This window comes from Camelus bactrianus, chromosome 22 (genome assembly GCF_048773025.1).
Source record: "Camelus bactrianus isolate YW-2024 breed Bactrian camel chromosome 22, ASM4877302v1, whole genome shotgun sequence".
Lineage (NCBI taxonomy): Eukaryota > Metazoa > Chordata > Mammalia > Artiodactyla > Camelidae > Camelus > Camelus bactrianus.
In genome coordinates this window covers 26,448,773-26,499,990 of record NC_133560.1, presented here as the reverse complement: position 1 = coordinate 26,499,990, position 51,218 = coordinate 26,448,773, and the positions used below count along the sequence as shown (strand labels likewise).

Genomic DNA, 51,218 nt, shown 5'->3' with positions numbered 1-51,218 from the left:
CGAGCCAGAGAGGGGACCCTGGAGAGGGCCGCGGGGGGCCGTGCTGCGAATTGAGGAAGCGGGGGCCAGGCGGCACGCAGTGGATGGTATTAGGTTCAAAAGCAAGAGTTAGGGACAGGGAAGAATCCGGGGGCCTGATCCTTGCTCAACGCGCCTAGAGGCGGGGCGGGGCCCAGTAGCGCTCCCCGGGGTCCTGGAAGCTGCCTAGTCGCGGGGAGGGGCCCGAGCTCGGCGAGGACCCCCGCCCCGCCGGGCCCCGCCCCGGCCCCGCCCAGCAAGCCTCTGCCCCCGCCCGCCTTCCTCCCGGCTCCGAGCGGAGGCGGTGCCGGGAGCAGAGTCCGGCCGCCTCGTGCTGGCCGCGCGCGTCTCTTTCTCCTCTGCATCTGCGCGCGGCGCGCCGGCCCCCGCCCCGCCGCCGGCCCCCTGTGCGCCCGGTAGCCTGCGCCCCCAGGTAAGCGAGCCCCCGGCTCCCCGAACGCGGCCCGGAACGCCACCCTCGCGGCGAGCTCCGGCCCCGCCTCCACGGCCATGGCGCCGGCAGCGGCCCCCGGACGCAGCCGCTGTCTCCCATCACCTCGCCGGAACGGCCTCCCGGGGCTTCCCATCTGGTCCCAGGCCCGGGCCGCCTCCCCGAGAGAGCCCCGCTCTCCCGAGGGCTGGGGCGCCGCGGGCGCCCCAGGACGCTGCTCGGAAACCGGCAGGCGGGAGCGGGGACGAGCCTAGCACGGTGACGCGGGGGAATCCGGATGTGTGAACGCGAGGAGCGCGACGGTCGCTCACTAGCGAACCCATACGAAGCGCCTACTGGGTGCCATGGACGTGCCGGGGCTGGGGGTGCAGCCGGGGCCCTTGGCCCCGGAGCCCGCAGCCCGGCTACGTAGCCGTCAGGAACCGCGTAAACAGACACATCTTTCCAGCCGGTGCTAAGTGCAGGGAAGACAACACATTTGGGAGATGAATTAGAGTCTGGGAGGGTTTCTGGAGAAGGTGTCCTCCGGGCCGGAGTGGACCAGCCAGCTAGGGTTGTTTAGGCCCAGAAAAGAGCAAAAGATTCTGAGGCAGGGCCCAGACTGGTGTGTTTGCAGGGCGGAAAAGAGGCCAGCGTGGCTGAAGTGAGGTGAGCGGGATCGGAGGTGGGAAGAGGTTAGTCCAGGCCTCGAAGATGGCGAGTGCGTGAATTCCGTTCTCAAGTCTGTGGGGATCAAGGAGGCTTAGAACCAAGTGAATGACATGGTCGATTGTGTCTCAGGACGGTCCAGCAGCGGCTGTGGGCAGAAGAGATGGGAGGAGGCAGCAGGTTTGAACCCAACAGGAAGGGGTGATGAGAAGTGGGTGAACTGGGGTTCGTTACGGCAGAAGAACATCACCTTCATTCTCTGCCTGCTCAGAATTGGGTCACGAAGGAAAGTGCGTGGAGATTTCTGGCATAGGCAGCTGGGGGCTTGGAGGGACAGGAAAGTGGAGGGAAAAACAGGTCTGGGGTGTGGGGCTATTGTGGCTGAATCTGACTTGCAAAACCTGTGAGATCCCACCTGATGGGGGGAGGTTCCTGAAGACCCCACTCCCAGCCCAGGCCAGGTCCCAGGAGACTGAGTGCAGGGGCCGGGCTAGCCCTACTGGGGCAACCTGGATCTGTTGTATTGGCCACCCAAGATGGAAATTCTGGAGTGTAGGCTTGTCTTTGAAGCCTCAGCCCAGTCCCCTTCCAGGAACAGCTGCTGTGAATAAACTTGGTGGTGATGGGAGTGCAGGGTTGAGGGGACCTCACTCCCCACACCTGGGTCTCTGCAGGCCCACCCAGGCTGCAGGGTGGAAGCAGGCAGGACCTTCCTCACCTGCTGTCTCAGCTCACCTACTCCCAGCTGAGAACCTTAGTCATGGAATTAGCCTCCTGGCCCCAGAGGAAGTCTGAGTCTCAGTTTGCCTGTCTGTAAAATGGGTCAGTAGTACCAGTATCTAGGAATGTTGTTTGTTCAGATCAAAGGAAACTTTGGTGAGGAAAGGGCTTGACCCATCCCTGTGGCAGCCTTACCTCTTTGGGGGATGGGGGAGGGCTGCAGCACTGATTGGAGTTTAAGGCCCCGTGAGCCTCTATTTCCTGCTCTGAGAAATGGGAGGAATGCATGACTGCGCCCACCTCCAGGACACACAGCCGGCTGCAGGTTGAGTGAATCAGGCGAGGAAGGTGTTTGGCTGGCCCAGTACGTGTCCGGAAGTGATCCATGGGCCCAGGAGCCTCTGGGATGCTGGTAGTTGGCAGTTAGGAGTTGGCTAGGATTCACTCCTCCCACCACTCCGGGGACGCCCATGGGAAAGCAGGCCCCAAAGGGCACGCTCCTCACTTATCTGGGCACTGCAGGCTGTCCCCTTTCCGGCTTTCTGGAAGCCACCTCTGTCCTTGTCCTACTAGTTTGAATTTAGTGATCTCAGGCGAGTGACTTCACGTCCTCCTGGCTCAGTTCTGCACCTATAAAATAGGCATAATAACAGGTATCACCTTAGCGGTGAGTACAATGCGCAGATCATAATAGCACCCAGTAAAGCAGAGTGGATGCCCCAGGTGGGGAGAAGGGGAGCCCGGAGAAGTGATCTGGCTCACCCTGGAAGGAGTCAGGGGAGGCTTCTTGTATGCGGTGGCCGACTATTGGCCCAGTTACTCAGGATTATGAAGAGTTGATGGGCAGAGAGACCAGTGGACAAAAATGTGGAGGGGAGGCCTCACCGGGTCCGTGGGAGGAGCTATGGGCAGGAGTCAGGAGGTCAGCATGAAGGCAACTGCACTGATCATAATGGGGCTGGACCAGGTGGAGGCATGGATGAGTGAGAAGTGGGTGGATCCAGGATAGATTTGAAGTGGGGGTGGGGATGGAGTAGCCACTGATTGAGGAGCAGGTTCAAGTGCAAGTCAGCAATCTGTTCCACAGCATTGGGAAATTGTGATGCCCTTAGGCACCCAGATGGAGATAAGACAGAAGGTAGGCTTTGGAGAAGCAAGCCTGGTGTTCAGGAGATACTCGCACCCTGGGGAGATGAAGTGGGGAGAGAGAGAGTGAAAGGAAACCAGGAGTGGGTGGCAGGCCAGAAGCCAAGGAAGTAAGAGTTTTAAAATGTAGGAAGAGGTTAGCCTCAGCCCTGTCTCTGAATCTGTTGCAGGAATAATTCCTCTCTGTGGCAGGGGTCTTACACCCTTATTTGGCTGCCTTCCCCTCTCCCAAACCCACCCCTACCCCCAAGCCATTCAGAATCATCTTTGCCCCCCTTGAATTGGCCTCTAGGACCTAGCCTGGTTCTAACCAGATTGGCATAGAGGAGGCCTTTCTCTTCCCTCAGTCTGGCCTTTATACCTTTGTTAATATGATCCTGTCATACCAGTTCTCCACACTGAACCAGCAGGAGCTCTCCTCTTTCCCCACTTCTTCCTAAGCTCCCCAAACCATATTTTGTGTCAGGATCCCAAGGCTGTATCCTAGGAGTGGGTCAGGTATCTGCCACTATCTATGCCTATATCTGTGTTTGACCCCACCTCCCTTCCACCCTGTCTGTCTGTCATTGATTCATCCAACACGTAATTATGAGGCACCTGTGCTGGGAGGCCCTGGTGACTAGCAGTGAACAAAAATGAAGCTTCCCTTCTGCTCCCCACCTCCCCCTGCCATGGAGCTGATGTTCTGGGAGGAGGGCAGCAGGGAGAGGGTAGGGGCATGAAACCTGAAGGATGAGAAGGAGTCAGCCAGGTGGATATCTGGAGGAAGAGCATTGCAGCGGGACCAGCATGTGCAAAGGTCCTGAGGCAGGACCCAGCCTGGCATGTTGGAGGTAGAGCTAGGAAGCCAGTGTGACTGGAGCAGAGTAAGCCAGGGAGAGAGTAGGGAGAGGGGCAGATGAAGAGACTGAGAGTCCTTAAGGCCCCTCATTCCAACAACAGCAGACCCTGGATGGGTCCTTACTCAAGGGGTGCAAGGTTGTTGGGCCCCGTTGCCGTGCGGTTTGCCAGGAGGTTGCTTTGGCGTTGTGTCCAGTGTGGAGTGGTCACTGTGCCCTGAAGGTAGAGGAAGCTGGCAGGAGGAAGGAAGGGAGGACCAGCCCTTTCCTGGTGGGCAAGGCTTCTCCCCTGAGGAGAGAGGGAGGGGCTGGAGGGAGTGGAGGGGAATTGCGAGGAGAAGGTGCTGAAGGAGGCAGAAGAGATGAGGGTCAGAGGGAGGAGGCAGAGCACAGAGCTGGGTGTTGGGGCTGGATGTTCTCAGAGAGGCTACAGGAGCCCTAAGGGACCCAGGGATGGCCTGGCTGAGCTGTGAGGACAAGCAGCAAAAACCAAAGCAGGTATGTTTTGAGGACGCCCCCATCCCCCCCACCGGCCCATTGTCACTCCCCTTCCAGATGTAGGAGAAAGATTCATGGGGACAAGGACTTGGTCACCTGGGCCCACTCACCCTTCCTACCCCCACTACTCCAGTTTTAGAGGCTTGATGGAGTGGATTCAGACACTCAGATGCCAGGACCTAGATCAGAGGTTCCGCTGAGTTGGGACACTGGGACCAGGACTGTCCCCTGCCCCTCCCTCCAAATTGGGGATGGGTGCGCCTAAGGGCAACTCCTTTTGGCCCTGGTTCAGCTATGACGGTGATCCTGGCAGGTGTGATGGGGCCACAGCTGAAGCAAGGCTAACCTGTCAGGCAATGGCGGGGGACAAGGACAGTGACAGGAGGGGAGAGCAGGCAGGAGGAAGTGTCAGCCTCTGGGTCTCCTTCTCCATCTGAGCCATTGGTTAGGGCGGGTCTGTATATAAGGCTGTCATGTCCCTGCCCTCCTCTCTCCCCACTCTCCCCTCTATTCCAGCCCCACGGGCTTCCTTGTCTTTGTGCCATCTCCCTGCTTCAGGGCCTTTGCACAGACGGTTCCCACTACCCAGAATGCTCTAGCCCCATAGCCTCCTCCCTCACCTCTTTTGCTGAAACATCACCTTCACAGGGAGGCCTTCCAGACCTTCCTGTTTAAAATTACAGCCCTGGCCGCCAGATTCCTGATCTCCTTTTCCCGCCTTTGTTTTCCCTCCCATACCAGACGTAATGAAACAGATGAATAAAATAGATGGTATGTGCCGCCTCCCACCGGCCCCTCTTGTCTAATACCCCCACTCCGTGAGGGGGAGGATCCTGATCAGGTCTATTCTCTGCTGACTCCCCAGTAGGTAACCCAGCACTTGGCACACTGTAGGCTCCCAGTAAATGAGACGTGCCAACAGGCATCCCAGGAACTTTTGGCCGCAGCCTGGAAGGCTTGGCTTGGTAGGGGAGGGGCTGGAGAGGGTATATGGGGTGGCAGGCTCTGGATCCAGGCAGGCTTAGGTTTGAATGAATCCCAGCTCTCCACTTCCCACCCCGTGCCTCAGTTTCCCCAGCTGTAAATTGCAGACGACAGAAACACCCAGCCTTGAATGCCTGCTACAGCTTCCTGGGGGCCTGCCCAGGGACTGAAAGGAGTTGGGGGCAAGCCAGACCCCCAGACAGGACACTTAGGCCCTTCCCATGTATTCCTAGAATTTTCCAGAAATATATTGAGAGTGGGATAGGGGTGGGGTGGGGTGGGGTGGATGGTTACTTTACTTCTGGTGGTCAGAGTCTCTCTTAAAGTTACTTTTCCCCCCCTCTTCATAGATATTGAATCTCCCACTTTAGGATAAAAAGGAAATTTTTTTCATAGCCCATTTTCCAGGACAAAAGCTGTGACCCTTTATGATGTATATTATCAGTACTGTCCTCGAGATGGCTAATTTCTAATCGTAAAGTCTAGGTTCCCTTCCACTGCTGACTGTCAAGTTTCTTGTGGACTGAGAGTCCAGAGGCTCCTCTGGGCTGCAGATTACAAAGCAATTCTTCCTTTCTTCCTTCCTTCCTTTCTTTCTTTTGCAAAGGGGAGGTAATTAGGTTTATTTATTTACTCTTTTTTTTTTTAATGGAGATACTAGGGATTGAACCCAGGACCTCGTGCATGCTAAGCACATGCTCTACCACTGAGGCAATCCTTGGAGGAGGTGTCAGGCTGTGCCCAGGCACATGCATCCTCTGATGTATTTCTTCTCATTGGCAAAGTCGCGAATCTGAATTTTGAAACCATCGCCTCTTTGATGGATGGAAACAACCAAATTCACATGATGCCACACATCTGTTGAGGTCTATGGCCAAGGGTGCATTGATTTGAATAATACAGGGAGTGAGGTCTCTTGCTTGCAAGCCTGAATTTCTGGGTCCTGGGTTCAGTGACCTTGGCTCCCCGGGTTAAGGATTTTCAGGACTTTTCCAGGAGTACAGCAGGAGTCTTCCCTGTGCTCTGATGACATTAGGAAGATGCTTGCTGTGAATTTTACCAGTCAGGAGGGCCATAGGTGCTGGCCTATTTCAACTGGTTTCAACCAGCAACAGTATTCTGCCAGGATTCTTGAGTGAGATTCGCCAGTTGACATGTTGGCATTTGGTGAAACAGTCTTGCCTTAGGACCTTGGGAAGTCTGAAAAGTACACAAGTCATTTGCATACAATCTTGCTCAAATCTGGCTTAGATATTGGTCCCAGAATATTTAGAAACCATTAAGTTGGGGATATTGGCAGCCACTAACTTTCATTCAGAGCAGTTCTTTATTGAGAAACAGACTAGCTCTCTTTCTGCGATTACTGGAATCTTCTGTAATCACCCCCCATTGTAGATGTTAGCAGCATTAAAGTTGTGTTTTTGCCCAGGCATTCTTCACTGCCTTATTCATGCTGATGTAACTTGGCTCTTCTGAGGAGGTAATATTTGAACCTCAGCCCAAGTTGGAGCTGGTGATGGACACCCACAGGAATTGGAACTTGTTTACTGCCTCTCCCCACCCCGCCCCCGCTCCCAGCCACCTCCTGCGTTGAGGAGACAGACACCTCCTTGGGCAGTTACAACGCAGGATAACCGGAGCCAAACAAAGGAACCACACAGCCCCGGGCAGCCCTGGAAGGCTTCCTGGAGGCAGCAACAGGCAGGTGGCTTACTTGAAGAACTAGGAGAGGGTGAATAGTGATTCACATGGAGGGAACAGCCCAGCCCAGGCAAAGGCAGTTGCGTTAGGCATCCAGATTCTGCATTAGAACGATGTTTCTGAGATTTGAATAGACCCTGGGCAGGCTGGGGACCCCACGCTGAGAACCGTGGAGTCTGGTGGCTGCAGGAGGTACCGTGGGGGAGAGAGGGTGGTGAGCAGAGCCAGATCACAAAGGCCTCCGTGATGAGATTAGGGTGCCCCTCTCCAGCGGGAGGAGGGATAGTGAGCCGCTGTAGGGCTGTGAGATAGGGATGGGTGGGGAAGGACAGACTGCCTCCCAGAGGAAGTGCTTGACATTCATTTACATAAACACCTCTGGTCCTTAAAGGGCCCACGGACAGAAACCCCTGGGGTTTCCGCACCAGCCCCTCAGGGCTAGGGTAATGACGCGTTCACAGAAGGTGCTGTTAGTCCCCTAGCCCGAGGCCACCTCGCAGGAGCAGATCCACCCAAATCGGCTTCCTCTGAGGTTCCCCGGGCCGCCTCTGTCTCACTCCTCAGCTCTTCTGGGACCTGGACAGGTCTGCAGGTGTCTGTTCCAGGTGCATGTCAAGTCAGGGGGCACCGGGGCTCCTGAGGCCACACCCTCTCCCCATCATCATCCCTCCTGCCTCCCAGACGGTACCTTCTCCGAGTCCCACATCCAGAATTTGCCCAAAAGGGAGTTGTCCTTTCCCACCCCAGGCCGTACGCCCCCAAATTCCTGCACAAGCCGGGAGTTCCCACATCAGGCTGCCCACCCCAGCACACTCTACCCCCAACCCCACTCCCCAAAGATATCCCTACCCAGCTGTGCCCCCAGCACCTGTCCCAGCCCCCGTCACCCACCCCGCCCCCAGAAGCCAGCCACTGGTGACCTCTTGCAGCACTTCCCTCAACTGTGAAATCCCAAGGACAGTCCCCCTGCCAGGGTTGCCCACAGGAGAATCCCCCCCCCCACGTTCCAGTGAACATTGAGGCCCAAGGTTCCCACTGTGTCTCTAAGGCTCAGGTGACAGGTACTTGCCAACCTCCCTTCAAACCAGGAGGGCTTAGACCTGGGCTGGCAGACTTGCCAGGGTCCGGTACTGGCCAGGACCGAATGTTACCTTGTTTTCACTGTGTTAGTTTTATGGCTACTGTCTGCATGTGATGCCGCACCTCGCTCTCTCTTTGGGGGAGGGAGATGCAGATAGACAGAGGCAGGGAGACCAAGGCGTAGGTGGCCATGATGACTGAGATGAGAGATGGGGCCTTGGTTGTGAGAATTGATGGAGAAGGAACTAGCTTGATTGTTACCAGGGAGATGGATGCAGGACCTGGTGGGCAGCTGAGTGTCCAGGATGGGCAGGGGGATAGGAGTGTGTGAGGAGGAGTCCGGGGTGACACCCAGGTTCCTGTTCCCAAAGAGTGGGTGGATGGTGGGATCTTGGCCGAGAAGCCTTAGGAGGAAGAAAGCACACTCTGGGTGGAGAATGACTTAAGTGTGATGTGTCTGTGCAACGAACAGCCAGGCGGTGTTGGGGTGGCAGTTGGTGGCATTAGGGGAGAAATCTGGGAGATGCAGGAATCTGGAAAACCGAAGCACAGGCAAGCCAACCAAGGCTTCTGGGTGGGTGAGATTTCCCAGGGAGAACGGCCAGCGCGAGAGGACACAGGGCAACACTGGGATGGTACCGACACTGATGTGTTGGACAGTCCCTGCTATCGTGGACAAGGTGTGCACGAGGCCTGCTGTCCCGGAAGGCAGTCTGAGTTTTGCTCCTGCTTGCCCCTCCCTGAGCTGGTCTCCACAAGGGGGCGACAGAGGGGACCAGAGGCCCGCTGGCTAGAGCTGGACAGGTGTGAGCCCAGGCTGGGTGGAGGAGGGATGGCCTCGGGGTGCAACGTGGAGCCTAGAATTCCCTCCAGCCTGGAAGGTGGGTAGTGACATCTCCTTGGGGGACTGTACTTGACTGGGAATTGGTTTCTTTCCCCCGCCCCCTGGAGGGGGGAGGTGATTAGGTTTATTTATTTATTTATAATTAATTCATTATTTTTAATGGAGGCACTGGAGATTGAACCCAAGACCTTGTGCATGCTAAGCATGAGCTCTACCACTGTTAGACCCTCCCCCTGTGATTTCCAATTTTTAAAGGTTATATTTCACTTATGGTTACTATAGAACATTAGCTGTATTCCCCGTGCTGTACAGTATATTCCTATAGCTTATTTATTTTGTATCTCTATAGTAGTTATACAACCTTTACAGTAGTTTGTAACTCTTAATTCTGTCCCGTCTTGCCCCTCCCCACTTCCCTCTCCCCACTGGTAACTACTACTTTGTTCTCAGTATCTGTGAGTCTGTTTCTTTTTTGTTCTATTCACTAGTTTGCTTTCTTTCCTAGATTTCACATATGCAATAGCATGTAGTATTTATCTTTCTCTGTCCGCCTTACTTCACTAAGTATAATACCCTTCAAGTCCATCCATGTGGTTACAAATGGCAAAATCTCATATATATATATGAGATATATATAAATATATATATATATATATATATACATTTTTTTTTTAACGGCTGAGTCCACAGTGCATTATTTCTAGTATTTGTATTTTTCAGGTGTAGAATTTCCATTTGGTGCATTTTTATAGTTTCTGCTTCTTTGCTGAAGTTTCTTCCTTGTTCATTCATTAGGAGGTACTTTTTCTTCACCTCCTTGAGTGTATTTCTGATCACTGCTTCAGAGTCCTTATCTGCTCATTCCAACATGTGGTTCACCTCAGGATCAGTCCGCATTAATTTTCTTCCTGAGTGTAGGTCATGTTTTTCTGTTTCTTCAGTGTCAAGTAATTTTGGATTGTTTTCTGGACATTCTGAAAGATATATTATTGAGACTCTGGATTCTGTTATGTTCCTCTGAAGAACATTGATTGTTTTTTAATGTATTTTTTAAAAGGCAGTTAAACTGTCTTGGCTTAAGCTCCATAGTCTATTTCCCCTGTGATAGGTAGCAGATGAAAGCTTTTTTTCTTTCAGCTTTACCTAGGCTGGTTGGAATCTGCCCTGCATATACTTCAAGGCTTAGCAAGAGACTTGCACAGCATTTTTGTGTAGAATTTGGACCTTTTTTTTTTTTTTTTTTTTTTTTTTTTTACTTTTTCCTTTCTTGCATGTTCTGTCTCATGGTTAAACTGTTGTGATCTCTTTGCGCTCCATCTTCTCATTTTTCCAGCCAGTTTCTAATTCTGATGAATAAAAATGAAAAATGGGAAGCTCACCCCATAGGGTTCCCTTACCATAGATACAGACTCTCCTCCAACTTACACCTATTTTTGGTCACTCTCTAGAGCAGGACTGCCCAGTAGAATTTTCTGCAATGATGGAAATATTCCATATCTCCATTGCCCAATATGGCAGCCATAAGCCACATGTGGCTACTGAGTATACAAATGTTGCTGGTGCAACTGAGGAACTGAATTTCAAGTTTTATTTAATTTTAATTAATTGAAATGGAAATGGCCACGTGTGGCTGGTGGATACCACACTGGATGTTGCCACACCAGCGCTTTCAGGGCGTTTTTTGATGTGTAGTCCAGAGAGTGTCATTGGCATCTCCAAGAGGGCTGTCTGATGCAGCTAACTCTGCTATTACCAGAAGCAGAATGCTTCTGGTGGTTTTCTGCTCCGTGAATTATGTTTATCAGGCCATTAGTGTCTCTCTGCATTTTGCTTTCATTTTGTTTTTTCAACTCAACGATCTTCCCAAGTCTGTGAGCATAGATTTTCCTCCTCCCCCCATCCCAATTTGGTAATTTTTGTATTTAAAAAAATTTTTTAAATTGTAGTAAAATACGTATAACAAAAGAATTAACCAGGGGGAAGGTGTAGCTCAGTGATAGAGCTTAGCCTGCACGAGGTCCTGGGTTCAATCCCCAGTACCACCATTAAATAAGTAAATAAATGAATAAACCTAATTACCTCCCCTCCTCCAAAAAAAAAAAATTACCATCTTGACTCTTTTTAAGTGCACAGTTCAGTAGTGTTACGTATATTCACATTTCTGGGAAACCAGTCTCCACAACTTTTGGTCTTTCCAAACAGAAACTCTGCCCCCATTAAAGTCAGCTCCCCATCCCCCTGCTCCGGACCCCCCCCCCCCCCAACCATCCCACTTCCTCTCTCTGTAAATCTGACCCCTCTGGGGATCTGCTCTAAGGGGACTCAGACAATATTTGTCCTTTTGAGCCTGGCTTACTTCACTGAGCAGCACGTCCTCCAGGTTCATCTGTGTCATAGCTGCCTCCTCCTTTTAAACCCTGATGGACTGTTTCATTGTATGGAATCTTGAGGTTTCTGATTCCCACCCCTCCCTCACCGCTCCCCCACCACCTCCGGCGTTGGACATCCGGGTTGCTTCCACTTTTCACTGGACCAGAGGAGAGGGAGGAAGTCTTAACGGACACGAGGAAATCTCAGGGAGTGATGGGTGTGTTCAGTGTCTTGATTGCGGTGATGATTTCACCACTATGTACATATGTCAGGTGCATCACATCACACTTTACTTTTCTTTCTTTCTTTCTTTTTTTGGGGGGAAGGAGGGAGGTAATTAGATTTATGCATTTATTTGGGGGGGTAATTAGGTTTTTATTTATTTATAATATCTTTATTTATTTATTGCACCCTTAATGGAGGCACTGGGATTGAACCCAGGACCTCGGGCACACCAAATCTACCACTGGAAGGCTGTACCTTCCACCCCGTGTTTATTTATTTTTGACAGAGGTACCAGGGATTGGACCCAGGACCTCGTGTGTGCTAAGTCCGTGCTCTGCTGCTAAGCTAGACTCTCCCCCGAATCGTGCACTTTAAACACATATGGTTTTTGTATGCCAGGAATACCTCAATAGAGCCGTGTGATTCTGGTTTTAATTGTAATGGGCCAAGTGAGTTCCTCTTACACACCTGTCTGTGTGCACGCCCTCACCCTTGCCCTGGCCCCTGCCCTGCAGGTGACAATCTGACCCTGCTGCCTCCGCCCCCGCCCGCCGCAAGGGCTGTGCCTGCCGTTTCCCCCTCAAACTCCAGAGACCTGATCCCCTCTCCTGCCTCAGTCCTTCTTGAAACCGCCCTGACTGACCCCACCAGCAACACACACCCACGCCAGGTGATGCTGGGGACCCAAGTCATCCGGGCTGGGGGAGGGAGGAGGGACTCAGCCACCTCGCTCTCTAAGCTCTGCCAGGCCAGGCCGGCCAGGGCTGAACAAAAGCTCTGAAGAGAGGCCCTTGGTGGGGCGGCCTCTTGAGTCAGGAATTGAATCTGATCTAGATCTTAAAGACTAGTCGGAACTGGCCCAGTGAAGCTGGTGGAAAGGCCTGCAGGCTGGATGCCAGGGGAAGCTCTTGGGAATCCCAGCACCTGCTGTGGGCTGGTGCAGGGGCTGGGCTGGAGCAGAGGCAGTGGGAGGGAGGGAGCTGGTTCTGGGGAGGAGCGGGCACAGCCAGCCCTCACCAAGGCTCACCCAGGCCCCTGAGCCTGCCAGCTGGCATAGGAGTTAAGAAAGCAAAGTTAGGAAATCATATGCACCTTCCTGGTGCCCTGCTCCCTGGGAAACCCTGATAGGCAGACAGGCCTTGGGAGGCCTCCACCAGGTCCTGTGAGCCCTGAGCCCGCTGGTGGACAGCACCCCCCCCCCCCCCGCCCACGAGCTTCCAGCCCTGGTTCTCTCCTTGCTGGTGCGGTGACCTCCATCCAGCTGCTTCTTGCTTTGAGCCTCCGTCTTCTGAGTTCTGAAAGGAGGAGACAGTGAACCTACTTTAGGGAGATTGAGCTCACCTTGCCCATTAAAGCAGGTGGTTTCTTTTTCTAGAAAGTTCGACCACTTGAGCCAAAGTCCTCATGTCCACCCACCTGTCCATGTGTCTCTTCTACCCACTCATTCATCCACTTAGCAAACACTTAGTTGGCACCTAATGTTGTGCCAGGCCCTGTTTGAGGACACAGCAGTTACTAAACAGCATTCTCGCCTTGGTGAGGCTTATGCCGTGGGGTGAGGCAGACAAATATGTAAATACAAAAACAGATTAAGTGGGATGAGAGGGCTGAAGGAACTAAGCAGGGTAAGGAGATGGCATAATACACTGGCTTTGGTAGTGATCCAAGGTTTCTCTGAGGAGGTAACAGGTGAGCTGAGATGTGAATAATGAGACAGAGCTAGACAGGAGTTGTGTGGGAGAACAGCATGTGCAAAGGCCCTGGGGCAGGAGTGAGCTTGTGTGTTGGAAGCCCTTCAAGCAGCCGTTGCAGTGAATTGAGCTGGTGGCAGGAGGGGGTTTGTATCAACAGGGCCAGAGTGTGGAGGGTAGGAGTGGGTCTAAATATGAGAGGCTGGAAATAGGCAGAGCCCTGGACTCAGGGCCCTCCTTGGGGTCTTTGCAGGGAGCAGCATGGCAGTGTCTTCTGGACCAGCTGCATCTCTGGGCATTAGCACCCGTCATGGAGCTTCTCAGAGAGGCCTGAGTCGAGGAGCCTGGGCCCAGTGCAGGGGTGGCTGCTGCGATTATCTACAAATAACCCCTGCTCAGCACATCATGTGTTCTCTGCCTGGGCCTCCAGCCAAAGGAGTCAGGTGACCCTGGGCAGCAGGCCAGGCTGCGGGGGCCGGGTGAGTGTGTGTGTATCTGTTCTTCCCTGGGCGGCCCAGACATCTGGAGTCTGAATTGATTTCCTTCTTCACAACCCGGCCAAGTCCTGTGTTTCCAGCTCGATTTAAAGTAAAACAAAACAACCGAGGTGCCCAGACCTGCTCCGCTGGGTGGTGCTGGGGCACTTGGGGGTTTGGGGGAGTAACAGGAATCCTTGCTCATCCTCCCCCCTCTCCGGATCAGCACAAAGCCCTCATCTCTCTTTCCCCCAATCTGGGGGTATTTTTAGCCACTAAGAAGGATTATCAGTCTGGCTCCCAGGTGGCAGTGGCAGGGCTGGGAGCGGGGCCAAAGAGCCTTCAAAAAGCAGCCAGGCTGGGAAACCGGGTGGGGAGTGTGGGGAGGACGGGGTAACTGGGAAGAAGGCTCAGGTTGGTCAGGCTGAATCGCCCACTTGGTGATTCTCCAAGGGAGCCCGTGGCAGCTTTAGCCAAGCCAGCCCTCGGAAGCCTGCAGAGGCCGGGGGTTTCCGGGAAGGACCCCCTAGAACCTGCTGCAGCCCAACAGCCTGCTCTCCAGGCTGCCCCCCATCCACCACCCCCTCTTCTCTACTGCTGATGATTTTACTCAGTGCTCATTCCACCCCAGGCATCATTCCCAACCACCCCGACATGGAGGGGGCTACTGCTATTCCCATTTTACAGATGAGGAAACTAAAACATGGGGCGGCCAGTTCACCTGCTCGAGGTCACATGACAGGTACGTTGCAGGAATCAAATCCATTCAGCTACCAGTGTGGAGTGTTGACAAACTGCCTGGCCTCTTGAGTCTCCAGGCGGTAAAGCAGAAGATCTGGCTGTACCTGTTTTTCAGATGGGCAGCTGAGGCCCTAAGAGGCAGAGTATCACAGGGAAGGAGCAAAGGAGCTGGGGTCCAAAAGAGAAAAAATGAAATTGAAGCTTGGTGAGTTGGACACAGCACATGCAAAGACCCTGGGGCAGGAGTGAACTTGGTGGGTTAGACAAAGCACGTGCAAAGGCCCTGGGGCAGGAGTGAGCTTGATGAGTTGGAAGCCCATCAAGCAGCCCCTGCAGTGAGTTGAGCTGGTTGGGGGAATGGAGTGTATCAACAGGGCCAGAGTGTAGAGGGCAGGAGTGGGTCTAAATATGAGGGGCTAGGGGGAGGCAGAGCCCCTTCTGTGTGCCAGACCCTGCCCACAGGCTCCACATGCGGCCTACTCAACCACAACGTAAGGAGGGCACCTGTCCCACCGAGAGGTGGGAGAAGACACAGGCATCCGGGGCTGCGAGCATGGGAGCTGGGCCTCTGGCCAGTCTGCTGGGTTCCAGACCCTGTTTTCTTCTCAGACCTCAGCGTCTCTTCTTTACCAAGAAGGTGAAAGGGTTGGGGGATCAGACAGACACAGGTTAGAGAGCACAGGACTCCCAGGGCCGGGACCTCTGCAGTCAGGGCATGTCGGTCTGAAGCCCCCTTGGCGGGCTCTCTGGTTTGGAAAGTTCGTTTCTATTCCCCTGTCTGACTTTGGGGCCGGAAAAGGCTGCGCCGGCTTCAGCTGAGGGTCATCGTGCTTCCTTCCTCCTCTACTCTCACTCTCCCAAAAGACTGCCCAGCCAGTTCCCAGTGTCACAGTGAATGAGGCAGAGCTGGCAGAGGGTGCTTTAACTGGATCTGAGGTGGGGGCACTTGGGAGGTGCCTCCAGGAGGTGATGACTGGACTGGGTTTTGAAGGATGCATAGGAGTTTGCCAGCCAGACAAGAAAGATAGGTAAGCCCTGTGAGTGCTGAGACCTTGCTTGGTTCCCCACTATCCTGTATCCTCAGCACCCAGCCTGGGGCAGTAAGTGTTAGCTGGGCATTCTAGGCAGAAGGCAGCATTTATGAAGTCTGGGGTGTGTGAAATCACATAGTATGGTGGGAATAGGCAGTGAATAGTGGGCTTTGAGGCTGGGGACATGGGCAGGGGCCTGGGATTTTGAAATGCCATTGCTCTTGTGTGTTTTCACTCATCCCTGAAGCTCATCAAGACATGCAGGCACCACAGCTGCGGTGGACGCCGATCTGGGCACCCTTGGGTGGGGGACAAGCATGGGGCTGGGGGCCTGGACTCCTGGGCTCTGGCCCCAGCTCTAGCTGGATGTCTGATGAGCAGAAGGGTCCCTGAGGAGCCAGCTGTGGATGCTCTGTGGTGGGTGTGGCTCTGGCTGGGAGGTGGGGCCAGGAATTCCAGGCTGGGCATGGGCCCTTGCGCTCCAGTGGGTGCCTGGGATCAAGCGAGCTTTGCCTGTTGGCAAGGTTCTTTTTCTAGAGAGAGCAGCCCCTTGAGCAAAAGTCCCCACATCCACCTGTCCATCTGTCTGTTCGGCCTGGGCCCCCTGAGCCTTGTGGGGTCTAGGCTAGGCTAACCACTGTCACATACCTGTCAGCTTAAAGAAAAACCACAGGACGTGAGAGCTGTGAGTTTGTTTTATTCTGGGTCTTACTGAGGACTGTAGCCCTGGAAACAGCCACTTAGTATCTCTGAGTAAACTGCTCCGGACCAGGTAGGGAAGGAGCCAGGAAATACATGAATTTTTTTGGCTAGGACATGGACACAGTCAAGCATACATCTTGGTAAAAAATGACTGCTAATCACATAGAACAGACATCTTAAGTTAATGATTTTCGTGCTTTTCTGTGTATGGGAAGATGCGAGAATCTGGGGTCATCGAAATTCTTCCGGGGGTGTGGCTTATATCCTGAACTCCCCTCAGGGCAAACTGTCTGTGGTTGACTGCAGTGGGTTGCAGTTTAACCCTTTGCATAACTGGATGGTGAGGGCTGCTCTGTGTTTTGGGGGGTTTCTTTTTGGACACCCTTGCCCATTGGTCAGGCTGCTGCCTTCTAGTGTCCCTCCCACACTGGAGTGTCCAGTGGTGGCAGTCACTGCTAATCGCGTCACTGATGCCTGAATCTGGACGCCCCACCTCACACCTCCCCTCTACCCGGCATGGTCTCTGGGCTGCCCCTTCAGCTACATCTCCTCCCTGGGGAATTCCATCCATCCCTGTGGATTTAAACAGTCCTCCTGCCCCTGCCCCAGCCCAGAGGAGCTCCTGCCTCCTCCCCGCATCCCAGGGACATCTGAGGTCCCCCCTCCCCCACTGTTTGTCTTATCCAACACCAAACCCAAGTCCTGCCCCCAAATCCGCTCACCATTCTGGTTCACCCAGTTCCCCAGACTCTGATAATTTTTCTTTTTTTCTGTATTTGACATGTGCTATGAGAAATATCTATTTGGTCTTCTGTCCCTCGTCCCTGGTCCCGTCACAGAGCTCCTAAAAACCTTGGGACTGTCCTCAGTGAGGAGAGAAGTGAAGTTGTCTTTTCTTATGCTTATGCAGGGCTTTTGGAAAGCCCCCCAGGTCACCTAAGGAAGGGGCCAGTTGCCAGGGACCAAACCAGGTGATCTGAGGGTTGTAACTTTCAGTCCCACCCCCAGGTCTCCAGTGGCCAATGATTTAATTACTATGACTATATAATGAAGCCTCCATTAAAAACCCAAAAGCACAGGGTTCAGAAAGCTGGGTTGGTGAACACGTGGAGGTTTGGGGAACGTGGTGCATCCAGAAAGGGCATTGAAGCTCTGAGCCCTTTCCCCATAACTTGCCCGATGACCCTTTCCATGTGGCTGTTCTTGAGTTACATCCTTTTATAAAAAACCGGTAATCTAGCAAATAAACTGTGTTTCTGTGTTCTATGAGCTGCTGTAGCAAATTAATCAAACCCAAGGAGGGGACTGTGGGAACCTCTGATCTCCAGCTGGTCGGTCAGACACACAGGTGACAATCCGGACTTGTGATGGGCGTCTGAAGCACGGCAGGTGCAGTCTGGGACAGAGCCATCCACCTGTGTACCTCCAGGTAGCTAGTGTCAGACTTGAGTTGCACTGTAGGACACCCAGCTAGTGTCGGAGAATTGCTTGGTGGTGACAGAAGTAATAACGGGGATGAATCTCGAAAACATGACACAAGTGAAAGAAGCCAGACACAAAGACAGGGTTTGTGATTCTATTTAGACGAAGTTCTGGCAGAGACGGAAGTAATCTGTGATGGAAAAAAAAAATTGGAGCAGAAGTTCCTTTTGGACGGTGGAGATGGAGATTGACCAGGAAGGGGCCCGAGAGAGAGCCTTGTGGAGGGACGGGAACGTTTTGTGGCCAGAAGTTGATTTACACAGGTGCTTGTATTTGTCAAAACTCAGCAACCGTACACCTCACGTGAATTTTTTTTCTCTAGTAAATTTAACCTTGAAAGGGAAAAAAAAAAAATACTGAATTCTAGTTAATGATCTGCATGCTGAAATATTTAGGGGTGATGTGACTTGATGTCTGCTGCTTGTTTTGAAATGCACCCTGAAAGTGGACTGCCAGGTGGATAGAGGGATGGAAGGATGGGCAGATGTGAAATGAAGCAATAGAGCAAAATGTGAATGGTAGAGTCTAGTGGTAGGTATACAGATGTTCACTGTAAATTCTTTCAACTTTTCTGTAAGTTTGAAATTTTTCATCATAAAATGTTGGAGGAAATTATCCAAATTCCTCCCCATAGCCCACAGACCCTGCAGGATCTGCCCAATCACCTCCCTGCCCTCACCTCCTCCCAGGCTCCCCCTTACTCTGCTCCAGCCACTCGGGAATCCTTACTGGTCCTCCAACACTCGGTCCTGCCTCAGGGCCTTTGCACCTGCTGCATATTTCTCTGGAAATCTCCACCACCGCTACTCTCATTTGCATCAACCCAGGCCCTCCTCATCTCTGGATCTCAGCTCAGATGGTATCTCCTTAGAGACCTTCCTTGATAAATCACACCACCCTGTTTCTTTTCTACTAGGCCCCATCACACTGTGTTATCTCATTTGTTCATGAATCTGCTTACTTGTGTATTGTATTATGAGCTCCATGGGGACAGGAGCATGTCTGCTTTGTTCCCTGCTGTGTCCCCAACACCCAGCATCAGGCTGGCACATACAAGTCACTCAGAGAACATCTTGTGGATGGACGGACAGATAGGTGGGTGGATGGATGGATGGACAGGCAAGTAGACAGACAGGTGGGCAGATGGATGTATGGACAGGTATATATGCATGGATGGGTAGACAGGTGGGTGGATGGATGGATGGGTAGATAGACAGTTGAGCAGGCAGATGACTAGACGGATGGATGGATGGATGGATGAGTAGATGGACAATGAGTGGGTGGATGGATGGATGAACAGACAGGTAGATAGACAGGTAGGCAGATGGATGTACAGATGGGTATACGGATGGATGGGTATAGGTATATGGATGGGTAGATGGATGGGTGTCTAGACGGGTGGATGGATGGATGGATGGGTAGACATACAGGTGGGCAGGCAGGTAACTGGATGGATGAACAGACAAATCGGTGGATGGATGCGTGGGTGGATGAATAGACAGACAATGAGTAGGTGGATGGATGGATAGACAGGTGGGTAGATGGATGTATGGATGGGGGAGATGGATAGGTGGGTGGATGGGTAGATGGACAGACAACATATGAATGAACAAACTTCCCAAGTGGGGACCAGTGTGGGGTTTTGGGCACATGTCTTAAATCTTGGGAAAGGGAAAAACTTGGGGGGCTCCTCAAGACGACTGGACCCCACAGGTAGGGGCTGCTCCCCCAGCAGGTCTGGGTGAGAAGCTGGTTCACTGTGATCACTGCTCCACGCAGTGCTCGGTCACGCAGTAGGCGCTCTTGTCCAGCCACAGCCGGGCTGTTGGGACGGTGAGCCAGGCAACATTCACACCTCAAGGGGAATCCACGTTTGGAAGGATGGCCAGGGAGGGGGCTGTGGCGTTCCTTAAATCCTTCATCTTTGGGCTGCATCAAAGGCCTCTTTCTGCAATGTAAGGAAGCCTTTCCCGGCACTTGAGATGTCAGCCCCTCCCTTGGCTTCTGGCCACCGTCCCGGAGTCTGTAAGGTACAGAATAATAACTACTGTCAGGAGCTGTATTGTGAAGGTCAGTAGGCACCGGGCTAAGCACTTTGTGCACCTTATCAGGCTGGGCTGAGACCTCAGTATTACTGTCCTTGTTTTACAGATGAACTTGAGGTTCAGAGAGGTCGGGTCAGTTGCCTGACACACAGCCCAAGTCTGTCTTTAACACTGGTTGGAATAAACTCCAGGTCGCCAGGTGTGCTGTGAGGGACGAGGGTTGGGTGATGGGCTCTCCCGCCCCACCCATCCTGCCTGCCGACCTCTCCATTCACCGGACCCTATGTCTACAGGATGTGGTCCAGCCTGAACGAGTGGCTGTGGCAGGACAGGTTCTGGCTGCCAGCCAACAACTCATGGGCTGACCTAGAGGACCGAGATGGCTTGGTCTACCCCCACCCCCGGGACATGCTGATGGCCCTGCCCCTGGCGCTGGTGCTGCTGGCCGTGCGCTTTACCTTTGAGAGGTGAGTATCCGCTGTGCCCTGGCACGTCGTCCCTCGTGTTGTGGCAACCACCTGGTGCTGCCCCACCTGCATGGTTTCATCCTAACGTGTCCCTGGTTGGAGCCTGGCTTTGGTCAAAGTGCTTTTCCTGACTCCGTCCTGCCCCCAGCTGCCGCCACTCGCACTCTTCTGATCGCTGATGCCCGGTGTTGTGGACCACTGCCCAGAGCTCTGGTCTGGGCCTGCCAGCGTCTTCAGAAAATGAGTAGGGGGCCTGGAGGGGGATGTACCCGCTTTGCTGCCCATGGACAGGTCTGCAGAGGCATCGTTCCTGCCCCCTCCCCACTCCCTCAGCACCATCTGGGCACCTCTCCCCCCACCACCCCGCCCTCTTCCCCACCCTCTTTCCCTCCTTGCTTTTTCTAACACCTTCCAAAGGTAGCCAAAGGAAGAGGCATGGGCACTCCAGCTCCTTGTGGTCCCCTCCACTCACCCCCAGCCTCCTGCAGCCTGGCATCCGGCCCCTGAGTCTATGCCACCTGCCCAGATTCCCAGTGACCTCCTGGTTGCCAAACCCCGTGGATTTTCAATCATTTCTCATGTACCCCAGATGCTGCCCCAAACTGGGGTCCATCCTTTCCCTGGCTGTCCATCTCCTGGACGTGGGTATCTCTCCTGAGGTCCCTCTGTCCCAGGTGGTCGTGCCCTTTCCCACTTGATCAACAGCTCCCAGACCCTCCTTGCCAGGCCCTTTCCTGCCAGACTGCCTGCAGCCCTCCCACATGGCCTGCCCCACCCCGCCAAGATTCCCCCTCCATACCCTAGGGCCCCTCCCCCTCCTCCACTCCTCACGTGTGATTTCAGGCCCCCCACCTTCTTGGCAACCCCCTGGCCCTTGCACTCACTCCCCTGCGGTTCCTTCCAGGCTGGGTTCCCAGGACTCCTGCCCCTCCCCCTACAGAGCCCTTCAGCCCTCCCCCCGCCCCCACTTTGGGTCCCCTCCTGTGTCCCACCCTGAGTACAGGGACACGGGAGCATCCTGCACTTTGGTCTGGCTTCTGCACTCATGAGGAGCCTCCTGGGGCCTGGGCTCCCTGGACGCAGGCTGGACCCAGGGAGCCCAGGGAACATTCTTAAACATGGTATTTAACAGACGCTGTTTGAGCTCTTACACTGGGCCAGCCACTGCTCTAAGCAGTTCGCGTCTTAACTCAGCCCTCATTGCAACCCTGTGAGGTGGAACTGTTATTAACCCCATTTTATGGGAGCGGCACTGGAAGTACAGAGAGGTCAAGTGACCTGCCTGAGGACACACAGCGGGTAGGTCTGCAGGGCTTGAGGCTTTGCCTGAGGAATTCAGGGAGGCCCAATTCAGCCAGGCCCTGAAGGACGGGTCTGTTTCCTCACGTATTTAGCTGATGGCTCCAGCTGAGGTGGGGGTGTTAACTCGCCCCAGAGGCGCCCCTTGCCTTTCCGAAGGGCAGTGGGATTGGAGGCAGCTTTTCTGGGGTCAAAGGCAAGGGTTTTTCCCGTTAAGTGAAGGTGAACCCTGGTTTCCATTTCCAGGTCTGCCACTCACTTGGGTGTATTTCTGACCTCTTTGAGCCTCAGTTTGCACATCAGGACAATGGGGACAATAATAATAGGGCTTAGTGAGCCAGCACGTGAGGTGGACTTGGACACTAGCCTGGAAGATCATAAACATTCAATAAACATGTCATGTCCATTCTTACTCTCCCCACCCCACCCCTGCGCCCCAACACAATTGAGTCTGACACAAGTTCTTGCTGGGCCACCCAGAGCCTCAGTTTCCCCAAATGAAAGGTGATGTTGGCAAGGCAGACAGGAAATTCCTTCCTGACCCCTGGTCTTGGGGGCCCCCTTGTGGACAATTTGGTGATTGACTGACCAGGGTCCTGGCTCCTCCCAGTGTCTAAGCTGGAGGAGGGGTTGGGGTGCTGGGAGGAGGGAGGCCAGAGAGGAAGCAGAGCTGCTCCTGCCCACAGGGAGTCCCTAGCCTGGTGGGAGGCACCCAGGACCCAGGCCACCATGAGGCTGGTGGGGAGGGGACTCTCATCCCTGTTTTGGGATTGACAGTGCCTGGCTACCCCAAAAGTTGCCCTTCTTCCTCCATCCCCAAGACCATTCCAGCTGCCTTTCTTAAGTTTGGCCCCATGCAGTGGTCAGGCCACCCCCTCCAGGTTCCCAAGACGTGACCTGGCCCCTCTGGGCCTCCATCTCCCCGCCTGGACTGATGGGCTGTCTCCCCTACACGCAGATTCGTCGGCCTGCCCCTGAGCCGGTGGCTGGGGCTGCGCAGTCAGACCAGGAGGCTGGTGAAGCCCATTGCCGCTCTGGAGAAGCACTTCCTGACGGAAGGGCAGAGGCCCACAGAGGTGAGGTCCCCCGACCCTCTCCTCCAAACCCAGTGGCCTGCTGGGCTGCCCTGGGAGCAGTATGTGCCCAGTTGTTGGGGGTAGGGAAAGGCCAGGGCAGCCTCTGATACCCCCACAGTGCCCCACCACCACCACTTCACTGGGACCTGCATTGGCAGGCCTGTTCTGGGGGCCCCCCACTCCCAAAGGCGGTCCTGTGACCCTCCCTCTAGTCCCATCCGCAGTGGGTCTGCCTGGTGGGCAGGGTCTGGGCTGTGGGAGGTGCTGGGCTGGGTCCTGGGGGAAGCAGGGAAGGGGGCGTCTCCATCCCTTGGGCGGGGGTGGTAGGCAGCTCCTGCTGAACAGAGTGCCTGTGACCCCCCCCCCCCCATTGTCAGTCTCCCTCCACAGGTCGGAGTTGGGGTAAGGCCTGACTTCTGGAAGGGGTGCAAGAAAACCTCTGTGGGGGGCTGCCCCCCCAGCCTCTTTCTTAATCCCAGTCCCCATCAGTCAGTCACCTGCCTGGGAGCAGAGATGGGTTTTTGTAAGGCTTATCCTGGGGGGGCCCCACCCTGTGAAGCCCCCTAGTCCCCCACCTCCATAGGCAGACAACCCCTCAGGTGAGGTCTGGGGCCGCAGGGGATGGCCTGCCTGTCCCATGACAGAGGCAGGAAGCCACCTCTGTGACCCTGGCCCCCATCACCCCCTCCCCAGCCCCAGATGACCCTCCTGGCCACCCAGTGCGGCCTCACGCTGCGGCAGACCCAACACTGGTTCCGGAGACGCCGGAACCAGGACCGGCCCTGCCTGAGCAAGAAGTTCTGTGAGGCCAGGTGAGCGCAGGGCGCGCTGGGGAGGGGGTGTTGAGGGGGCAGCGGCAGGGGCGGGGGAGGTCTGCCCCTCTGACAGCTGCCCCGTGGGCTCCGTCCCCTCCCACAGTTGGAGGTTCGTCTTCTACCTGTGCTCCTTCATCGGTGGACTCTTGGTCCTGTACCGCGTGAGTGTCCCTGACAGCTTATCTGCCCCTCTGCCTATCCCACAAGCACCTACTCAGTGCTAGACCTGGACTGGATGGGGGAGGGGGCTGTGGGGTTCAGGCAGAGGGGAAAACACATGCAAAGGCCCAGAGAGGGTAGAGAGAACATGGCAAGGTCAGGGTGAATGTTCACTCAGTGGGTGCCTACTGAGGACCTACTGTGTGTCAGGGCTGGGGATTCTGTATAAGCACCTTGTCTACAGTGAGAGCAGCACACCGAGGGCCAGGGAGCCCTGAGGCGGCTGGGGTGGGGGGCTGGGTTCTAAGCTTTGGACAGCCTCAGACTCCCACATCCCTGCAGGAGTCATGGCTGTGGACGCCGGTGATGTGCTGGGACAATTACCCAAAGCAGGTGAGTGGCAGGACGTGTTTGCAGGCTGGTGGGAGGGTCAGGGTGCTCAGAGTTCCTGTGGCCACAGGCAAGCGAACCAAAGCTGGACATCATACCATAATTCCCCTCCGATTCCCACTCTTATTTTTGCCTTCCCTGTGGAATGGAGAGGGGCCAGGAGTCGGGAAACTCAGAGCAGGAGCTGCCACAAGACTACTGCCCTTTATTACCTCCAGGGATGGGGGGCTTATGCCTTCCTCACTCACTGGGATTCAAGTGTCGTGGGTTTGAGCAAATGGGGAGGAGCCTGCCCCATGCCCCCGCCCCACAGGAGCCTCCACTCCCCATAGCTAACTTTGCACACCCCACCACAGACCCTGAAGCTGGCCCTGTACCACTGGTACCTCATGGAGCTGAGTTTCTACATCTCCCTGCTGATCACGCTGCCCTTCGACATCAAGCGCAAGGTGAGGCCAGGCCAAGAGTCCGTCTGAAGAAGTGAAGCCCTGGAGCGGTCATGACCCGCACACCCTGAGACCCTTGGTGCCTCTGGCAGGAGGTGCGGAGTCCACTCGCCAAGCAGCCCCCTGGAAGGGCCTGTCCCCAGCCCTGAGGGCTGTGATCCCTCCTTGGTCTCCCGCAGGATTTCAAGGAGCAGGTGGTGCATCACTTCATAACCATCACCCTGATCGTCTTCTCCTACAGCGCGAACCTGCTGCGCATTGGCTCTCTGGTGCTGCTGCTGCACGACTCCTCCGACTTCCTGCTGGAGGTGGGCCCGCCCCTGCCCTCCCAGGGCCCCTGGAGCTGAGGTGCCTCCTCCCCTGTCAGTCTTCCTGGGCAAAGAAGCTTCTCCCACTCACAGACACACTTCTTACGTTTCTAGGCAGTTCCTAGAGATAAGACCCTGCCCTGACTCACCTGGCCCAGCCGCACAGCACCTTTTCCTTGGGAGGAGGCCCCCCGCTTCTCAGCCCTGCCCTCCCCCTCCTGAATCCATTTCTCTCTGCTGTCCTCCCCAGGCCTGTAAGTTGTTCAACTACACGCACTGGCGGCGCACTTGCGACACTCTCTTCATCATCTTCTCCTTGGTCTTCTTCTACACTCGCCTTGTGCTCTTCCCCACAGAGTGAGTCAGCCCTCCCGCTGGGCGTTGGAGAGATGGCCGGGTGTGGCTGAGATACCTCACCCTTGGTTTCCTGATCCAGGGAGCTGGAGTTGTTGGCTGGGAGGCTTCCAGGAGGAGGCAAGGCAGGGCATTCCCAGCACAGGGCGCAGGATATGCAAAGGCCCAAGGGTAGGAGAGACAGAAAACTGGGCTCAGTCATCATCCCGTGTGCATGGAACATGGGTTAGGAGCCAGGGTTGGACGCCAGCTCGCCCAGTCAGCCCAGTGCTGAGCCTCACACACCAAGCCGAGGGAGCCATGTGAGGGTCCCTGCTTGCTTGGAGCTGACACTGGTGGGTGGGGAAATAGAATAAACAAGGCAAACAAGTACACTGTGGAGTACATGAGGGAGTGATCGTGCTAAAGAGAAAAAGTTGGGAAGGGCAAAGGAACTGTGTGGATAGTTGGAATTTGGGTGGTCAGAAAAGACCTCACTGATAGAGTTCATAGAGACTGGCAGGAAGTGAGGGAGAAAATTACTGATCATAGGGGAAGAGTGGTCCAGGCAGAGGGAACAGCATGTGCAAAAGCCCTGAGGCAGGACCGTGCCCAGCATGCTGGAGGAACAGAGAGGCCTGTGTGACAGAATCAGAGTGAGCAAGAGGGAGAGGGACGAGGTGATAAGCCAGAGTAAGCGGGGCCTTCTGGGCCTTGGGGAGAAGTTGGGCTTTTATCCCAAGCTAGGTAGGAGCCCTGGAGGGTTCTGAACAGAGGTGGGGTGGGACCTGGCAGTACTCACGGGCTCCCTCTGGTGGCTGCAGGGGGAATAGCTGGTGAGACATTCGAGCACGAGCTGGGGGCCAGGGCAGAGGTGACTGCCCTGGTCCAGGTGGGCAATGATGGGGCTGGACCAGTGTAGGTGAGAGAAGTAGGTGGACTTGGGGAGGGTGACTCAAGGGCCACGAGTTGCTGCTTGAGGATCAGAAGCTCAGCTCTGGCTGTGCTGGGGTTTGAGGGACCTGCAAACCGCCACCAACTACCACCACTGAAATGTGGAGGAAGCAGTGGACACCCACCTGGGGTTCTGGGGAGAGACGTAAATGTCCAGTATTCGTAGCCACGAGACGAGTCACCAGGGACCAGGCATGGACAGAGAGGCCCAGTCCTGGGGTCCCCTGATGTTTGCAGGTCAGGGAGGCCTGCAGGGATGGAGAGGAAGCAGCCATGAAGTGGGGAGATGGGAGCGTGGGTCCCTTGGCAAGCTTGTGTGTTCTACTAACTTAATATAACCAGGTGAGGGAGGTACTTAAATGCCCAGCTGAGGGACACAGGTATCAGTCCGGGGTGGGTCACGGGGAGCCATAGAAGGTTCTAGAGCTGGGAAAGTCACACACGTTAGTGCTTCCTAGGACAGGGGCCTGCCACAGCTGGTGAACCCCGGCCTCTCGCTCCTCGCCCACTGTAGGATCATCTACACCACGTACTACGAATCCATCGCCAACCTGGAACCCTTCTTCAGCTACTACTTCTTCAACACGCTTCTGATGCTGCTGCAGCTGCTGCACGTGTTCTGGTCTTGCCTCATCCTTCGCATGATCTACAGCTTTATGAAGAAAGGCCAGGTAGGGCCGGGCTGGGCAATGGTGGGCTGGTGTGGGCCTCCCTGGAGCCTCCAGCCCAGCCCCGCGCCTCACCCCTCCCTCCTCCCGGTTCCCCAGATGGAGAAGGATGTTCGCAGTGACGTGGAGGAGTCGGATTCGAGCGACGGGGAGGCGGCCCCAGAGGTTCCGCGGCTGAAGAATGGGGCAGCTCACCAGCCTGGAGCAGCCCCCACCGATGGCCCTCGGATCCGGGCAGCCGGGCGGGTGGCCAATGGGCACACACGAGCCACGTAGATGGCCAAGGACTGGCCGCGAGGGGCTGCCCCAGCACCCGGCAGCTTGGATTTGTGAGGTGGCTGGACCAGCGGCCCTGGGGCCAGCTGTGTGGAGACAGGGAGGGCCCTGCCCCCAGGTGGCGGGGAGGGCTGATGATCTGTCTCCAGCCCCTTCCTCTGCCCACCCTCCCTCCTTCCCTCAGGTAACTGGACAGCCGGGGGTGGGCAGTCACAGGCTCCTGAGGTCCCCCAGAGCCACCTCTGGGGCCTGGGGATTGTGAAGAGCTCCGGGCAGAAAGGGGTCCAATAAAACTTGAACGGAGCCACCTTCTCTGCCTGAGAGTCTGCATCCCTGTCACAGCTCCTCAGCCATCTCCTGGGGCCCCATGGCAGCCAGGACTTTGTACCTCACCAACAGGACATTCACAGCCGCCCACCCCCAGGGACCCCCGCCTCAGGCGAGCCCCAGGCCCCCAGCCAATGCTTTAGCCAAGCCACCTCCCTCCACCCCAGGGCAGCCCTCAGCCAGCTACTCACAGACCAAGGACAGGTGAGCAGGTACAAGGCTCAGACAGGTGGAGTCCTTCCGCCAAAGGTCACATAGGACCGTGCAAGAGGGTGGAGGGGAGGCTGAGCGCCTGTCCCTGCAGCCCCTGCGTGAGGCAGGCAGAACCCTATCCTCAGGGTCTCCGGGGCCTCCCTGGAGACAGTGAAGTACGAGCTTCCTTCCTGTAGGATTCCCAAGGTCCACCTGGGTGAGTTCAGTGTCTCCTCAGGAGCTGTGCGGGAAAGTGCCCTGACCACACCCCAGAAGTCACAACCACAAGGTCCCACGCCAGGCCAGAATGTGCTGCCTTCAGGGGGATACCAGAGAGAAGGGTCGGAGGAGAGTCAAGAGATGGCTGAGGGGCAGCAGGGAGAGGAGACACACAGCCGGGATGGGGCTGATGGACACAGGAGGGAGGGAAGGGGGAAGGGGGCAGGGGGCGGATCTCGTCTCCTGTGCTTCTCAGCAAAGAGGAGAGGGTGGGAGGGAGAGAGATGGCAGACAGGAGAATGTGTCCACTGAGAGATGAGGATGGAGGGGAAGAAAGGCAGAGAAAGGAGATTCAAGAGGCAGGCTTTAGAGATGCCGAGAGAGGAGCTGGAAAGACGCGAGAGGGGAGAACAAATAAAAAGAGCTGCAGGTGTCATGCAACAAACAAGCAAACAGGAAAAGAGAAGGAAGGGACAGTGGGGGAGGCGGAGGGAAAGGAGGCACTGGAGAGAAAACAGATGAGAGATTGGACTAGGAGCATGGAGAGAGGATGCAGAGACCAGGAGGGAAGGAAGGGGGGAGAGAGATGGGGAAAGAAGAGGAAAAGCCAACACGATGTGAAGGGGGATCAGATAGAAACGGGAAGGAGGAGCCGTGAAGAGAAAGAGCAACAGCTCCTAAGAGGAGGGGAGAGGAGTGGAAAGGTGAGCAGGTGGCCCACAGGGGAGAGGCAGACAGCCTGGATGCACATGAAAGGACGCTCAGCCTCACACAATATAAGCAAAGCGCAAATTCAAACTACCAGGAGACATGCTTTCTCGCCAGCTGTCGTGACAAAAGGCAGTGACAGCATCCTCTGTTGGTGAGATTTGCAAGGAAGATGGACCAGCCCAGGATCACCCCCTAATGGGGAGTATCTGGCAATGACCAGAAGTGCAAATGCCTTTCCTCTTCATCCCTAAAGGTAGACCTAGATCTTCCTAACACGCCAACAGATCAGGAAGAAAAGGACAACCGACTTCAAAATAGGAACAAAAACCAGAGTGGACATTCACAGAAGAGAAGACACTTAGGGCCAATAAACTTATGAAGACTTAACTGAAATCTCATGAATAATCAGGAAAATGCAAAGCAAGACGATGAGATCCCACTTTAGACCCATTTGATTGGCAAAAATGAACTGGCCAAAGCAGCAACTGTCGGGAGAAGAGAGAAATCAGCAGGCTCACATATATGACTGGGGGCGGGGGCAGGGGACGGTAAATTGGTAGAATCATTTTGGAAAACCATTGCCCATCATGTGAAATTGTTGATCATTCTATAATGTTCAAAAGCAACTCCAACAAAATGATGTATTTTTGAGGCATGAACATCTATCTAGTGGAATTTTTTTAATAAACAGAAAACAAAATTCAGAATAGTGATAAGTTCCCTTTGATCTTGGGAGGTAAAGGAAAGGGACTCAGATCTAAATTGCGGTCACTGTTCAAGGATCAGAAGTTGTGAGGTGTAGTGACAGACACATAATATTATTAGTCAGTACAATTTAAAAGGAATATGCAAAAAAGACAAGCTGCAGGACAGGAGAAAACATTTGCAAACCATGTATCTGAAAAGGGTCTGGTATCCAGGATATATAAAGAACTCTTACAACTCAACAACAACAACATTTTAAAGATGGGCAATATTTTAAAGATGGACTTCAATGGACATTCCTCCAAAGGAGATCTGCAAACAGCCAATAAGAACATGAAAAGGCACTCAGCGTCATTAGTCCTAAGGAAATGTGAATCACAACCACGAGACACCTCTTCACACCCATAACCATGAATACAGCAAAAAATAAAATAACCATTGTTGGTGAAGATGTGGAAAAGTTGGAACCACTCTTATATGTGCTGGTGGGAATGTAAAACAGTGTGGAACAGAGTTTTGTCGTTTCTCAAAACATTAAACAGATTCACCATGTGACCTGGCAATTCCACTCCTATGTATATATCCAGAGGATTGAGAATAGGGACAGAGATAAATACCTGTATGTGAAATGTTCATAGCAGCACTACTCCTAAGAGCCAAGAGATCAAAACAACCCAAATGTCCATGATGAGTGAATGGATAAACAAAATGTGATATATATCAAAATGGAATATTATTCAGCCATAAAAAGGAAATACTGATCAATGCTACAGCGTGAATGAACCTCAAAAACATTTGCTAAGTGAAAGCAGACAGACAAAAGATCACACATTTTATGGCTGCTTTATTTATTTTTTTAATTAAAAAAATTTAATGGAGGTACTGAGGATTGAACCCAGGACCTCATGCATGCTAAGCACACACTCTACCACTGAGCTATACCTGCCCCACTATGACTGCTTTTATATGAAATGTCCAGAGCACCTAAACCTATAAAAACAGAATGCAGATTATGGTTGCCAGGGGCAGGGGGAAGGGGCAATAGAGAATAACTGTTTCACAGGTAGAGTTTCTTATTTTGGAGAGGGAATCTTAATAAAGAATTCCCGACTATCAATGAGAAAAAGAGTTGCCCTGAAGAGAAGAGGCCAACAGAATATAAACAAGTCACAGGAGAGGAATTTTTAACACATGGGAAAATACAATGGAATACAATTCAGTCTTACAAAGGAAGGAAATTCCAACACATGCTATGACGCAAATAAACTTTGAGGACATTATGCTCAGAGAAATAAGCCAGACACAAAACGACAAATACTGTGTGATTCCAGTTACGTAGCTAAGTAGTATCTAAAGTGGTCAGGGGCTGGGGGAGGGAGGAATGGGAAGGTATTTAAGAAATATAGAGTTTTAGTTTTACAAGTTAAAAAGAGTTCTGGGAGGACTGGTTACACAATAATGTGAATATATTTAACCCTACTGAACTATACACCTACAAATAATTAAGATGGTAATGTTTATATTGTATTTTTTTTTACAATTTTTTAAAAATGGGAAGTTAGTAAACTATGAATAGAGAGGAACTTCCTCGACTTTTAAAAAGTATCTACCAAAAAACAAAACAAAACAAAACAAAAACCCTACAGCTAGCATCGTATTTACTGTGAGAAACTCACAGCTTTCCCACTGAGATCAGGAGCAAGGCAAGAATGTCCCCTGTGCCATTCAACATACTGGAATTTTAGCTAATGCAATAAGACAAGACAAGGAAATAAAAGAGACACAGATTAAGAAGGAAGAAATAAAACTGTCTTATTATTGTAAGATCATCTATGTAAAAAATCGAAAAGAATAAACAACAATGAAAAAAAAAAAACCCTCCTGGGACTAATAAGCCATTATAACAACATTGCAGGATACAAGGTTAATATACAAAATTCAATCACTCTCCAATGTACCAGTAATTCAAAAGAACTATTTGAAATTTAAAACACAATACTCTTCACATTAGTAGCACTACCCCCCAAAAATTAAATACTTAGGGTAAAAATTTAACAAAATATGTACAAGTTCTACAAGAGGAAGACTACACATTTGATGAAAGAAATCAAAGGACTAAATCAATGGAAAAATAGTCCATGTTCATGGATAGGATGACTCAATACTGTCAAGATGCCAGTTCTCAGCATGATCTATACAGCCAGTACAATTCTGATCAAAACCCCAGCAACTTATTTTATGGATATTCTCAAGTTCTGGGGGAGGTAAAAGACCCAGACTAGTCAGCACAATATTGAAGGAGAACAAAGTTGGAGGACTGACACTACCTGACTCCAAGACTTTCTATGAATGTACAATAATCAAAATGGTATAGTAGTGGCAAAAGAACAGACAAATAGATCAGTGGGGCAGAAGAGAGAGCCCAGAAACAGACCCACATAAATACAATCAACTCATCTCTGATGAAGGAGCAAAGGGGGAAAGAGAGTCCTCAATAAATGGTACCAGAACTGGACATCCACATGCAAAAATGAATCCAGACCCACATTTGATACCCTTCACAAATTAGCTCAAAATGGACCTCAGACCTGAGTGTAAAATGCAAAACTATAAAACTCCTGGAAGACAACATCAGAGAAAACCTAGATGACCTTGGGCTTGGGGATGACCTTTTAGCCATGACATCAAAGACAAGATCTGTGCAAGAAAGAAATGATAAGCTGGATTCATCAAAATTAAAATTTTCTGCTCTGTGAGAGACACTATTAAGAGAAGATAAGCACATACTGAGAAAAATTTGCAAAAGACATACCTTATAAAGGATTGTTATCTAAACTACACAAAAAACTCCTCTGGTGCAGCCACTATGGAGAAAGGTATGGAGGTTCCTTAAAAAACCACACCTCAATTACACCTTAATAAAACTAGAAGGAAAAAAAATTTTAAAGAAAGCAGTTTCATTGTATTATAACATTCTATCTTTAAAGGGGGCATTGATAAATTATTTGCATATTTTAAAGGAAAACACACAGAAAATAGAAGCAAACATATCAAAAATATTAGCGGTAATTAACTTGGGGTGGTAGAAATATCCAATTATTATTTTCGTTTTTTGATTAAAACTTGTTTTTCAGATTTGCCAAAATTCAAGTAAAACACAAGGGGAGAATGAGCTTTTTCCCTAAAAAGTGGGCGTAAGCAGGTGTTCGCTTGATAATGATTCATGATATGTTTGGGTTTTGTGCCTTTTTATATCTGCCATGTTTCACAGGAAAAAGTTTTCGAGAACTGCGCCCCGGGGAGCATGCCGAGGGCAGTGGGCAGGCTAGCAGTGCTGAATTCTCCTTCCCCACGCCAAACTATGGAAATCATGTGAATGAGTTTTTTATTATACATTTTTTGATTGAGGTGAAGTTCCCATGAAATAAGTAATTTTAAAGTGGACGACGCAGGGCCGTTTGGTACATTCGCAATGTTGGGCATTCACCCCCTCTATCTAGTTCCAAGACATTTTCATCACCACCCTCCACCCCGATACGCACACAAAAATGCTGTGCCCAAGAAGCCATCGCTTCCCACCCCTCCCTCCCCCAGCCCGTGACAGCCACCCACCTGCTCCCTGTCTCTGTGGATTTACCTATTCTGGATATTTCATATAAATGAAATCCTCTTTCTCTAGGACACGCAGACACACCAGCAGCACCTTCAGCCTCACCCACCTCCACCGAGGCAGTGAGCGCCTCCACTTCCTGAAATGTGAGGGTGGAATTCCAGCCACCTTCCCAGTGAGAAACAAGGTTAGGGCATTAGGTCTTTTCTCTGTTCACCCCTGAGTCAGCATTCCTGGATCTTGCCTGACCTGACGGTGTCCTGTCCATCTAGTGCTAGGTGCCCCTGGACCCTTGGTCCCTCAGCCTGACATAGGAATTCTGGTAATTTCCATTCACGGAGGCTTACATCCTGCATGTGCTCGTGTTTGTTCCCCAGAGTGTTGTTCTTTGTGTGTTTTTTGCCACATTCTAGTGACTTAAGCATGCTGTCCCACGTGTCTTCATGTGTTCTATGGGCTCACGCATATTATCACGTGTGTGTTTCTGTGATGCCTCTGTAGAGGCTACGTTTTATTCTATACAGGGCTGTGTGCATCCTTACAGGGGGCCTACATGGAGAACCCAGGAGACTTCTCCAAGGTGCTGAAAGTTCACCATGCAAGACCCACGTCCAGCCAATCTCCCCACGGAGGCAAGGTTACTCCTCCAGGAAGCCTTCTCAGATTGCCCCCACCTCTTTTTCAACTGGTGGGTGCAACAACCACTGCCTGTGCCTTCAAGCCCCTAGCCCCTCCCCACCACCTGGCCCTGCAAAGCCTGGCCTCAACTGTGCAGATCCTAGATTCACAATCCAGGAATGGGATTCACAATCCAGGAATGAGGACCTCCTGACCAGACAACAGCCACCCAGCCAGGCACTCCCATGGAGGAAGGCTCAGCCAGAGAGGTGATCTGACACGAGACCAGTGCACAATAGACAAAACCCAACAACACGAGAAAATAAAGAAACAACACAGATTAAAGCAATTGGCAAAACAGAGAGGAAGAGGGAAGGGAGGAACTGGAGCAGCCACTTAACGAGTAGGGGGTGATGGAAATATTTTGAAACTAGACAGAGGGGACTTTTGCACAACATGGTGAGTATACTAAATGTCCCTGGATCATTCGCTTTCAAAAGGTTAACTTTGTTAATGTGAACTTCACCTCAACAGGAACAAAACAGGTAAGAGTATGGAACACGATAGGAAAATTCAGGCCAATTTTCAATAATGTCCAGAAAAGCACAGATGAATCAACCTCAGAAAAATCAGGGAGATTTATCTCTGTCAGCCGATGGACTTGCTTCTGACCTGGGCACTTGTTCCGGCACACATGTGTTCTATAAACTCACACCTGAGAATGACAGAGCTCATTCAGACACAGCGCTTGGGCAACTCAATATCCTTCTGAGCCTGTAAGCTGAGCGTTAACACAAGTAGAAAGTAACTTAAGAAATACGCTAGCAGGGTTTCAAAGTTATCTTTTTAACTGTTACATTTCTAATAAGCATACAGAAATATAAACCAGAACTTGCCTTCTTAACAAATTCAGATTGTGACACCTGCTACAACATGGATGAACCATGAGGACATGATGCTGAGTGAAACAAGTCAGACACAATTCCATTTATATGAAGTCCCCAGAGTAGTCAGATTCTACAAACAGAAAGTCACATGGTGGGTGCCAGGGGCTGAGGGGCGGGGGGGAGGAGGAGGAATTAATGTTTAATGGAGACAGAGTTTCAGTTTTACCAGATGAAGAGTTCTGGAGATGACTGGCGGGGATGGTTGCACAAGGTGGATGTACTTAATGTTACTGAATCATGCACTTAAAAATGGTAAATTTCCGGGGGAGGGTTAGAGCTCAGTGGTAGAGCGCATGCCTAGCATGCACGAGGTCCTGGGTTCAATCCTTAATACCTCTATTAAAAATAAATAAATAAACCTAATACCCCCCCAATTTTTTTAAATGGTAAATTTCAATGTTATGTATAATTTACAAAAAGAAGAAAGAAAAAAGGGTGAAGGTGGCTTAAAGGGAAAGAGAGTGAGGAAGGTTCCAGGCAAAAACAAATGCATAAATACTGGGGAGAACTGCAAAACAAGCCAAAATCAGCACGTGGTCAAAAGGAATCCCATGGGAGTTTGGGGAGAAGGAGGGAGGGAGGAGTGAACAGATGGAGCACAAGGAATTTTTAGGGCAATGAAATTATTCTCTACGATACTATAGTGGTGGCTACATGTCATAATGCATTTGTCAAAACCCATAGAATGTACAACATGAAGAGTGAACCCTAATGTAAACTATGGACTTTGGTTGATAATAATGTGCCCATGTTGATCCATCGATTGTACCAAATACGCCGCACTGGTGAGGGATACTGAGGGTAGGGGAGTGTATATTTGTGGGTGGGGAGGGATATGTGCAAACTCTTTGTATTTTCTGCCCAATTCTGCTGTGAACCTGAAACTGCTCTAAAAAAAATAGTCTATTCCAAAAAAAAAAGGGGGGGGGGAATCTCATGGGAACACTCTTTGACATAAATCACAGCTGTATTTTTTTGCACCAGTTCCTAGAGTAATGGAAATAAAAGCAATAATAAACAAATGGGATCTAATTAAACTTAAAAGCTCTTGCACAGCTAAGGAAACCATCAACAAGATGTAAAGACCACCTACAGAATGGGAGAAAATATTTGCAAACTATGCAACCAACAAAGGACTAATTTCCAAAATATACAAACAGTTCATACACCTTTAAAAAAAAAAAAAAGCAACCCAATCAAAAAATGGGCAGAAGACCTAAATGGACATCTCTCCAAAGAAGACATCCAGATGGCCAACAAGCACATGAAAAGATGCTCAATATCGCTAATTATTAGAGAAATGCACATCAAAACTACAGTGAGTACCAACTCACACCAGTCAGAACAGACATCATCAAAAAGTCCACAAACGATACATGCTGGAGAGGGTGTGGAGAGAAGGGAACCCTCCTATGCTGCTGGTGGGAATGTAAACTGGTGCAGCCATTATGGAAAACAGTATGGAGACTCCTTAAAAAACTAAAAATAGACTTACCCTATGATCCAGCAATCCCACTCCTGGGCATATATCTGGAAGAAACTGTAACTGAAAAAGATACATGTACCCCAATGTTCACAGCAGCACTATTTACAACAGCCAAGACATGGAAACAACCTAAATGTCTAACAACAGATAAATGGATAAAGAAGACGTGTTACATACATACAATGGAATAGTACTCAGCCATAAAAAAGAATGAAATAATGCCACTTGCAGCAACATGGATGGACCTGGAGACTGTCATTCTAAGTGAAATAAGCCAGAAAGAGAAAGAAAAATACCGTATCATTTACATCTGGAATCTAGAAAAAAAAAAAAGACACAAATGAACTTACATACAAAACAGAAAGAGACTTACAGACAGAAAATAAACTTACGGTTACCGGGGGAAAGCAGGTGGGGAAGGGATAAATTAAGAGTTTGGGATTAGCAGATACAAACTACTATATAAAATAAATAAACAAGTTTCTACTGTATAGCACAGGGAACTATATTCAATACCTTCCAGTAACCTATAATGAAAAAATATGAAAAGGAATATATATGTATATGTATGACTGAAACATTATGCTGTACACCAGAAATTGATGCAACATTGTAAACTGATTATAGTTCAATTTTTAAAAACTAAATGAGGAGAAAAGAAAAAACCTTCCTCCTTGTCTTTGTGGACTCTTAAATCAAAACAAAGCAGTAACGTCCCAGGAAAAATGCTCATCACTGAGATTCACCAACAGAACTATAGAAAGAGCTGGGGGTGGACCCCCTCCTCTGATGATGTGTGATGGACCCCAGCTCTTTACCCGTTGTATTAACAGTCTTTGGAGCCTGGATTAATGTTAATTAGAAACACTTTCATATTAGGCACTAACCTTCCCCACATTCTGTAAATTTCTAAATCGCAGGGGAAAAAAACATATTTTTGGCTTTTACATTATCAAGAGAATCCTGTCTATATATATGAGAGCGGGGGTTTAAACCGGAAGAGAAAGCACAAGGACCAACCTTCCCGCCTCTAAAAAAAAGAAAAAAGAAACCCATGGCTGGACGGGCGAGTCAAGTGCAGGGAGACAGCGCCACCTACTGGTGACTTCCTGCGTCCTTCAAGGAGCTGGGAAAACTGGCATAGAAGCCACTGCGATCTCCCCCGTGTACCATCATTCCTCTGTTTTCCAATCACTGTGGCTGACTTGCCAGCATCACTGAGAAAATAGAAATCAGCAGAAAAAACCTTCCACAGCCGCCACACAGCACCAGGGGTGCATCTGAACCTACATCTAGGTCCACACACCAGCTCAACCTTCCTTCCTGCTGCTGTGAATAAGCTTTCTGCCCTGATCCCAGGCAAACCCAGGCCACCTCCCCTAGCTCCCACCCCACTTGCCTACGTAACGAGCCACCCCAACAGCCCTCCCTCTATATTAGATTATTCCCATCAGCACGTAAATATGATGACTCATCGTCTAGCTTTTTCTGTTTTGTTTTTATTATTGAGAGGAAATCCACATAGCACAAAATTAACCATTTAAAAGTAAACTTCAGGGGAAGGGTATAGCTCAGGGGCAGAGTGCCTGCTTAGCATGCATGAGGTCCCGGGTTCAACCCCCAGTACCTCCGTTAAAATAAATAAATAAATAAACCTATTTACTCCCCCAACCCCCCCCAAAAGTAAACTTCAGTGGCATTAGTTCATTCGTAAAGCTGTGCAATCAAAAGCAAAAAAATACAGTGTTAACTTAAGCCAGAAAATTTCAATTAGATAAATCACTTCTTTAAAAAGGGATCTCCTTATACAACTAGTTTCTACTGTACAGCAGAGGGAACTATATTCAATATCTTGTAATAACCTATAATGGGAAAAAATCTGAAAAAGAAAAAATATATATACCTAAATCACTTTGCTGTATACCGGAAACACTGTAAATCAGCTGTACTTCAATTGTAAAAAAAAAAAAAAAAAAAAAAAAGAGGGGATCTTATTGCCAAAACACCCTTTGAAACCTAAATCAATTGTAAATGAACTATACCTTGATTTAAAACCAAAAAACTAAATCAGAACATGCCCACCTCAGCTCAAAATCTCTGAAAAACACCCCATCTCACTACGCAACCTCTGTACCCCCCACCCCCAACCCCTGCCATCTCTAACAGCAAATCTTAGGACCACTGCCACTCCCACTCCCTGCAGACCTCCTGTTTCCGGAACACATTTCTGCCTCAGGGCCTTTGCACTGGTTGTTCCCTGTTCCGGGAATGTTCTTCACTTACGAGCCTGCACAGCTCACCCACCCTCTTACTTCCTTCAGTTGTCCACTCAGTTGTCTCCCTATTCAGGAGGCCCCTTTTGACTAATACAAAAATAGTGACCCTTCCTACCCCAACCCAGCAAGACGATCCCTCCTTCTACTCTGGCTTTTAGTCCCCAGAACTTAGCACCCTCTGACATGGATGTACCTGTTGGTTGGTAGATTGTCTGTCCCCTCCCCTCAACTCCACATCATGGGGGAGGGGACTTTGCTTTGTTCAAAGCCAACTTTCCAGCACCTACAACAATGCCTGGCACCAGGTTGGTGCTCAGTGAATGTTTGTTCTCCTCCACACATTAACCTACAAGTGCAATGCAATCCCAATGTCCCAAAGAGATATTCTATGAGCCACCACCAGGCTCAGGAAAAGACTCCCATACTACCAGCGAGAGGTGGTGGTTGCATGATGTTACCTGTGTGCTCAATGCTGTTGAATTGTTTACTTGAAAAAGGTTAAATTTGGGAGAGTATAGCTCAGGGGCAGAGCGCATGCTTAGCATGCAGGAGGTCTTGGGTTCCATCCCCAGTACCTCCATTAAAAAAACAAACAAAGCATAAAAAGTCAGAGAGTGGACGGTGGCCCAGTTCCTGGGAATCCCAGCCCCTCCCCCATGGTAGTTGGAAGGGTCCTCCCACTTGTTGGCATGTGAAGCTACTGAACCCATAAAAACTGGCAACACCTTGCCTCGCCGCCTCTCTCGCTTCCTCATCTTCAGAGATGGCCCGCACTGTCTATGCAGCGTGTACCTACTTATACTTTAACTGAGCACCCAACCCCCACACCTCGTGGCCTCTCTCTCACCTTCTGAGACAGCCTACACTCTATGCAGTATGTATCTCTCTAAATAAATCTATCTTTACTCAAAAAAAAAAAAACCACAAATAAATAAACCTAATAATCCCCCCACAAAAATTTAAAAACAACCAAATAAATAAACCTAATTTCCTCCCACTCCCCCCAAAAAAGCTTAATTTTTTTTCAAAAATAGGAAAAAAATAACAAGTTGAAGATTTTATATTAAAAAAAGAAAGGAAAAAAATTTTAATTTAAAAGAAAAAAGAAGGGAAGTGGGTCTAGCTCAGTGGTAGGGCACATGGTTTAGCATGTATGAGGTCCTGGGTTCAACCCCTGGTACCTCCATAATAAATAAATAAATAAGTAAACCTAATTACCTCCCCCTCAAAAAAAGAAGTGAAAAAGAAACAATTAATTAAGTTTCTGTTTTTTCCACTTCAATTAAAAAAAAACCCCACAGTGTAATACCATCGTACACCTGTTAGAACAGCTAAAATTAAAGCCTGCCCACCCATACCAGGTGATGGCAAGGCTGTGAGGGGAGGAGAATATATACATTGCTGGGGAAGGGAGAGTAAGAATACATCCACTTTGAAAAACATTTGGGCCATTTCTTTGGAATTAAATAGATCCTTACCATAGGATGCAACCCCTCCACTCCTGGGTATTTTACCCAAAAGAGATAAAAGCAGATGAACACACTTATACATAAATGTTCACAGCAGCTTTCTTTGCAAAAATCAAAAACCAGAAACCATCTAGAAATCCATGGGTCAATGGACATGAGACAGTCATACAGTGGACTACAGCTTGGCAATGAAGCTGAGCTCAGGGGTGAGCGTAGCTCAGTGGTAGAGTGCCTGCCTAGCGTGCATGAGGTCCTGGTTTCAATCCCCAGTACCTCCTCTAAAAGAAAATAAATAAAAATGTAAAAAAGATTAACTACCCCCCCCATACACAGAATAAAACTGAGCTCACTTTTAATACATACAGTATGTCTACATCTTAAAATAATTGTGCCAGGTGAAAACCACAAGGCAAAAAAAAAAAAAAAAGGTACATGATATACAACTAATCTATAGTGTCTGAAGCCAATTGGTGGTTGCTTGGGTAAGTGAGGTGGGGGGAGGGGGATCAAAAAGGCCACAAGGAAACTTTTGGGGAAGAACCTTGAAAACATGATGCTCAGTGAAAGAAGCCAGACACCAGAGGTCACCTACGGTACACTTCCATTTATATGAGATGTCCCGAACAGGTGAATCCACAGAGACAGAACGTAGATTAGTGGCTGCCAGGGGCTGGGGGGTGGGGGTGGGGGCAGGGAAACTGCTATTGGGGAAGGGGTTTCCTTTTGGGGTGATGAAAATGTCTTGCAACTAGACAGATGTGATGAATGTGGACCATGGGTGTACTAAATGCCAGGGAACTATAGACTTTCAAAGAGTTAATGGTTAGGTTTTTTCTGTGGGACGCGGTGGTGGCGGTTGGATCGGAGGAGTGAGCGAATTTCTACTCGTTTTTTCTGCTTGTTTTATCCTCCTTTTTTTTTTTTTTCGGTAGAGGGCAGTTATGGGACGCAAGAAGAAGAAGCAGCTGAAGCCGTGGTGCTGGTATTGTAATATAGATTTTGATGATGAGAAGATCCTTATACAGCACCAAAAAGCAAAGCATTTTAAATGCCATATATGTCATAAGAAATTGTATACAGGACCTGGCTTAGCTATTCATTGCATGCAGGTGCATAAAGAGACAATAGATGCTGTGCCAAATGCAATACCTGGGAGAACAGACATAGAACTGGAAATATATGGTATGGAAGGTATTCCAGAAAAAGACATGGATGAACGAAGAAGACTTCTTGAGCAAAAAACACAAGCAGAGAGTCAAAAAAAAGAAACAGCAAGATGATTCTGATGAATATAATGATGATGACTCTGCAGCTTCAACTTCATTTCAACCACAGCCAGTTCAACCTCAGCAAGGTTATATCCCCCCAATGGCACAACCAGGACTACCACCAGTTCCGGGAGCACCAGGAATGCCTCCAGGCATACCTCCATTAATGCCAGGTGTTCCTCCTCTGATGCCAGGAATGCCACCAGTTATGCCAGGCATGCCACCTGGATTGCATCATCAGAGAAAATACACCCAGTCATTTTGCGGTGAAAATATAATGATGCCAATGGGTGGAATGATGCCACCTGGACCAGGAATACCACCACTGATGCCTGGTATGCCACCAGGTATGCCACCTCCTGTTCCACGTCCTGGAATTCCTCCAATGACTCAAGCTCAGGCTGTTTCAGCACCAGGTATTCTTAACAGACCACCTGCACCAACAGCAACAGTTCCTGCTCCGCAGCCTCCAGTTACTAAGCCTCTTTTCCCCAGTGCAGGACAGATGGGGACACCTGTAACAAGCTCAAGTACAGCTTCATCCAATTCAGAAAGTCTGTCTGCATCTTCTAAAGCTCTGTTTCCTAGCACAGCACAAGCTCAGGCAGCTGTCCAAGGACCTGTTGGTACAGATTTCAAGCCCTTAAATAGTACCCCTGCAACAACTACAGAACCCCCAAAGCCTACATTCCCTGCATATACACAGCCTACAGCTTCAACCACTAGTACAACATATAGCACTGCAGCTAAACCAGCAGCTTCAATAACAAGTAAGCCTGCTACACTTACGACAACCAGTGCAACCAGTAAGTTGATCCATCCAGATGAGGATATATCGCTGGAAGAGAGAAGGGCACAGTTACCTAAACATCAACGTAATCTTCCTCGACCAGGACAGGCTCCCATTGGTAATCCACCCGTTGGACCAATTGGAGGTATGATGCCACCACAGCCAGGCATCCCACAGCAGCAAGGAATGAGACCCCCAATGCTGCCTCATGGTCAGTATGGTGGTCTTCATCAAGGCATGCCAGGTTACCTTCCTGGTGCAATGCCTCCGTATGGGCAGGGACCGCCAATGGTGCCCCCTTACCAAGGTGGGCCTCCTCGACCTCCGATGGGAATGAGACCTCCCGTAATGTCGCAAGGTGGCCATTACTGATCTTACTTCATCCAGCCTAACAGGTTTGGAGATTAAACCTTTTCTCAACTTGTGCTGTTTATATAGCCAAGCTTCCGTCAATAAGGCTTCATTGTGACTTTAACACATATTATCTTCCCACATACCAGGAACTATTGGACATTTATTTTACATGGGAAAAATTATTTGGAATAATAAAGCAGGAACTTTTCCTGAAGTTGCAATTTAAAAAAAAATTTTAAAAAAAATTTAAAAAAAATTTAAAAAAAAAGTTAATGGTTAATTTCATGTTATGGGAATTTTTCCTCAATTTAAAAAAAAAAAAGAGAAATGGTGAGAGCTGGATAAAGATACATACACCACACTCCACCCCAATTCTCCCTCCTCATCTTTACCATTGCAGCCCCCACACTCACTCCCGACTCCATCCCCCACTGGCCACCTCCACAGCGCATCAGAATTTCACCGGGTACTGGGAACCATGCCCACCCATCCACATCCCCCTCCTTGTGGGCTCCCCACACATCCCTCCCTTTTCAAGCTGGACCCTGCTCGGAATTTCCTGGAAGTAACTGACTGGCTTACTGGCCCAGGGCAGGATGACAAAGCCGCCCCTGAGACCTCAAAGCCACCTGTCAGTCAGCTCCTTCGAGAGGAGGGGAGTCCCCCACGCCCCAGGCACCAGACATGATGTTCTGGCCTCCAGATGCCAGCAGCCACCATGCACCAGGGACAAAGAGCCACCAGCCAGGCCAGGCAACCTGGAACCACAAGAGAGGATACAGGGGTTGTTTGGAGCCCATGGGCGCAGGGGCACAGGGTGGTTTGTGCCACTGATCACTGAGAACCCAGCTGAAACCCCAGAAAGATCTAGATCCAGACCTCAAGTCAGGTGGCGTGGGACATCTGCAGCTGGCCTCGTGCCCCCTGACATGCTCCCTTGGCCCACTGCAGCTGACCACACTTGAACAAAAGTTTAGAAGGAAAAAAATCTAAAATCAAGAAAATTCTACTCTCTAGTGTAATTCCTTCCTGCCAGCTGGGAGGAGCCCCACAGTTCTGCAGCAGGAAACAGCCCAGCTCAGGGGGTGGGGATCCAGTGGGCGCCAAGGGAAGGCCTTGTACCCCGAAGGCTGGGCACCCTCTGCTCCACGTCAGTCAAGGTCCCTGCAGCCCACCTCCCAAACCTCTACCACTGCCCAGCAGAGAACCCAGTCCCCAGCATGCTGCCTGAGGCCTAGACTCCAAAACCCACCTCAACTCCCTTCCCGAGTGGGGGTGGGGTCTCAAAGCTGAACTGTACCACCCCCAGAAAGCACGACCCCAATCCCCTCCCAGCATCTTGTCTTCAGGGGCCAGTTCCCTGCCTGCCAGATGTCAGAGCCCCGAGACCCAGGGTGGAACCCTGGGTGCTCCCCCAGCACTGGGTCGCACCAGGCCCGCTGGTGGCAGGCACCCAGTCCACTTCCAAGGATGTCAAGGAAGTCAATGCCTCACAGGGAGGCTCCCGGGGCCCTGGCCACCCCATTTGGAGATGAAGAAAACAAGGGTCAGAGAAGACCCCTGTGCTCACACCCCAGCAGGAGCAAACCACTCACCAGCAAGTATGCGTCTAATATGCAAACCAATCCAGGGTCACTATCCCCCCTCATCACCCCAGGGCCAGGTGCTAGACAACCAGAGTCAGCACAGTGTAAGTGCCCAACATTAAGCTTTTGATCGCGGACGTCCACCATAAATAAACAGTTCGCCAGCTGTAGAACAGCTACTGGCAACACAACCCCCACGGTTATCTGGCGCCCCGACCCATGGAAATTCCCCTTTCAAAAAGCCCTGGGGATACACACTGCTATATATAAAATGGATAAACAAGAAGTTTTGGGGGGAGGGTACAGCCCAGTGGTAGAGTGTGTGCTTAGCATGCCCAAGGCCCAGGGTTCAACTCTCAGTCCCTCCATTAAAAACAAATTAATAAAAAACCTAACTACCTCCCCATCCAAAAAAAAATTTTTTAGAAAAAAAAAAAAGTTTCTACTGTATAGCACAGGGAACTATATTCAATATCTTGTAATGACCAATAATGGAAAAGAACCTGAAAAAGAATCTATGTGTATATATATATATATATATAACTGAATCACTTTGCTGTACACCTGAAACTAACACAACATTGTAAATCAGCTATAGTTCAATTTAAAAATTTTTTAAATTAAAATTTTTAAAATTAATTTTCTTTTTTTCTTGTTTGAGGCGGGGAGGTAATTAGGTTCACTTATTTATTTATTCACTTGATGGAGGTACCGGGGATTGAACCCAGGACTTCATGCATGCTAACCACGTGCTCTCTCATTGAGCTATACCCTCCCACCTTTAACTAAAAAAAAAATTTTTAAAGCTCTGGGGAACCTGGATAATTGACCCCCTGAGTGACCTGTCTTCCCTTCCTGCACCCTAATTCCCGCTCTTATGCTTTAAATTCACCAGTAAAGAATGAACCCACGAAACTCCCACCTTAGACTCTAACAAAGGCAGAGCCCCAGGTCTGGCCTCCCTCCCTTCCTCCCTCCCCGCGATCATGCTGCAGAGCCCTCAGGGACCTGCATGTACCCTCCAGGACCTGTGAGTAATAGATCTTGTCCCTCAGAGATCCCTGACGGGTTCTGCTGAAGTACATCCTGCGATCATTATAAGACAGAGAAGGGCCGGTCCAGCCACAAAGCTGGCTCCAATCAGTCAGGAAAGGGCTTGTGGCAAGTAGGAGGTGAGTGCCCCAGGCATTGCTCTCCGAGAGAATCCCTGATGATGGGCCAGACAACAGTCAGTGAGGACCCCCCCAGGGCTCCCGGAAATTATTCAAACTAGTCATTTCCCTGCCTGTTCACCCTGCCTCACCCATTTCTTCTGGTGGAAACCACAATAAAAGCTCTCGCCCATGTTGTTTCCTCTCCCCCCTGCCTCCTATCTGACCCTGGTGCTTCCCCGGGTAGCCCTGCATGGCAGGCTCTGCCCCTCCTTCTGGGCTCTGTGAGTAACAAAGCATCTTGTGACTGTCCATCATGTTCTGATATGTTTGCCTCATTGTACCTGCATCACATAAAGCCTACATTTTGAAACAGAGTTGAGACCAACCAGCTTCCATCTCAAAGAGGAAGAAGACCTGACAGATGAGGGGGTCTCCTGGCCCAGGACTCCAGGAGGCATTGCCCCAGTCCTTCTCCTCTTCGCAGAAGCCTGTCCTACGGCCCCGCCCCTGCTGTTCCCTGCTCTGGATCCCAGGGAGCCAGGGGCAGAGTGGCCCAGCAGGCACCCAGGGCTGGGTCCCCAGCTCCTACCTTTTATGGCTGGGCGCTCCACCACAGAGGAGGGGCTGTAGCAGAGACCCCCAGGCTACCCTGGCAGAGGGAGACAGAGGCCCAGAGACAGGCAGATGATGTGAAGTAACTTTAATTACCACCCTCAGAGTAGGCAGCAGTAGGGGCTAGGGGCAGCTCCTCGGTTCTGGCTGTGGCATGTCCCCCATCCAGGCTCCTCATGTCCAGGGGAGGGTCTGGATGCTCTCAGCCTCCAGGGCCACATCTGCAGGAGCTCAGGTACTCAGCACCACGTGGCCAGAAGAACCCAGGTCTTCTCCTGTTGAGCCAGCAGCCATGTGTGTGTCCCCATACCTGGCATAGTCGGAGACCAGAGATCTGGTGGCCAGAGCTTATCCTCAGAGCACTGAGGTCATCCTCTCTGAATGCAGAGACCCCTTCACAGCCACCAGCAGCCCCAGTGAGGACAGGCATCCCTGGGCATAGAGCCGCAACAACACAAAGAGGATGGCAGCCGCCAGACCTACACTTAGCACCACTGTGGGGGAAGAGAGACAGGAGTGGGTGAGGGGGTGGCAGGAGCCTCCCCCAACCACCAAGCTCCTACACATGGGAAAGGAGAGTCTGCAGCCTGTCCGCTCCCAGGAGCAGCTGCTCCAAGCCCCAGGAGGGGGAGGGACTGTTCCTCTTACCAGCAGCTGCAATAACCCCATAGGAGCTTCGGTTTCCAGACTGAACTGAGTCCTGGTCCTTGATAGGGGTGACTGTGGAATTCCTGAGATAAGGGATACTCTCCAGGGTCACAGAGGTCCCCATGGACGTGGCACTCCCTTCCTGGAGGGGCTTGGTTCCTGCAATAAGTCCAGGCACTCAGGTGCTGCGGAGGGAGCCCCCAGGACCTGGGAGGATGAACTCGTGTTCCAGGTGCCCAGGGCGGACTTGGGGGCTCACCCTCCGTCCCAGACTGAGTGAGGATGGTGCGCCCTGCTGCCCGAGGGTCCCCCCACAGCCCCCATGGGAATGTAGACACAGGCAGACACACGTGTCCACACTCCCAGCCCCGTCATACACTGGAAGGCGCTAGGCATCCCTGTCTAACAACCGACCCACCCCACGCCACAGGCACACACCACAGCCAAGCTCGTCACTGGAGTCGGAGCAGTCCGGGTGGCCATCGCAAAGCCATGTGTGTGGGATGCAGGCATCGCCCAGCGCGCAGTGCAGCTCCCCCTCCGGGCAGAGTGGGGGCCCGCAGTTGACATTCTTGTTAATGCCACCAGGGCAGTCAGCGAGGCTGTCACAAGAGCAGGCGCTGCCAGTGGGTGGCTCAATACCTGGGGTACAGGCTCAGTCAGGTCCCAAAACACCCACCCAAGAGGGCCAGGTATTTTCCACTGCCCAGCCCCAGCAAACCCCACCTTCCAAGAACAACTGACCCCATAAGGCCCTCCCATCCTAAAGGTTCCGCCCTGTTTCTGCTAGCCCCACCTTCCAAGGACCCACCTCCCTGTAAGCCCTTTCTTCCAAGACACCACTAACTCTGCCTCCTTGTAAACCCACCTCTTAACCCGGAGATCCACACCTCCCTCCCTCCATGCAGGCCCCGCCCACCCCGTCTCCACCTAGAGTGCCTTGCCTGAAAGCCACACCCCCTCCACAAGCACCTCCTCTCCGTGGCCCTGCCCCTTGCAAGCCCCGCACCCCAGGGCATGGCCACTCACTGCACTCCTCCTCATCACTGCCATCTGGGCAGTCCTGGTCACCGTCGCAGCGCCACATAAGGGGTATGCAGTGGCCCTCGGTCCGGCACTGGAATTCGGTGGACGGGCACAAGCCTGCGCTGGGGTCTGAGAGACGCACACCAGTGAGCCCTGGGCACTCCGACCCCTCCTCTAGAAGCAGGCTGTGACCACCAGGAGACAGGTCAGGTCCCAGGAACTACACTGGTGGTCACCCTTTGCTCAGGACACCGACTTGGCTTGGAGCCGAGCAGTTCACAGACACACTAAGGGCCCTACTGGGCAGATTCTACCGCCATGCCCATTCTGCAGAAAGCACTTAGGAGATGTAAGCCCTAGGCTGCAAGCTGGCGGCAAAGTCAGGGTTCGAACCCAGGTCTCACTGACACCGGGGTCTTTACCCAACTCCAAATGGCCACATGGTCTCCCCAGGAGGCTCTCCAAGTTCAGGGCTTAAACAGACTGGGGGAGGGGCCATCTCAGAGCCTGTCCTGGCCCAGGTCCACGGTCAGGGTCACGAAAGCCTGTTTTATCCCAGCTGCTTAGCAAAAGGGAAACTGAGGCCTTGGGTAGAGGGCCTGCTTAGTCACCATGGCTTGTTGACTCACCTGCTAAATTCCTCTCAGATCTGACTGCTTTCCCCATCGTGAATGCGGAAACTTCTCCCCATATTCCTAACCCCATCTCCACTCAGACACCAGAGACCTCTCAGCGTCATCCCATTCGGTCACTCATCTTTGCCTCCCCTTTGCTCAAAACCATCCCTCAGTCCCCTGACTCTCTCACAACCAAACCCTACATACATCCTCCGTGTGGCCAGCAAGGTCTGGCCAGCCCTGAACTCTTCCTAGACCTCACCTCCTCTTCTTCTCCCTCTGACCTGGCCTCCTTGCTGCTTTTCCAAGAGACCTGGCTGGATTCCACTCCAGGGCTTTTGCCCATGCTGTTCCCCAGCTCAGGACACCCTTTCCTCCCTTCCCTCTGCAGTTCTGATTTCCTCCTCAGACTTCCCGTCTCAGCTTATTTCCTGGGAGGGGTCTCACATCCCATCTCAGAGACCACTGAAGCTCGGCCTCCCATTTAGAACAATAGCCCTTGAACTGGTACCCACGTAGACAGGACACTAAGTGGTGGTTAGGACCATGACCTTTTGATTGTAAGCCCAAGGCAGTGCCTAATGATAAATGGACCCAGATCACACCATGGTCTGGGACGAGTCCAGGGGAGATCTGAGCCTTCCTGGACCCTAAGCAGAAGAAACACAGAAGAATTTTGGAATCTGGGCCAGCACGCAGGAGTCTTGGGACAGAGGAAGGGTGTGGCCTTTATGGCTTCCTCCTGGGGGCAGCAGAGCTGGTGCCAGATACCTGGCTTGGCCCCAGCCTAGCCGCACTCCATTAGATCCTGGTCCTCCTACCCCATCCACCACAGGGGCCCAAGCCTCCAAGGCCCCCACTCCCCACTGCCAGCCCCTCTGCAGGCCGGCCTCCAGGCCCAACTGCACCTGTGGGTTCCATAGTCCCTGAGCTCTGTGGAGCGAGGAGGAGCCATGGACAACCTGGAGCTGACTTCCTTCCCTGCCCACGGGGGTCTGGCGGCCGACAGGTGTGGCCTCCTCTCCAGACCACTCTAGCCACTCTCAGTGGCAACCTCTAACCTCCCTCCCTGGCCTGCTGGAGTGTGTGTCCTGCAAAGTGGGCAGCAGAGCAGAGGGGACCCAGCCTCACAGGGCTGTGGTTTGAAGCCACCAGTGATTTCCCTTCCCAGCCTCAATTTCCTCACCTGTTAAAAGGGCATGCTAGGAGTCCCTACCTCAGTGTCCTGAAGAGAAGAGACTGCTTGTGTGTAAAGAGTTTGGCACTTGGTTAAGTGAGTCTTGCCTCCTTGAAGGAACCAGGAACATTTAGCCTGAAAAGGCAGGGGCTTTGGTGTGAGGTGGGGATAACCAGAGAAGACGGGAACCCATGGAGAAGTGGCTAAGTGTGTGAACCTGAGCTCACAGCTGAAAGTCAGGGGCACCTGTGAGCACAGGGAGGTCACTCTAAAGGTCCCAGCTGCCTCTGGGAACCTCCGAGAGGGCCACCAACATCACTTAGGCCAGGGTGAACTTGTCCAAGGGCTTGGGGTCACGGGAAGGGAGACCTTTCTTTGTCTAAGGTCGGAGGAGGAAGGTGCTGAGATTGGGAAGGCGGGAGACGGTCACCAAGGGAACTCGGCCACAGGGCTCCAAGCTCAGACGCCAGGGCAAGGAAGGCTGCAGGAGGTGCCTGGTGACTAACCCCGTATGGTTGGAGTTTGTACAACCAGAACGTGCAACGAGATTTCCTGCCCACTCTGGGGTGAAGGGCGGCTTAGAGGTGACAATGAGGCATGACAAAGCAGGGCAGGTATGGGGTGTGAGCAGAGCTGAAGCAGGGTAGTCAAAGGTGGGCAGAGCAACCCAGCGGGAGGATCCCCCATTTGGGATAGCTTGCAGGCGGGCCAGGTGCCCCTCAAAGCCGCGTGAGGGGGGAATGTCCGGGACAGACGTGCAGCGCAGCCAATGATGAGGCGTTGCTGGCGGGCGGGGGCGGAGCTAGGCTACTGGAGTGGAGGGCGCGTGGACTGCACGGAGTGCACTCACCTGGGGCCTGGGTGAAGGACCAGGTCGGGACCGAGGTCGGGACGGCCTCACCGCCCAGCCCGAAGCCAAGCAGCAGCCGCAGCGCCAGGCCCAGGGCTGTTGTCTGCCGCACTCGGCCGCGCGCCATCCTGCCGCTAACCGAATTGCCCGGCCCGGCTCCAGCTCAGGCCCCGCGCGGTCCCGGGCGCTCTTGTATCTCCGCGCACGCATGCGCACAGGTCTGAGGCGGGGCCCGAAGCCAGAGGTCCCCGGTGGCCGCGAGCTATGGCTACCGTAAATATCTGAATACGGGGGGCTCACGATTTGAGGCTCTCTCCCACTTTTCCCAGTGTCAGGGTACATCGAAAGGTATGCAGCCTATTTTAAATTAGAAACTTCTGGAAATGCACACAAATTTGCCGGTGTCTATTTAAAATATTTAACCTTCCAATGCATCCTGCACCAAATGTTGATGCTTAGTTATCCTGTTTAATATGGCAGCCACTCACCTCAGGCACTCTCTATCCCCTCCCTCCCCCTGCCCCCCCTGCTTCTTTTGTGCACTTGACTTTTTATTTTACATTTTTTAAAAATTGGAATATAGTCAGTTTACAGTGTTGTGGCCATTTCTGGTGTACAGCATGTTTCAATCATATATATACGTATATATACTCATTTTCAAATTCTTTTCCATTATAGGTTACTACAAGATTCAATATAGTTCCCTGTGCTACACAGAAGAAACTTGTTTATCTGTTTTACATATAGTAGTTAGTATCTGCAAATCTGGAACTCCCAATTTATCCCTTCCCATCCCCTTTCCCCCCTGGTAACCCTGAGTTTGTTTTCTGTGTCTGTGAGTGTTTCTGTTTTGTAAATAAGTTCATTTGTGTCTTTTTTTTTTTTTAAGATTTCACATCAGTGTTATCATATGGTATTTTTCTTTCTCTTTCTGCCTTAGTTCACTTAGAATGATGATGTCTAGTTCCATCCATGTTGCTGCAAACACCTGACATTATATATTTTATTTACTTCCTTTGGTTTATTGTAATTCCCCATTAGAACGTCAGGCCCAGGAAGATGGGAATGCTGTGTTGCTCCTTGGAGCCCCAGTGCCTAGATTAGAGCCTGATGCATAGTAGCCTCTTAAACATAGTAGATGAATAGATGATGGAAATGTCCAGTTCTTGGCTTTCATCCTGGGTCCTCTGTTCCTTGAACAGTCGTGGATCTCCTCACCAACACTCACTGTCTCTTGGTCCTTATAGACCCCCTCCCAGAGAGGTGTGTCTTACACTCTACTTTTGGAGCAAGACCTCCAAAGGTAGACTGGATTTCCTCCTCTCACACTCATTCCCTAGGCACACAAAATACAAACCTTCTGAGGGTTTTTTTAGTCAACTGGCTGCTGTATGTTCTTCTGGGAAATAAATATTTTATCTACAGCTCTGCCCTCAGGAGAAGCAGCACTGCTGCCAGCAGGGCCCCCGCACAAGTCACTGTCCTCAGCGTGGAGACATCTGTGCAAGTGTTCGCTACCCCCAGGTTTCCTGTGAAGCAACACTAAAAGGTCCAGATTTTCACAGAAGGCGCTCTATTTGCAGGTTGATGGCGTGCTTACTATTCGAAAATGTTGGAGGTTAGAACTGCTATTTGTATATCATGATCTCCAATTCCCAGGAGCAATAGGGTAAGAGGTAAAAGTGCACTGGCG

General features: G+C 51.4%; 2 protein-coding genes, 1 long non-coding RNA gene and 1 pseudogene across 9 annotated transcripts; 2 read left to right on the top strand and 2 right to left on the bottom strand.

Moving 5' to 3' along the window:
- Positions 1–293: 293 nt before the first annotated feature.
- CERS4 (ceramide synthase 4) lies at positions 294–27,191 on the top strand. 5 transcript variants are annotated; one of them, XM_074350877.1, is made up of 13 exons: positions 305–451; positions 14,323–14,433; positions 14,548–14,637; positions 19,986–20,159; positions 22,417–22,534; positions 23,228–23,346; positions 23,453–23,510; positions 23,851–23,901; positions 24,255–24,347; positions 24,524–24,652; positions 24,903–25,009; positions 26,454–26,610; positions 26,707–27,191. In XM_074350877.1, exons 4-13 carry the CDS (start codon positions 19,987–19,989, stop codon positions 26,881–26,883), a joined length of 1,182 nt encoding a protein of 393 aa, XP_074206978.1. In that variant the 5' UTR covers positions 305–451; positions 14,323–14,433; positions 14,548–14,637; position 19,986; the 3' UTR covers positions 26,884–27,191. The 5 variants fall into 5 exon arrangements, with proteins under 5 accessions (XP_074206974.1, XP_074206975.1, XP_074206978.1 ...); XM_074350874.1 differs by lacking the exons at positions 14,323–14,433; positions 14,548–14,637 and adding an exon at positions 19,799–19,891 and having other exon boundaries at positions 299–451; XM_074350875.1 differs by lacking the exons at positions 305–451; positions 14,323–14,433 and adding an exon at positions 19,799–19,891 and having other exon boundaries at positions 14,621–14,637.
- LOC141574674 (uncharacterized) lies at positions 19,154–26,608 on the bottom strand. 2 transcript variants are annotated; one of them, XR_012501655.1, is made up of 4 exons: positions 26,473–26,608; positions 26,065–26,187; positions 20,151–20,412; positions 19,154–19,670 (listed from the first exon to the last, which is right to left on the bottom strand). It is a non-coding gene; the product is annotated as an uncharacterized LOC141574674 (long non-coding RNA). The 2 variants fall into 2 exon arrangements; XR_012501654.1 differs by lacking the exons at positions 26,065–26,187; positions 26,473–26,608 and having other exon boundaries at positions 20,151–20,863.
- Positions 27,192–39,626: 12,435 nt separating the features above from the next.
- On the top strand, positions 39,627–42,293 carry LOC141574673 (BUB3-interacting and GLEBS motif-containing protein ZNF207 pseudogene; annotated as a pseudogene).
- Positions 42,294–45,278: 2,985 nt separating this feature from the next.
- CD320 (CD320 molecule) lies at positions 45,279–49,744 on the bottom strand. 2 transcript variants are annotated; one of them, XM_045504062.2, is made up of 5 exons: positions 49,526–49,744; positions 46,885–47,010; positions 46,294–46,497; positions 45,856–46,014; positions 45,279–45,517 (listed from the first exon to the last, which is right to left on the bottom strand). In XM_045504062.2, the coding sequence occupies exons 1-5, from the start codon at positions 49,650–49,652 to the stop codon at positions 45,447–45,449; spliced, it is 687 nt and encodes a 228-aa protein (XP_045360018.1). In that variant the 5' UTR covers positions 49,653–49,744; the 3' UTR covers positions 45,279–45,446. The 2 variants fall into 2 exon arrangements, with proteins under 2 accessions (XP_045360018.1, XP_010965124.1); XM_010966822.3 differs by having other exon boundaries at positions 45,420–45,701.
- Between the last annotated feature and the right edge of the window lie 1,474 nt (positions 49,745–51,218).

Excerpts from the sequence above, each read along its gene's own strand:
- CERS4 (XM_074350873.1), top strand. The coding sequence starts at position 19,987 with ATGTGGTCCAGCCTGAACGAGTGGCTGTGGCAGGACAGGTTCTGGCTG. Across the intron at positions 20,160-22,416 it reads GTGCGCTTTACCTTTGAGAG|ATTCGTCGGCCTGCCCCTGA; the intron begins GTGAGTATCCGC and ends CCCTACACGCAG. Across the intron at positions 26,611-26,706 it reads GCTTTATGAAGAAAGGCCAG|ATGGAGAAGGATGTTCGCAG; the intron begins GTAGGGCCGGGC and ends CCGGTTCCCCAG.
- CD320 (XM_010966822.3), bottom strand. The coding sequence starts at position 49,652 with ATGGCGCGCGGCCGAGTGCGGCAGACAACAGCCCTGGGCCTGGCGCTG. Across the intron at positions 46,498-46,884 it reads CAGTGATGAGGAGGAGTGCA|GTATTGAGCCACCCACTGGC; the intron begins GTGAGTGGCCAT and ends CCTGTACCCCAG. Across the intron at positions 45,702-45,855 it reads TGGGGTTATTGCAGCTGCTG|TGGTGCTAAGTGTAGGTCTG; the intron begins GTAAGAGGAACA and ends CTTCCCCCACAG.